Source organism: Eretmochelys imbricata, chromosome 5 (assembly GCF_965152235.1).
Source record: "Eretmochelys imbricata isolate rEreImb1 chromosome 5, rEreImb1.hap1, whole genome shotgun sequence".
Lineage (NCBI taxonomy): Eukaryota > Metazoa > Chordata > Testudines > Cheloniidae > Eretmochelys > Eretmochelys imbricata.
In genome coordinates, this window is record NC_135576.1 from 20,733,379 (window position 1) to 20,805,467 (window position 72,089).

General features: G+C 41.5%; 1 protein-coding gene and 1 long non-coding RNA gene across 2 annotated transcripts in view; one reads left to right on the forward strand and one right to left on the reverse strand.

The window, feature by feature from the left end:
* Positions 1–16,423: 16,423 nt before the first annotated feature.
* ONECUT2 (one cut homeobox 2) lies at positions 16,424–57,274 on the forward strand. The gene is made up of 2 exons (XM_077816222.1): positions 16,424–17,576; positions 56,988–57,274. The coding sequence occupies exons 1-2, from the start codon at positions 16,424–16,426 to the stop codon at positions 57,272–57,274; spliced, it is 1,440 nt and encodes a 479-aa protein (XP_077672348.1).
* Positions 57,275–67,001: 9,727 nt separating this feature from the next.
* The window catches only part of LOC144264827 (uncharacterized), a 9,433-nt gene continuing 4,345 nt past the window's right edge, over positions 67,002–72,089 (reverse strand). The window contains exons 2-3 of the long non-coding RNA XR_013346113.1: positions 72,046–72,089; positions 67,002–71,409 (exon numbers count right to left, since the gene is read on the reverse strand). The exon at positions 72,046–72,089 is cut by the window's right edge and continues 31 nt beyond it. This is a non-coding gene — a long non-coding RNA (uncharacterized LOC144264827). The remainder of the gene's footprint in view (positions 71,410–72,045) is intronic.

Genomic DNA, 72,089 nt, shown 5'->3' on the forward strand with positions numbered 1-72,089 from the left:
TCCATCAGGATGTACTGTGGTATAAATAAATGTGAGAACTATTATCTAGCTAAGGTACTTATAGGCCCCCCATTACTGTAGAATCAAAGCCCATTGCAGTCTTTAATGTATTTATCCTCACAACACCCCTACGAGGCAGGGGGGCATGATTGTCCCTATTCTACAAATGAGGCAGAGAGATGAAGTGATTTGACCAAGGTGCCACAGGAAATCTGTGACAAGGCAGAGTATTGAACTCACATCTTTCAAGCTTCAGGGCAGTACCCAAACCATTTGGCCAACATCCCTCTTTATCATACTAAAAAGAAAAGGAGTACTTGTGGCACCTTAGAGACTAACCAATTTATTTGAGCATGAGCTTTCGTGAGCTACAGCTCACTTCAGAAGTGAGCTGTAGCTCACGAAAGCTCATGCTCAAATAAATTGGTTAGTCTCTAAGGTGCCACAAGTACTCCTTTTCTTTTTGCGAATACAGACTAACACGGCTGTTACTCTGAAACCTTTATCATACTGTTACTTTCCCAATTCGAGTATAGATTCAATTTTCTAAATCCTATTCTGCCTCACAGCCAAATTCTGGAACAAATAATTTACTTGTTGCCCAGTACTGTTTTGCCAGTTGTTCTTATTACAAAATTGACTGTCCTGTGTGACCATAAAAAGGTTGGGAGAATCATTGCTGCTCCCTCCTCCTGAGTGAAACTCACCCCAGTGCAGGGCGCCCACACAAGGTCAAAAGTTTGACTAATGCCTCCATTATGGCCCAGTTCAGCTCTCACCTAACCAGTGAAAAGACTCCCATTGATTTCAATAGACGCTGAATCAGGTCCTGATGCCTTGACACAGAAGGGAAAGAAATTGCAAATGTTATGTAAACGTATTAAAAGAAAAGACTCAGAAAAGTCTGTTTAAAGGAGGCAAAAAAGACCTGTCTGTGTCTGTCACTTGCCAGTTTGTTGTTGCTGTTTTGGAGGCAATATTCCCTTTAGTGCCTGTGCAAAATCTCACATTTATGCTAACAGGACATGGCCATGTGTTGCATGGAGATCATGTGTTCCCTGGATAAAAGGAGAATCCAGGGATCTATAGAGCTTTTCTTCCTCTAGAGTTTGGGGAAGAGAGTAGATTTTGCCGTGCTGAAGGGCTGGTCCCATATTCCTTGGACATCAAAAGCTTCCACTAAAAGCAATGTGAGCTTCGGGTGTACAAGGGAATGGAAGGCCTGAGCTCTTGATGTACAAAAGGGAAACAAGGTAAACACGAAAAAACCCAGTGGAGAAGTAGCTGAAATGGTAATGAAGGGAGAATATATAGGTGTAATAGAGACAGATCAGGTCAGACCCCAATGGTACATCAAATCCTGTAGGCTGCCTCAGGCACTGTCCAATAGCTGATGTTTCAGAGGAAGAAGAGAAAAAGAAATGATATTGTATGGAGCAATTGGGCATGGGGGAAAGGGGAATCCTTCTCACACAGAGAGGACAGGGGAAGGGATGAAGAGAGAAATAGGAAGCAAAGAAATACAGCACACACACATGCTCAAGAGAAAGAAGAAAAGCCCCTGGCAAATGCAGCCATGTGTCAAGGAAAACACCTCTTCCCACTGGATAGTGAAAGCTTGTTACAGTCTAAGCCCTAAGCTATTTGCCCTGGGTTTCCAGCATCATCTCCTTCCAGTCAGCCCCTGTGCTCACTGTCAGTGACACCAAAGACACCACCAATTTGTTCAGTGATTTTATTGAATAGAGACTGAGGAGTTACTGTTGTTCACTGACAGAAATTTATAATGATGAAACAAAGCCTTGGTCAGTCAGAACCCAGACTTGGTACAGAAGCAGATGGCACTTTTTTGAATGAAACTGCGCGCCAGATTTCACAAATGTGTGCTTATCACCCCTGAGAGGGGTACGCATAAAAACCTGGTCCTCTAGTCTGATGGATGAACTGGTCCTTGATGTTGAGGTTTGCCTGCACTGGGAAATGTAACACATGTTAACTAATGCAAAGTAAAGCACTATTTAGCACTCAGCAGAGACAAGGACTATCATGTTTAAAAACCATTGCACCTGGTCAAGCCAGCTTCTGCTGCCATACAGAGCTTGTGCATCCTTTACTGTCACTTAAGCAGATCCCAGTATTCAGACTTCCAGGAACCACTCTTGCACCAACAGTCATTAGGGTAAAATAATTAAATCAATGCTCAGCCAACCTGTGGAACTCATTGCCAGGCCAAAAGCATAACTGGGTTCAAGAAAGAATTAGACAACTTCATAGAGGATAGGTCCATCATTAGCCAAGATGGTCAGGGATGCAACCCCATGCTCTAGATGTCCCTATGCCTCTGATTGCAAGAAGCTGGGACTGAACAATAGGCAATGGATTACTCCGTAATTTCCCTGGTCTGTTCATTCCCTCTGAAACATCTGGCACTGGCCACTGTCGGAAGACAGGATACTGGGCTAGATGAACCATTGGTCTGACCCAGTATGACCATTCTTATATTTTACATTAGTCCTTTGAAGAGAGTATAATGTCCACTTCTCTTTGTACCCAGCCAGATCTGCTGGCCAGTGAGGGGGAGGTCGAAGGAGGAAGGGCCATGGAGAGGATCTTTGATGGTCTCTTATTGAGAGGCTTGCAACTATCTTTCGAGAGGTAAGTACAGCTGGTGGTGCTGGCTCTGTAGTGTCCTGGGGTCCCTTAATAAAAAGATTACTGTTGTTCCTGGGACTTGCACTGTGGGGGCCACAAGATAGAAGGAAACTTTTTCTGCTCTCTCTGTTCCCTTTGTGCTCCCATGCAGAGGCTGAACACAATCTTGCCTTTAATACTTCAGTACAATACTTTGAGGATATAGGCCCAGATGCTTAAGTGTGCCAGAACCTTATTCCGCATAGCTGCATGGGGTAATCAAAGGCGGAGTTAAGTCATTTTTGCACTCCCTTGAGTCCTGGGAACTGATTGATTCCTCAGTGCAAGTTAGAGCAGCCTCAGCCATCTTGTAACGGCCCTGGAGGCTACTATGCCTGCACAAATTGTCAGAGTACATCATGTGCCATTTCCACATACGAAACAAATCTTACACCAGGGACAGTGAATCCCCAGATGCCCTGCTAAGGCAGCAAAGGGGCCAGAGCAGAGGCTGAGGATCTGTCCCTAAAGAGCTATATACCAATTTTGTTGTTTGGTATTTTATTAATTATAATTTTATTATCTGTACATTATTATTTTATTTGTATATTTTAAACTTTTATTACCAGCCACATTTGATGTAAATTTGGCGAGTTGCCTGTATTAGACATCAACTTAGACCACATGATGTAATTGCAAAATGCAATAATCGTAATAGCTGACAGCTAAAAAAAAAAAATCAAAAAATCAAATTCAATGTTTATAGCCTGAATTTTGAAAATATCATTTTGTCAACAAGCTCATTTTCTCCTTTTTTCTAGTGTTAATCTGAAGAGAGTATAATTGATCTAAACAAAAGGCTCAGTCTGCTCCCATTGAAGGCAATACAAAAGCCGCTTGAAATTCAGTAGAAGCAGGACCAGACCATAAAATCTTCAGATCACTTGGTATTTTCAGCAATATATATTTGAGACTGTTGCATTTGCTATTCTCCTAATGAAACTGTAACAGTTCGAAATGGTGCTTGTCTAGTGCATATTGCACAAATCAAGAATACATTTTTGGGGCCCTTTATTAAGCCTTTAAAGGAAAATAAAGGTGTAAGTAATGTAGCCAGCAGTCACTGAACAGAATACTTGTTATCATCGTGATTACATTTGAAGCCCCCAATCCTGCAATAACATTTGATTGGACTATAGTGCTAGGGCTCCATGTGGGCTGCAGCAGCCCAGCCCTGCTCTGTAAATGGCAGGATTGTGGTCTTATTATACAATGCTCTTTGTAAAAAAAACCTTACAGCCTTAAAAGAAACAGGAATGCAGAAAGTCAGCTGAAAATGAGCTGAATAATAATAATAATAATTAATAATATTCAGGGCGTATATAGTGCTTTTCATCAGCAGCTCTCAAAATGCTGTACAGAGGAGGTTGGTATCATTATCCCCATTGTACAGATGGGAAAACAGAGGCTCTGAGAGGCAAAGGGATTTGCTCACAGTCACCCAGATAACCAGTGGCAGAGAGGGGAATAGAATCCTAGTCTCTGAATCCTAGTCCCGTGCTCTATTTCCTAGGCAACACTGCCTCCCCGCAAACCCAAGGGAAAACAGATTTGAAATGATGACACTTCTTCTGTATTCTACCGCCAAGTGGAAGAGCATTCCACTGTGGAGGGGTTTGAGTGAGCAGTAGATCCGCTGTTTTACAGTTACAGTTATACAGCCTTTAGCATCACTCATGCTAAACTGCAGCACTCTGACAGTATGGTCATATGAATGCTGTTAAACTGGGTGAGGTTGCATAACTCATTCAAGGGTCAAGCCTGCAGGGTGCTGAGTACTCTGGCACCAGTCCATCAAAGCACTTAAGTGCTTACTTAAATTTAGGCATATGCTTAAGTCCCATTAAAGTCAATCGGACTTTGATATCATAGAATCGTAGGACTGGAAGGGAACTCAAGAGGTCTTCTAGTCCAATCCCCTCACTCAAGGCAGGACATGTGTGCTTAAGTTAAGCATATGCTTAGGTGATTTGTTGAATCAGGGCCTTAAGCAGGTGTTGAACTCTAAGCATGAGTTAGTTTCTCTGGTCCTACTGAAAAGAATACACATCCTTTTTCTTGTCATGACCCATTAACTGGTTTTCCCTTCTTTGTGGTTTAAAGTACCTGACCAGGTGATATGGTGAAAGCTTTATCTCCCATCCTGCTTAGGAGAGTTGGTATATTGCATACTTTGGTGGCTAATGATATTCTAAATGTTCAGGGTAGGACTGCTCCACATTGGCAGCAAAATGGCTCCAAGGTCTTGTTATAGCTGCCATTATTGTGATTTTTAGAAAAATAATTAAATCCATAATGTTCACTGAGAGGCCAGATGGACTAAACCCTCTGAAAACAATGTTTCCTAACTCATGGGGTCTGTTCAAAGGCACCCAAATGAATGGTGCACTAACAAGCCCCCCCTACCGTACCCAGGGCAAGGGACAAACCCCCCCTTCACCAAAATCTAGCCCATTGATTTCAATGACCCTGTGGAGTAAGGTACTCACTGTGATGAGGGGGGACAGAATCTGGCCTTTATATGGAATTATGTGCACAGAGCACTGGCATGATCAGAACCCCATTTTTGTAGCACCTAGATATACACTTGAAGTCTCCTATCCAGAGGCTAGATTCTGCCACCCTTGACCACAATCGGTAACACCTTACTTCTTGAGTAGGGTACTACTCTCTGTGAGCAAGGGTGGCAAAATCTGTCTCTCAGGGCCTGATCTGAGGCTCATTTAAGTCAATTGATTTAGAGCACAGAGGGATCAAAGAACATTTTTGCATTACAGTTGAGATAATCCATCATCTCTGCCACTAATCTCAGATCTGCCTGATGGATCTGAAAAGAGGATACAAGTACTAGGCTTACAGCAGCTAACTACAGAACCTTAACAAATATGAACGCTGCCCCCAAACCAATTATAGGGTGATTTGTGGTAGCAGGACATAGAAGAGGAAGGTGATGGAGGGTGGATAGTAGGCTCTTTAGAAATAAGAAAGAATCAATAAGCAATAATGTAAGGGAAGCTCAGTTAATTTTTGTTCTATACAAATATTTTAATTCACCTAAATTATGCAACAAGTATTGTAACATTTTTACAAATTTGTGGGCCTGATATTCAAAAGATGCATAATCTTTTTGAAATAGCAGTTTATTATGTTCTATAGACGAATACACAGGTAGATATGATGGTGAGTGAATGCACAGTTAAATACATAAGCAGGTATTTTACAGTGATGTTTTCCCTTTTGCTACACAGGAAGGTACCTTTTCAGTATACAGGTAAGTAATTCACATTTTTCTCATAACACAGCTGAGGTCTTAAATCATTTTTTCCCCTGTTTTAGTGGGCAATGAGTATTATTTGCTAAGTGTTGTTAAGTGAATCACTATTTCATTGTTGTCTTATTTTTTCATGCAGCCATGAGGCCATAGCTTTTGAATTAGGAAATTGTCACTTGGAAAGTAAATCCCTTATTTTTGTTAAGGTGCACTTGCTTGGTATGAGCAGCAAATAAAATTGATAGAAGAGAATATTTTACTAGCCTCAGACCCAGGCCTCAGTTGTTTGCATTTGGGATGATGGTGGCTAGCAGTCACTTCCTTTGTTTCTTATCTATCAATGCTTATTGGTTGCTGTCAGTCTGGTCTGGGTTTTGTTTTATGTGGACCATGAGCAGTCTGTGTGTTGGAGCCCATTACTCTTCAGACAAGATCGGGGACTGTCTAGCTGGTCTTGTATAGTTTAACTGCACTGTAAGGCTTTTCAGTGTTGTTCTGTCATAGTGAATGGTGGTGTCACTTTGGGGAGCGAGGGTTGAGGGAAGCTGTAGGGAAGCAAACAACTCTACAAGCAAAACATTTGAGTATCCACTTCAAAGACAGTCTGTGAGCCAGTGGAGCCAAGGAGCCTGCCACCCGGAGTAGAAGTAACCTACTCAAGAGCTGCTGAGGTATCCAGGCCCCACCCCTCCTGTCTTTGGCTTGACTTAATGGCTGCAGCCACCACCCTAATATCAGAAAGACACTGCACATACACTGCACCTTCCCATCTCCACTGGGTGGAGCAGGTCTCCACAAATGGTTGGCAGTTAGAGAGAGAGGGTAAACCCTTGCCCCTCTGAAGTCTACAGGAGTTTTCTAGTTGGCTACAATGGGACCAGGAGTTCACCCAGGGAACCTGAAAGGGGCCATGAGATCTATCCATCTATTCCATGGTCTGACAAGCTTCTGTGCCTCTTACTCAGACACAGTATTAGTTAGGGTCAGGGTTTGGCACTTTGCCTAGGATACTTGAATTTCTCCCTAAGAGATTAATGCTTGTTGCTTTTCTCTCCAGTACAATTGAAAATGACTTACCTTTCCCTGGCAGGCTTACATGGGCAATACCTGAGAACAGAATGTTAAGCTAGCTCTCAGGCAGGGAGACTGGGAATCCCGATATCACTCTAAGCACACACAATGTGCATACAATACAATTGCTGGTGACATGGCTGCATAATTTATTAATGTAATGAAGACAATAGCTTTGTACTGAAAGTTTGATTCTCACTAACATAAATGTTTTCTATCAGTGTAATAAGCCTATTGATGCTGTTATTGTTTTATTTGTTCTTACTACTAATCTTTTAATCATTTATAATGAAATGTCATTGTTTATCAGTAACAAACTAAACCTTCTAATAGACAGTGGATTTTCTTTTCTCTTCTGCAATTCTAACCCTACAAAATATGTTGAAATAAAGGTTAGATGTGACTTGTGAGCTCCTTCCTAATGAGATAATGCATTCATTTTCCTTCTACCCATGGCTCTCCAAAATGAAAGGCCCATGCTAATAGGAAAGCAAGTGCTGACCAGGCCTGAAGGTGCTGACCTTTGCTTCCCTGTGCCCTGGAGTGGGGGCGGAGGAGGGGGAATCTGGCAGTCCATGGATCAAGTGACCTCCGAGATGCTACAGCACAGTGTTCCCATGTCCATCCTTCTCAATACACAGCTCATCCTTGCCCAGTGAATGAGGGACATTGCCAGTGAGGGCGACAACTTTGCTGGAACGGGTGGTGCCATGTTAGAAGGAAATTCTTCCTGTATACACACACACAGAGACTCACAAAACCATTGGGAATTTCTGTGCAGCTGCTGTGAATATATCATGGCAGGCTGTGATCTATAAAGCTATTTACACAGGGGTAGTAGCAACAAGCAACCTGTTTTGAAGTTAACCCGATCTCTGTGCCTTTTCCTAGTTTGCTCTCTCTCACTGTGTGTGTATTGCAATACAGACCTTGTTTTAAGTTCTGTTTTAGAGAGAAAGAGAAATAAAAAAAGATATATAAATTGCATTTTGCATATATTCATGTACATAAATATACAGAAGGAGAAAGAGGAATTGCACTGTAATTATTGATTTAGTTTTGTTGAAGGAAATAATACTTGCAATAGAGTACGGTGGAACTGAGACCCTAATGGAAAATAGTTTTACAGTGTACAGTGAGTCCTGAAGATTATCCCAGATCTCTCCCTGCCCGACCCGCAAAATCACCAGATCTAATTATTTTCATAATGGGATGCTACTCCTCCAATTGCATCAAGGGATTAGCTGCTTTTAGGAGATATAGGATTATGTCCCTCACACACGAGCGCAGAGCGATGGAACACAAAGTTTTCAATGGTCCAAACCGCTGTTTCACCTGGGTAGGGGACAACCTGAGGACCCTTGTTAAGTTCTAGCCAAAACCGAAGCGATGGGACTTGCTGCTTTTCCACAATAATTGTAGCTGTCTGTTGCATCAGTGAATTATTAAACGGAAGAAGACCACAGGCCTCCTGGCATTAAGAAAGATTAGGAATTGGGTGGCGTGGTCTTCTTCTGAGATATTTCCTAACTTCATCAAATCTGCCTCTAGGGAAGAGGGGAAGGGGCCATTTATGCAAAATATTCTGCGTTAGAAAACCCAGGTGTGCGCTAAACACATTCGTTCTGGATGGTTTCTTCTTTTTTCAGTTTGTCGCACGATGTCCTTTTCAATGCGTCCCTACCCTGGGTTGTGTTAGACATTTTATTGCTGCTAAAATCCAACCCAACCTGAAAAGTGGCTCTTCAGGGTGGAAGGAAGGAGTTAGTTTAATTCCCTGTAAAGCTGAGCTCTTCCGCGCTGTTACTATTATGCTTAAAGCAGCTGGGGAGTCGGATCCTGTGTTCACACTGGGAGCTCGGCTGAGTTATTGTTACTGGAGTTACCTCCCAAACTAATCAGGCCAATTAACCCAATTTTTGCTCCTTTAAGAGTGTGTGGCTGATTTTCCCCTCCCCCCATCCTTGATTGTTTGCAACAGAGTTGCAGAGATCCCCCCGTCCGGACTCTGGGATTTGCTTCTGGAGAAGATGAACACAAACAAATGGACATCCACAAAAGCGTGTCACAAAGTGTTTCCTCCCCGCGGCGGGCGTGCGGACATGCGCGTTTCTCCCATAGAAGTCAAGGGGGGCTTAGGGAGCCTCCTGGGGACCCAGGATCGGACCCCAAGTCTGAAAATGTTCCCCTTTTCAGTGGTTCTCAGGAGAGATCTCCCTTTTCAGTTGCCTGCGGCTACATCAGCAGCCTCAAGAACACACCTGGAAAAGGGTCTCTTGCTCGAAAACATTTTCAGGGTTGCTTTTCTTCCTGCCTTCCTTGTTTGTTTGTTTGCAGCCGGCGGTGCACTGTCCTTCCACTCTTTGCAGGTGCCTTTTTAAAAACCCGCTATTAGGAGCCTATACAGGCATATTCCCTTTGAATCAGGCATATTGCAAACCAATACAGCATGGTGCACGGGGGGGGGGGGGGAGGGAGAAGCAGGCAGGGAATTAATAAACCTGGGTTGATTTTTTTTCCCCTTTCCCCTTTGAATTTGCTTTCTCCGACCTCACCCCCGCTTCCATGCCTTCTAATCCAAGATTTTTAGGTAGCTGGAAAACCATCGATTCCTTCAAACGCAGTGGTTTGGATCTGCCAGCATAATCCCCAATGGGTTTCTAAATAGTATTTCAAATCGTGAAAGAGCTTGTTACTGCAAAGTACATTTCAGAGGAATAAGTTTAATTGCATGTATATGTATATACAGCACTTCTATGCGTATTTGGTAATATATGTCTCTGAGTACGTACACAGCCACATATATTCTCTTATATATCCCATTCCCTATATATACTGGCTCATTTAATTAGAGGTGCCATAAATATCTTATTAATTTGGCCAGTAGAAATTAACATTTAACCACCGTTAAAAAGCTATTTATATATTTTCCCAAGGCAACAGATCAAGACGGCTTTCTGCAGAAACGGCTGCACTTTTGTGACTGTTTGAAAGTCAGTGAAAAGCTCCTAAACCTTCAGTCCCTTTTCAAAGTTTTGTACAACAGTACTAAAGACGAGCTGCGCTAACTAGCAATCTTTGCTTTCCTGGTGAAACTACAGCCTTGTGGAAATCCGAAGATCACGGTAATTATGCGGCTAAATAACTAATCATACAGCTGTAAATGTCCTTAAGTGTGAAGGTTTTACATAGAAATCTTTGGATGTAGACACACGTAGATGTAGATATAGATAAATGTTAGCAAACGGTGCGTATACAGAGATATAATGTTAACAAAATGTTCACGTTTAAAATCGAAACAACTTTTTAAATGTTTAACATCAGTTGTAAAAAAAAAAAAAAAAAAAAAAAAAAAACCAATAGTTCCACTTTCCTGTTAATGAATAACCGGGAAAATTGTCTAAATAGAAGTCATTAGTTGATGCTGTAAGCATTCAATGCACAAACATTTGTATTAAACCTCTTTTTTAAATCACTTTCCTGTTAAACTTCTATTGGCGTGGGTCGGTTGAATTTCCATAGTCAAAAAACCCTGTGTGCTTCCAGGGCAAATGAAACATTTAAAGAGGCAATAAATTAAAAGCGACGCCAGAATTTAGTGTCTACGGCCAACTTTAGAAACATTTCCGCTTTCAGAGAGTTAAATTTGTCTTTTTTACAATCAACTGCAACTTTTGCCTTTCTTTAGAAAGGACAACAAAAAGATTTCACGCACAACTTGCCCTGAACAAAGAGACCTCACGCCAGTTTCTTCTGTTGTAGGCTGACAACAGGGGTGGGGGGAGGACCTAATTTTATACACACTTGGGGGGCTAGTTCTGAAAACTAACTTGAGCTTTATGAATGACTATATAGGACAGATATACAGTTAAGTATCTGAAGCGCGTTGGGATCGACAGAGGAAAGCGCAGTATAAGAGATAAGTTTTATGATAGGTAAAGTGTGTGTACCTACACTAAGTGTATCCGTAAAGTAGAATAAAATACATCTAGCTAGATAAATGAAATGTATCTGTAAAGTATATTAAAGTATATCTAGCCATATACAAAGTATATCTTGATATAAAGTATATTTATAGTTAAACCTATGTGTCTGTTTTTCTGTATAGCTATTTACAGATATATATGTATGTAAAATGAAAACAGACTGGTCAAACTGCTGACCATTTGATTTTTTTTTTTTAATTAGGCGATGGACAATGTCTCCCTCAAAGTCACAACAATTAGCCCTAACCACAGAAAAGGGATACTTTTAAACTTGCTTTAAATTGAATCCATGATGGATACATTTTAACGCACACAGTGAGAATTGGCAGAGCTGTAGTTTGCATATGCACAAACAGAACGGATACCAATTTATAACCTTTCCTTTCCTTTCCAAAATACTGAGCTGCCTTAATATTGAGGGAAATTTTTCTTTTCTTTTTCCTTTCTCCTATTAGGAATTTTCCTTCCTGATAGTCTCAGGGATCCAAAAAAGACTGAACTTTCTCTGGTCCTGTCAAAAAGGGGCCATTTTCATCTGCCTCACCAAAATAAATAATTAAATATGGCTGCCACCCTAAAAAAGCCCCCAAAGCTGATTATCAGGGTCCTCGATAAGATTAGCATAACGCACAAGGACAACGTTTCTCAAAGTTATCGTCTCTGCGTTACTGATTAAAATGGAGGAGGCGGGAGGCTGCAGCGGGCTGGCAGTGGGCAAAAGCGTAACATTGGTGTACTGGGGAGCAGCGAACTCGGCACCAACGAAGATTCAAACAATCCCCACCGCCCCGGCACCCCGCTCCCTTCAGCTCAGAGCCCGGCTCGCAGCCTCCGCGAGATCAGGCAGAAGCAGCGGGTCCCCGCTGGTGCTGGTTCCGCAAATGGCCTCCTATTCAAAGCCAGCAAGTCCCATTCCTAACTCTGTGCCTAATTTGCGTGTGGTACGATTTGCTCTTTTCCCTCCTTCTTTCTCGCGCTCCCCGACCCCCGCATCCCCTTCCATTTATCAAAGTTGTAGCGGGGGAAGTTCCTGAATCCGTGCGAAGGCCAGGGATGTCTCAGAACGGTGGTTGCTGGGCTCTGGTTACTTCCAGGTCCAACCTGGAGCTAAGAGAACTCCTTGTCTGGTGGTCCAGTACTTTCCCGGCTTGGATTTACAGTCCAACCCCGACGTGATGAGTCCTGGCGAAGCAAAAGCATAGCAAGCAACAGTGGGATTCAAAACCGCACCCTTAGCCAAAACAAAAACTTCTCGCGTTTGGTTAAGGAGGGAGGCGATCCTGCACAATTCAGCCATTCCTCGGCTCCCAACAGTTACCCAGGGAAACAATTCTTGGTCGTGATCTAAATGATTTTTTGTCTCTAGGCTGATCACACATTTTTTCACTTGCAGGCTGGCTTTATGTACTTTTCCTCTCCTCTTACACCTATTGAATGGTTAGATATAAACAAGCTACATGTGTCAGAAGCTACAGGGATCTCCTTTGGAGATTGTGTGTGTGTGTGTGTGTATACACCCCCGTACATATGCATATAAATGGCTGCACACTCTTCAGCATAGTCCTCTTACTAACATAGAATTTAGTGGTTAAAATGCAGCTCTTCATTTTTAGGTAGTATAATGATTCTTCTGCCTCTCCTAAAAAATTCCCCTACAATAGTGAAATTGAATTTGTTGTCAGATTAATACAAACGCTTGAGGCCTGTCTGGAAAACCATTATCATTCACTGGCTAGAAAAAAATGCTCTCATTCCTTTAAAACCCAACAACACAAACTTTCTATCTAATTCTTCTTAGCAGAATCAGAAAGTAAGAGGATTGACTTACCCCTGAATGGATGATTACGCTGGGGAAGGGGAACTTTTTGGAAGATGTTTGTTTGATAGCAGTACAGACAGATGCAATTCATTGGCGAAGCTGATTGCCAGTAACGCTATAGATTAGCATGGGGTCTGCAGCACACAGATTCTGATCAATACCCCTGCACTCACATGCCAGATGGTTTTGGTAAGGACAAAAATAAAGTAGCTCAAATCAACTCACTATTATTGTATCTTTTTGTGCTTCTCTCATAACCCTAGTTGGAGAATAAATGTGTTTCTGGTCTTTCTACATTCAAAGAATTGCAGGCATTTTTGAATATTCTGAAAATGGCTAAAATAGTCTCTAAAATAGGTGTTGTGTGTGTTATCAGCAAGATAAGTGAAGACTGTGAGATTTGTTTACTTCTGTAAATATATATGTAGTTTATTTTACATTAATCATGTATATCTGCCAAGCTTTAGTTGCTGATATATTTAATCTAGTTGGAAGTATTTATATCTCATTAATTTGCCCGATATCTTGATTTTAGGAACAAAATAGAGCATGAAACACCTTATTTTCAAAATATTTGTATAATATCTACTTTTATCACACTGTTATGCACTGTGATTATACCCTCCAACTATCTGTGTCATATTTAAAGTGGAATATTACATGTGCTTTGCTATACTATTTTACAGGATAGTTTGGCCAAATATTATTAATGAAGGAATTGTATTGACCATATATCACAGTTTCTGCATTGTTTACCAATATATTGAAAAATCATTCCAACAGGGGAAATAACTCAATGGAATCAAGAGAGTAAAATATGGACTCTTAAATTCTGCAAAGAGCAGTTTGCAAAGCTCTTCTCTTGGCCTTTGGAGCTGTAGTTTTCATCTAACGGTACCATTACAAAACCCACAAAATAAATGAACACTTTAAAAAAATGTGACTGCTATCAAAATTGCCCCTGTATAAATGAACCTGAATGGGAACACACAATTCAATATTTTACAAAAAGGGGAGGAGAGACTTCATTTAAAACTAGGACCTTAGACTGTGGTTCATTCAGTCTGTGCATCTCTCATGTAAATGTTTGCTAAGGGTAAACCTCAAAATGTCCCGTTTCCATTAGAAACTAAACGTGAAACCTGTCGAAATCCTGCCCGGTTGATACACAAAGGAAGAAATAGGATTGCATGATTTCACAGAGAAACCCAGTATTGATCCGGAGGTGGGAGCGTGCAACAACTCACCTTTAAACTCCGTCACACGTGATCATTCCCAAGCCCAGAAGTGCAGCTCACAGGGTATATCTTGATCATGATAGAAAATAGGTTTATTTTACAGTTTACACACTCCCACCCCCGCACCTCAAAACCACTCCCAGAAAAGGAAGAGAAATAATATGCTAATTTATTGATATAAGAAGAGCTTCTTATTTGTGCAAGTGTGAAGTTAGTTGGGTTAGACCTTTGCATATGAAGCACAGATTACAAAAGCCATTAAGAACAGCTGTACTTCAGGATGGCTTTTTTAAAAACTTCATGGTATGCTTCAGGAAATGTACAAGCACCTTGGGTATCAATGGTGACACCAACCAACTAGGGACTATGACCTTGCAATAGCATGAGCTTTTGTAGTGAATTATAGATGCCTGACAACCAAGGCGATCCACCTTTATAAATATAGAGAATGAAACAATTTACTAAAAAGATCTGGCGCAAGAGGGAAGGAAGGGTCAGTTAAGAAAATACTTGCACTGACCAGAACTCTCCGTAGTTGACCCCATAACATTACTGTATATTCATGTGAGGGGATGTTTTCTCCCTGTGCAGATAGCAGGAGAAAGGGAAAGATCAAGGGAGAGTCAGAAGTGTTTTCCAGATTAATCAAACCTTTTTCTAGCCAAGATGGCACATACAGTATTTTGGACACTTTTCCTTCTTTTCTTATCAAGTTTTCTCTAACAGCTGGAAGTGGTTGGAAGGGGCTGCCTTAAGAAGACCCCCTGCTCTTCTTTTGACAGCTGATAAAAAGAAAATAGGTCACGCTTTTCAAACTTATGTCCACCCTGCCCTTAATTACTGTCTCTGTAAACAAAGGCAACATCTGCGCAACCTCAGCCTGTTCAAACCTCCAGAATAACACAGGGAGAGCAACCTGCTCCTCAAGAATCTGTTACTTTGGGGGGCAGGCAGGGGCTGTTGGCTGCAATGCCCTTTCTCTTGGTGATTGTCTTTCTTCACGGTTTACAGAGGACACAGATTCAAGGAATAGATATGGAGAGGGGCTTTTGAAGAGAGGAGGGAAAAGTGAGAGACAGGCCCTGGTCATGCCTTCCGAATCCACTGATCCATTTCAGAACAGAATTAGGACTATGCAAAAAGTGTATTACCTTCTGGAACGCAGAGATTGCAGAGCCATATGGCAGCGTGTGCTGCATAATGCCTGGCTTTTCTTGAGAGAAAAAGTGGTACACAGCTTTTTAAAAAGTCAAACGAGCCCGAAGCAGGCTGTTCAGACGTGCTGCAGAACCGGGGGGAGCTGCAAAACTTCGTCACTACAAGTAATTAGAACATGAAGCTAGACTCTTTGGGGGCATTGTGTTTACGGGGTCCTTCACTTTAGTTTAAAAAAAAATCATATCTGGAGTGCCGAAAGATCCAGCTTTGTTTTGCAGTCTGCAGGGATCCAGAGAGACGGAATACTGTAATAAAGGAGCGATTTATGAGAATAAACTTAAAACAATGCCTCTGTCCTAAGTTGGCTGGCGCTGTGCAAACGCCACCCGCCCAGACTTTGTGATGGGGTTAAAATAGTGACCCTCGGTTGGCAAGCACGGTGCAGAGACAGTTCAGAGGGGGGTGCCCTCTGTGCGACACTGAATTACAAGACGGCAGCAAACGGCCGCTTACACGAGTATTTGTGTCAAGTCACGATTGTAGCATCTTACTTTGGACTATTACTGAGAGCAAATTCTGCCTCCCGATTCGCAGCTGCTGGGGGGGAGGTGGAGGGGGGCGCTTTCCCAGGCTCGGAGACACGGCGCCTGCCTTTCCCCCGGACAAGGGGGACGCTGCATCTTTAAACTCGCTCTCTCGCTCTCTCCTTGACGTTTGATTCCAGTGTGTGTGTGGGGGGGGGGGGGAAGGCGCTCTGAAATCTCAGCCAAGCTTTAAGCCTCCAGTCCCACCCTCCCCCTCGCCCATTGGAGGGCTCTCCCCGACAAAGCGAGGGCTCAGCATTCCCTCCCTGGGCTCTGGCTGGGCTGCCTGTCAGTCCTGGCCCAAGCCCTGCCCAGCCGGGCTAAGCTAGGTTGTTTGAGCAGCAAACCCACTCTGGACAGCTCCAGCTACCTAAACAGAAGACGTAAGAGGAGGAAAGCGCTAGGACATGGCGAGGGAACGGCGCTGGCCCGGCTGATAGAGACTGGTGATTCCCCCCCACCCCCACCCCTCACACACACACACACGCACACACCCTTCCCCCTGCCCACACACACACACACACACACAACTGAGAGGCCTTATTTTACCCCCCCCCGCCCCCCAGCTCCGAGCATCCCGCCAGCCCAGCACCCCCATGGACTGAATGAAGACTGCCTACACCGCCTATCGATGCCTCACCAAAGAGCTGGATGCCTGCGCCATGAACCCGGAGATGACAATGGACAGCCTGGGCAGTTTGCACGGGGCAGCCAGCCATGAGCAGGATTTGCTGGGCAGCCCCAGCCCGCACCACCCCAGCCGCAGCGCCGGATCGCTACGGGTCCACCCTCCTCCTTCGCACCAGGACTTAGCTTCTGCCTCGTCCCGCTCGGCCATGGTGTCCAGCATGGCTTCCCTGCTCGACGGGGCAGGGGACTACCGCCCGGAGCTGTCCATCCCCCTCCACCATGCCATGAGCATGCCCTGTGACTCCTCGCCCCCTGGCATGGGCATGAGCAGCACCTACACCACCCTGACTCCGCTCCAGCCCCTGCCGCCCATCTCCACCGTCTCCGACAAGTTCCACCACCCCCATCACCACCCCCATGCCCACCACCCCCATCACCACCACCACCACCAGCGCCTCTCCGGCAATGTCAGCGGGAGCTTCACCCTGATGAGGGACGAGCGGGGGCTGCCGGCCATGAACAACCTCTACAGCCCCTACAAGGAGATGCCCGGCATGGGGCAGAGCCTGTCCCCCTTGGCTGGCACCCCCCTGGGCAACGGATTGGGGTCCATCCACAACACCCAGCAGAGCCTCCATACCTATGGACCCCCCAGCCACGACAAGATGCTTAGCCCCAACTTTGATGCCCACACTGCCATGCTGGCCAGGGGTGAGCAGCACCTCTCCCGGGGGCTGGCTACCCCCCCTGCGGCCATGATGTCCCACTTAAACGGTATGCACCATCCTGGACACCCTGGCCATGCTCAGCCTCACGGGCCCGTGTTGGCTTCCAGCCGGGAAAGGCCGCCCTCCTCCTCCGGAGCTCAAGTTAACAACTCTGGGCAGTTAGAAGAGATCAACACCAAAGAAGTGGCCCAAAGGATCACTGCAGAGCTGAAGCGCTACAGCATCCCCCAGGCGATTTTTGCCCAGAGGGTGCTGTGCCGTTCTCAGGGGACCCTTTCAGACCTTCTAAGGAACCCTAAACCTTGGAGTAAGCTGAAATCTGGCAGGGAGACGTTCAGGAGAATGTGGAAATGGCTGCAGGAACCCGAGTTCCAGAGAATGTCAGCCTTAAGACTTGCAGGTGAGTTCTGGCACCCGTAATACGATCTCTATGCACATGCAAATAGACAAAGCGTCCCAGGGAAAGAGCCACTGAACAGTGTAGTGTGATGCTGCCGGTACAGGCTTTAGGCACAGCCTAGTGCTTGATGTATTCAAGGGGCTGTTTTTTTAAGGAGCTGCACGATGAATAGATTGCCCTTGTCTTGGTTTAACGTCTCCCTTTAATAGTCTTAATCTGACTACTTCGAGCTACTGGGTGCTACCAGACTGGCTTGTCTGGTGGCACTGCTAAGAGGACAATGGTTTGGATGTTTTGTTTTCACCCTGCTCTGTAATCTTTACACATGATCTGGGCTAGAATAGTGCCGAGTTTTTGACATTTCCTATTGCACTTTGAAAATCCCCAGTACGCCCAGCAAAAGGCTCTTCAGTTTTGACCCACGATAAGGATGCATGGTAGGTACATTGCATCCTTATTTCTAGGGTAGATGTGTTTTGTTTTGTTTATTTCTCTCGGAAAACTTCCTTGGACATAACGAGAGGTCCCGGGGTGGTGTCGGATGTATTTTATCAATTTTAGAGGAGGAAAAAGCAACAGATCCTGGGAAATCTCTTATAAAGAATGACGCATTTTGTGAGGGGCAGTTTTAGAATAGCTGTTCTCCAGGCTTTGAGTGCTTCCGTTTGATATTTTTTACCCACAGCGCCAGTATCTTTCATTTCTGGTAGTAGTAGCTGTCGCATCAACGCATTTATTAGACAAATCACAAAATGTCTATTTCCTTTGCACGGCGGAGGTTGTGTGAATCTTTTCCAAGTCTCCTAGATTCCTCAGTGAAAGGAAGCACATTAGGAGTGTGATACATTACGCGCCGAGAAATTAAGCTATAGATTATTGCATGCAAAAGTGTAAGGCTGCAATACCCTCTTTGCAGACACGGGCGCTTATTTTTGTACAGAGCAGAGAGCTGGATTTGAAGCCGAGGGAGAAGACAATCACACTTGGTACATTGTTCTAATGTGAGGTGAGCTGTTTTGTGCTCCCTCTGCTGTAATCAAAGAGAAGTACAACCCTCTATTGTTCTAAGATTACAAGAAATCGTCCATTAAGGTTGCTATTCGAGGGGGAGTGGGGGATAATAATACAGATGGTTGGAAAATAAATCGCTATCTGGAAAAGTGTACATGGGATTATGTATAGATGTTTCTTTGCTGGATATAGTGTGCAGTGGAGGAGCGAACCGATAGAATATTTATGCTTCAAAAAATAGACTTGTCAAGACTGGAAAAACCTATATTGGGGGGGGGGGAAATCTCTTTTCATACAGAGAGGAGAAAGTGACTGCCTAGAGGAACATCTGCAGTCCTTTCAGCATTGCTTGGCTCTACATCTGGAAAGAAAGACATGCAGGCAAGAATTAACATATCTGCATTAATTGGAATTTGCTTCGCTGTCCCATCACATTTTAACATAATACATAAAATATTGGCAACCTGTTTTTGACACATACTAGCCCTTTACCACAAACTTGTTCCCATTATATATATATATATATATATATATATATATATATATATATATACAATAGTGTGTGTGGCTCGTTTTTATAATGTGACAGCTGCATATTTACAAATGCATTTTAGAAGAGATTTCTACTCTGACAACTACCTAGTTCACCTGTGGTTGGATTGATTCCAATCTGTACCAAGTAATCGTTTGGTATTATTGATTAGCAGAGGGCAAATAGGAAACAACCTTTCGGAAAGATTACTTTTTGCTTCAAAATCCACCCTCCATTTGTGCGCAGAGGGGGTCGTGGTGGTGGTTGTGTTTTCCTGGTTGTGTCAAATCCTGAGTGAAGTTCTTTCTGGAGCTTCTGATATGATTTCTTACTAATTATAATTATTGATTAATATTAATTGTTATTATTATTACCTACTACATCGTGGAAATAAACGCAAAAGGTAGGGGAAGTTGTGTGCGTTGTTGTTGTTAACAATGTCCCATTGAAACCTGGTGTGAGATTTGAAATCCTTTGTTTCTAATTGTGTGTGTGTGTGTAGTTGGCACACTTTCTAACAAAGCTATTTGGAAACACTATACAATGAAAGGCAAGTTCCACTCCCTTCCTCTTTTCTCATGCGGTCTTAGGGACAATTCATGTGTGAGAAGTCCATAGTGAATAGATCTCTTCGGCCTATCTCAGTGGTCGGTGGGATTCTTGCAGTGCGTCTCTGGAAGTGTGTAGCTGATATGGCAAGCTTTGTGTGAACCACGATTTCCCCCCCCCCCAAGTGCAACGTACAAAACAGAGAAGTTGGGGCTCTATTCCGATTCATTTAGAGATGCCGTTTGGAATTGGTCAGAGTTGCTAAATTTGCAGGATGAGGTCTGATCGTTCACTTGAAGTCCTGAATAAAGAAAAGAGGCATATAAAATATATTGCTCTTGAGAGGCGTTTAAATAGATGCATACAAGTATCCGGATTGTATCTAGTATCTAAAGTAAGGTGAGATTTTTCCATTTATTGTGTGGTTTTATTAGCAACAACAAGTGGGTCAAGGACTTCCTGTATATCATCGGAGACTATTTTTTCGGTCAATAGATCACACTCCTGTAGTAAGATATGCCGTGGCGGGGATTTGGGTGAGTAGGTATTATGTACTCAGTGTAGCTACAGGGGCTGGGGGCTGGGGGGAGAACAGAAGCCATCTCTCCATGCATTATTGATAGAAAACTCTGCACGCCCCACAACCGGAGATGCCAGCGTCACTTTGGTTTGGGTTAAACAGGCACAAACCCGGAGCCTCAGCTTTCGGATCTATATCCACCACTGAGGGCCTTCGAGATTTTCAGGGGGAAGGAGGCGGCCCAAAGCCACCTGGGTACATTCATTTTTACAGCAGTGCTGTGGGCTTGGTTATTTTTCCCCCTTCAATTCCTATGGCCCCGTCTGGCCAGGGGAGGAGGGAAAGAGCACGGGACTGGGAAGGTGATTTTGTTCTTGACTTCGTAGGCTATTAAAAATTCATGGTATCTTCTCTAACACACCCAGGGCGAGAGGGGGTTGTGTATTTATCCCTTCGCCTTTTCAGCATTATGAATGTATCTCGCCGCAGAGTCTGTGTGTGTCTGCGGCGCTGGGATCCTGGAAGTAGAATCAATTCTGGGATCTTTTCGGAGGGAGGCTCTCAGGAGTGCGATGTACGTTTAATGTTACTAATCAAATTATGATGCCTTCGAAGCGGGAGAGATCACGCGTTAATGGTTTTCACCTTTGTGATACAATCACTTAGGCGCGCGCACACGAAATTGAACGATTTTCAATTAGGGAAACATCACTAGTGAAGGCAGAGGAGATCTGCATACAGTAATGTGGTGACGAATATGCCAGTCGCCTTATCTACATCGGGGAAGAAAATTAAAACTAAAGCCAGTCATCTGCTATAAGAAAAGGAGGACTTGTGGCACCTTAGAGACTAACACATTTATTTGAGCCTAAGTTTTCGTGGGCTACAGCCCACTTCATCGGATGCATGCAGTGAAAATACAGTTATGAATGCATCTGATGAAGTGAGCTGTAGCTCACAAAAGCTTAGGCCCAAATAAATTGGTTAGTCTCTAAGGTGCCACAAGTCCTCCTGTTCTTTTTGCGGATACAGACTAACACGGCTGCTACTCTGAAACCTGTCGTCTGCTTTTGCTTTCATGGGGGAGGGGTAACTTGCGGCGCTAATTCTAACATGCGACTTTTCCTTCAGTTAGCTCATTTAGGACATTGTCATTTCGATTAACATCCAGCGTGTCCCAGCCCCCGTCCCTCGACGAAAGAGTGCCGTTCGCGTGGCGGATGCACACGCCAGATCCCTGCAGCTGGCGTTGCTTTCTCGGCCCAGTTAGACACGCGGTCCCTTTGACACCAAAGGAAAGAGCAATCATGGTTAGGTGGCGAACTCCACATTCCAGACCCTGTCCTGCTCCTGTTGAAGTCAGTGGGATTTCGGCTGCTTTCTGGGACGGCAGGCTTGGGCTGTAACTTTTCATATTTGAAGCCCTGTTAATTTATGCTAACCGCCCCCCTTCCAGCTAAACCCAGAGAGGGTAGAAAAGAGGTAAAGGGACGCATCTAATAGTTGTTAATGATTATGGATAAGATTTCCTAATATTTTAACCTATTCCTATAATTCCATTAGACAGAGAGTTCACATTTCTCTGCAGCTGTTTCAGTGAGAGAAGAGACATTTATGAATGTGTGTGTGTGTGTGTGTGTGTGTGTGGACACACAGAATCTCAGCTCTGGCTGCACATATGGGAATAGCCTTATGCCTGTATGTGTAGCCACATCTTATCCTATAATATCATATTGCAATATTCTATTATAACCAATGAAAAACATAATCCTGTACCTACGCTGTCAAGTCACTTGAGTCAATATGCACCTTGCGCCCTATAGAAACGTGCATTAACATTTGTACATAGCCCAGACATACTTTTGCTTGATGGTCTGATCAAATTAATAATTGAAGGGCTAGCTCACTACTGTCCTTGTCTTTTCGAGTCCCCTGTGAATCAATAACACCTTTCTAATATGCATTAGTGCTGGGTCCCTGAGAGCATTGAGGGTAGGAGAGAGAGAACACCACACGCGAAATAACCTGGGGAACAGGATCTCATAAAGCGAGAAGGCTCCAACATTTATTTTTATTCCAGTCTTTCCAACCATGTGGTTATGTCACTTTTCTCAAACAAATGTGTATATGGAGGGAGATCGATGCTGATAATGTTTAGAAGATTAAAAGAGCATTAATGCTGGCAACAGTAACATAAACGTGTGGACCCAGTTTTCATTGATCTGGAACCTGATCCGGCTTGTTTCCAGTAAAGCTGATGGCGCTGGCTTTCCCAGCACAAGACTCCCCTATCGTGTGTGTGTGTGTGTCGCAATCCTTCCCTCTCCCCATACCTTGCGAACCTTCCCAAAACATTGGCTGAGCAGATTGTGAAAGATAATGGCCAACATGGCGATTCACCCTACAAGCCACGTTTCGGTTCCCCGAGGGAGCCGATCCTGCAGCCCTGTGGGGAAGCAGGCTGCGGGTCGGGCCTCGGGTTCGCTCTCAGCTCTCCCCCAGGAGTGGTGCCAAGAGGCGACCATACGGCTGGGTGCTTTGCTTCAGTGCGGTACTAAGCTAGCAGAAGGACAGGCCGGCGTTAGAGGGGACGCTTTTCACTTGGACCAGTACAAAAATGACCCCCGTGCCTGTCTCATCCTCCTAGGAGATGGCTCTCAGTGTGAAAGCTGCCAGCTCCGGACAGAAGCTGTCTGACACGGCGTCAGGCTAATGGGGACAGATTGAAGTGGGGCTTCCATCACCCCTCTTCCCAATGCCTTCTCTCAGCCCCCAAATCTGGACAGTTGCTGCGGTGCATGCGCAGTCGTTGCTTTCCCTAACTTGGTTTAAAAACTCTGCATACTATAAATGACTGTATGTACGTGATGTCCATGTACATACAGCAAGCCAGCCTTAACTAGTCACAGGAGCTAACAAGGAGTGTGTGCTCTTAGACCAATACAGAGGGTTTTAAAAACTCCCTACACAGGTAAATTACACAGTAGACAGTTGCTCTCTGAGCAATAACAAACATTTTACACACTTCTAAATAATCGGCCTTCTTTTTGTTTTTCTACTTCTTTGTGCTCATTTTTTCAAAGCTTCAATACAATCAAATATTTTGGGGGTAACGATCCGATGAAACCACACAAAAGTTTCAGCGTTAAGAGTTTATTTGACATCCCTGTGTAGTCTAGCGGCGAGGGAATGGAAATTATTTCACTTCTTGACCCCAGAGGACTATGGCCTCTGAAAGCCCTACCCAAAATTGTGAATAAGGAGGAAATTCCAACTTTAAACTTGGATTTCTTTCTTTCTTTCTTTCTTTCTTTCTTTCTTTCTTTCTTTCTTTCTTTCTTTCTTTCTTTCTTTCAGGTTTAGGTAAAAATTTATACATTTGCTCTCTCTCTCTCTCTCTCTCTCTCTCTCTGTGTGTTTGTGTCGCACACTCACGCACAATACACACGTTCTTGCTATATAGTTCTTTCCACCCTTCTCCCAAAAATATTTCAGTTCAGAACAAAACCAGATGTATACAGTGGATCCGAGTTCGTTTGTTTGTGGCTAAGATGGAGCCTCAAAATGAGATGGATGGTGGGGTTTTGCGTTTGTTCGTTCGTTTGGTTTGTTTGTTTGTTTTGATAATTCGTTTTTAAGGGATCGTCATCTAAATAATTTTGTGTTTTGAATTGGAAGTATCCAAGCATTATTTAAACAAAAAAAAAAAACCTTTACATATAACAAACTAAAACCAAACATAAAAACTCAGTAACGACAAATCTGTCTCCCCCCGATTCTCCTTCTAAATGGTGCTCTCCAGGTGTTTTTTCCCTCGTGGGTAGGTGGATAGCCTCTGGGACGGAGGGAGTTCTGCAAAGGACTTGTTTGTCGTTTCATTTTTGTGGCTTCCTGCACAGAATAGTTTGGCAAGTCCCTCAAGCCGTGGTTTTCAGCTGATCTGAGCCGGGCTCCCAGGCAGGTAAAGTCTGCTGGAAGATCCTAGCTAGCCGGGTGTAGAAGAGGGGAACGGCTTAGCCCAGACCTAGCCCCTGTACAATGTCCGATGAGAGGTGATGGGGCAAGGCAGCTTTGGATTTCCACCCGTGCCACCAGTGTGTTCCTGCCGCTTATCCTTCTCCAGTCGCATTACAGCATTGCCACCGGCTCTGGAGCTAGCTGCTGTCTGGAAACGCGAGTCTCCCCCAGCGCTGTCGGTGCAGGGAGGGGTCACCTCCACAGATCCGGGATGCTCTGTGAACCTGCAAAATCTCGGAGCGGATGGGAGCGGGCAGATGGGCTGGAAGATACAGATGGTCTATACTGTACTCTGGCTCCCCGGTAAAACCAGGGCGCGTTTACTCCCTGACCTCAGGTGGTAACAGTGAAACGCCCTTGATGGGTTTTGTGTGTGTGTGTGTAATATATTTAATTATTGCTTATACATCCAACCCCTTCCCTCCAGCAGCCCACTTTCTGTAATCCTGGCCTACGCATTTTGTTGCTTGCCTTTAGGGCATTGCAAGCAGGGAGCCCCACCGGTTTAGGGAGCTCGTTGAGGGCAGACCTTTCGTGCCAAGAGTGCCCTGTTTCACGCACATCCCATCCCAGCACCCATCCGTGCCATGTGCCCGTCCAGCCTGGCGCCTGATTCTCCCGGGGAGAGGAGACCTGCATAGGCAGGCCCGGAGAGAGTCCCAGCGGGGAAGGACCTTTGTAAATGACAGCGTCCTCCGGGGCGTGGATCTCCGGCCAGCCGTGCGACTATGCAGCCTCGCTGCCTCAGTGTTTGCCTTTCCCTTCTCCTCTTTCTTCTTCTTTCGACCCTGACTTTCCCCTTGAATGAGAGGAAGAACCCAAACGCTGCCCAGGTTATAGTAACACTGCGACCGCATGCCGTCCTCTTTCCTGCCAGGTCTACTCAAATGTAGCTAAGCTGTGTTATCTTCCGGGAGAACCCCGTCCCTGCTCTCAGGTAACGCCAGCGGTGTGGCTCTTCCTAGTGTTTATTTTTTTTCATGGATTATGAAGAGGTCGGTTGCTCATCTCCAACCGTTTCTGTACTTGAATTATCAGAATTGCTTAATAGTTTTATGGCCTTCCGTGCATAGTTTGATATCTATCTGCAGTGTTTGCCCAGCTCTTAGAGATGTGTAAGAAGCTCAGGCGGTACAGATTTCAGTCATGATCTCGATTTATGGAACATAAATATAGCTAAAGCTCACTATACATAGATCTCTATGGGTCAAATCCCATTCATGTTGCAGCTGATTTTAATAAGGCCAAGATCTGGCTCCCATGTCTCCCTTAAGGAATTAGTTGTTCCTCAAATGTTTTGAAGACACAAGAACATTATTTCCGTTGTCTCAGTGTGTGCGCATGTGTGTACAAATCTTTCCAAAAGGTTTCTGTAGTGTGAGGTCCTATAAGGATTAAAAGGAGGAAGCTTGAGATAGTAATATTCTAAGGAAAGGCCAGAATCTCAAATAACAGTTGTCAGAATGTCTAAAAATAGACATAAGAGTTTATGCACCGCATTGCACACAAAGGGACCAGTTTGTAATGCCTACCAGGATACAACTCCCATTGTTTTCACTGGGAATTTTTTATTTCTAAGGCCTGCAGAATCAGGCCCAAAATATTCAAAGGGAAGACATATTTATATTCATGCAGGGCTGCTCTATATCATTTTCGGATGAATTATTCTCAACAGGCAGGCAGACATTGTTTGGGTTATAAGCATACCTCTAAAGTAATTTAATCACACTTGGGCCTTAGCTCATGTAATCAAATATACATATACTTTTTCCTGTAGGAAGAAAATAGTTTAAATGTATATAGTCTATATTTACGTTGGCAGCATGTCACAAATACTAATCATATGGAACCAGGAAAGGGAATGGGAACATGTCAGGAAAAAGAATCATACTTTTTGTAGAGGACAAAATAACTATATTTGTTTTTAATGAGGAAGGAATGTGCATTCCTGTGTATCCACCTCCCTTTTTCAGAGTGTGTTTATCATCTCAGTATGTAACGTAGGTGCTCCTGTCATTGATTAATTTCTGTTAATATTAAATTGATCAGGAACCTGCAATCCTTACTTAACCAAAAGTCCCACTGAAGCCAGTGGGACATTTGCCTGAATAAACAGTGCAGGATCAAGTCTTATGAATAATAAAATAGCCATTTGCAATTGGAGTCCTGCCTGTTGAGGACTGCTGGCTCAGGAGCGGCCAAAGTGCTGGTTCTACAGAGCTGCCCAGTAGCTTCCCCAGTCAGCTGGTTTTGGTTTGGATTCTTTGGACCCGCTTCTAATCTCCCTGACACAGAGTGAAGTAGCAGCAATGCTACTGAAGTCCATGGATTTACACTGGTGCAAAACAGGTAAGAGATCAGAGTTAGGCCCAGTACATTGGTTTGAATGCTCAGACCCTGACCCTGCTCTGTCTGAAGTCATTGGCAAAGCTTCCGTTCATTTCAGTGGGAGCAAGAGCAGGCTGTTTGTTTAGTGATTGTGCATTACTACCCTTTTTGAATTTTACTGATTTAAATGTACTTTCGGGCAGTGTTCGGAGGTGCCTGTGTTATTAATTAGTTAATTATGCCATTAAGTGAATGGCTAAAGTCAATTTGTTAAAAATAATAACAATAATAATAATGAATAATAATAATGACTCAAGCATGGCCTGTGTTGACTGTAGGTTCCAATGTTCCTATGTCCTTGGACCAGACTTTCACATTAAAGATAAGAGGGCAGCTTCAATCTGCTCCATTTTATGCACATTGATATGACCCTGGGACTTCTGCCCAGTTTCCAGTACAGCTCCCTCAACTTGCAAACTTCTCATCTCCCTGGTCTACACGGGAATTCTCTGAGTCTGTTAGAGAATCTGTTGTAAACACAGATCCATTGATTTGCATTTGTCAGAGAGGAAAGTTAAACCAGTGAAAAGAGAAGCTCTTTACTGTTTTATGCAGGGCCAGGGAAACCTTTTGTGTTGATCCTATTGATCTAATCTTTCCCTTTAAGGAAACCACATAGTTAAAGACCCCCCATTCAATAGATTTAGCCTTCATGCTTGCAATATTCTTTTAAGTGGTCTCATCTAGGGTAGTATGGCAGCATTAAACCTGAGATCTAAACAAAAGGCAAGATAGAAAAATACAATGGGATTTTAAATATTAGAAAACTAAGGGCCCATCCTGCAGCCTTTGCCCCAGTAAAACTTCCATTGAAGTCAATGTTGAAGTCAGTGGGAATTCTGGCTGAGAAAGAACTCGAAGGGCCAAGCCCTAAAATATTTGCCAAAATGTGCAATTATTTCTCCTTCAGATATGTTAATTTTTATTGAGTCTTTAGTGTATTTACATGTACAAATATTCTTACAAATTGTAAGGTAGCCTTAATACATGTGTTTTTCACTTGTATTTCAATGACAATTGGTTTTTCAAATGTATGTCCAGGCCAGAATTTTGAACTGCTCTATTTAAGTATAGAATATATTGAAACCAATGGATTTGCAACCATTTGCATCAGCTGAGATCTCTTCCATACAGTTTTCATGTGGCATTTTGGGGGTAGATATGATGTTAGATGGGCCCTGGGAAGAGTCCATAGGATTGTAAGAATAAGATAATACAGGACATAGTACAGGAATGACTGCTACATTCCTTGGATAATACTAACGTGTTATGCTAATTCCAATAACTACAACCTGTGAAAGGCCCTTTTGCTTACCGCACTAATCTGCTAGATCAGCCTCACTAATTCTGTGGCCTTTTAACTGCATGAATAACAAATAAGGAGACATTCTGTTTTAATTCTCTATTTGATCTGGGCTTAATAGTGCAGTTCTTAAATTTTTGTCAGGATGAAAAATATTAATGATCCCTAGGTGAGTTAATGTATTTATCTGTTTAGGGAGTTCAAAGGGCAGAGTTCAACTATGGTTCAGGTTAATTGAACACAAAGCCATATCCTAATGTCTGTGTTGACTGCGAGGTACTAAAAGTCTGAATATTATCACTTAGAAGGTGCACCAAATCTCTGTTAAGCAAATACTGCACCAAATGTAAGGTAAGCAGACATATGAAGAATGCAATTAAAATGGCTCTCATTACAAAGTTTTAGGCAAGCTACCAAGCTCAACTTGGTTATGAAATGCCTGGTAAAACCTTTGAGTCCCCTTGGGTGAGAAGTGTTTTCTCATTGGAAAATTGCTTTATTGGTACCAGTGACCTGTAGAGCAGCTGCTGCAGCTTGGACTGAAAATCAGCTCTCAGAATAATGTGCTCCTATTAAAATGGATAAGACATTTGTTTACACAGTCAGGGCTTGCAGAAAGTGCAGTTAACCCCATCCAAATTGTTTACTGCTTTGAAAAGTCAATGGTCACAATTAGCCCTCGTGTACAAAAAATGATAGTTCACAAGGAGGGCAAAACACTGTGTAAGACCAATCCTGCACTCTTTAAATACTTCTGATTTTTCTGGGCTGATCAGCAAAGTGCTTGCATAACTTGTTTGCATTTCCTGATTGCTGAATCATGTTACTGATGATGAAACATTTTTGTACCTAAATGCCATCAGTGATTCATCTGTGCAAAATACTCCCACTGACCACTTTTTATTTATATTCACTTGATCACTGTGCATTTCAGCAAACATGAATGTGCAAACAGTGCTTTTATTTGGAATATAGTCTGGATAAATGCAGGATCAAGATAAAGACAAATATGCAAAAACTGCTGGAGACAGGCACTGAATTCTGAGCTACTATTTTCCCAGCAGAGGTGGAAGAGAGTCCCTTCCAGCTCTGAACCATAGCACCACCTATTGGTGGCTTTATTGTCACACGAAAAACGCCACACCGGGTCAGACCAAGGGTCCATGGAGCCCAGTATCTGATAGTAGGCAGTCCCAGATGCTTCAGAGGGAATGAACAGAACAGGATAATTTCAAGTGATCCATCCTCCATCGTCCAGTTGCAGCTTCGAGCAGTTGGAGGTTCAGGGAAACCTGAGCATGGGGTTGCATCCCTGGCCATCCTGGCTAATAGCCGTTGATAGACCTATTCTCCATGAACTAATCTAATTATTTTTTTATCCTTGTTATATGTTTGGCCTTCACAACATCCCCAGGCAATGAGTTCCGCAGATTTCCGTATGTTGTGTGAGGAAGTACTTCCTTATGTTTTGTTTTAAACCTGCTGCCTACTAATTTTATTGGGTTACCCGCAGTTCTTGTGTTATGTGAAGGGGTAAATAACACTTCCTTATTCACTTTCTCCCCACCAGGCATGATTTTATACACCTCTATCATACCCCCACTTAGTCATCTCTTTTCTAAGATGAACCCATTCTCTTTAATCTCTCCTTGTATGGAAGCTGCTCCATACCCCTAATCACTTTCATTGCCCTTCTCCAATTCTAATATATGTTTTTCGAGATGGGCTGGCTAGAACTGCATGCAGTATTCAAGGTGTGAGTGTACTTTGTATTTATATAGTGGCATTATGATATTTTCTGTTGTATTATCTGTACGCTGTTTATTTTCAGAAAGTGGGCCAAAAAAGTTAAGCACTTAAATCCATATTCAAGCACCTAAATAAAGGAAGTTTAATTTTCTAAGGTGCTGAGCATGCACAGCTTTGCATTGACTTTAACGGAAGCTATTAGTACTCAGCACCTTTGAAAGTTACTGAGGCCCAGATCCTCAAAGAGATTTAGGTGCCTAAATCCCATCGATTTCAGTGGGAGGAACATCTGGGCCTAGCAGCTTCCATTAAAATCAAAGGAAGCTGTGGATGCTCAACATCTCTGAAAATCAGGCCACTTTTAGATAGAGGCCTAAATAAGGACTAAGGTGACTGTAAGAATTCTGCTTTGAAAATCTTAGCCATGAACAACATTCACTGTATGCACAATTGCTAGCAAAATCTGTTCTATTCTGTTCTGGTTCTTAGACCACCCTCAACACCATGGTATCTGACCACCTTCCAGAGGTGCATTAAGAGATATGGCTAATATCTGTCATGTGTGGTTTGCTCTCGCTCTCTCTTTCATGCTTTTCCCAAGGGAGAAATTGTGTGTGCTATGGCTTTTATTATCGTAGTTGTTGTTAAGTGATAGATGTATATTGCTATTAGCAAAGGCAAGGTCAAAGAAGTGTACCTTGCATTGGGTACAGAAAGAGGTGAGGTTTGTGGTGGTACTTCGTTCCTGTGGAAGTTTGTTCCACAGTCTTGAACCAGCACCCAAGAAAGCTCTTCTTCCTCTTCTTTTATTATCTGCCTACCTGCTACATAGCTGCAGTGGTGATTTCCCCAAGATTGCTACTATGCTTTGTTGCTATATGGTAAAATCATTTATTTGTATGTAATGGGCAATATCATGGAACTTCTGTTACCAATATAAGATATTCACCAAGATTAGAAAATTCAATATGAATTTTTTAATCAACAAAGGAAGATTCATAGATTCATAGATATCAAGGTCAGAAGGGACCATCATGATCATCTAGTCTGACTTCCTGCAGAATACAGGCCACAGAATCTCACCCACCCACTGATAACAGATAGAAGTTCATGACGTTAAATTAATTAAAAGCTAAGACATCTTAACAGCAATTACAGAGAAATTAGAGGAGCACACTGCGATACATAACAGCATTCTTTGGCAATATGAACTGAATGTCGTGAATGCCATTGCTGTGTGGAAGGCAAGTGTGTGCGTGTATTTCTTTGCACAGTAATACCGAGCATACAAATACTTTTTGCAACTGGATCTTCATGTTAATTTCAGTACCATGAACAGTTACAGCTTTGCAACCTTAAAAATATCAGGTCAGTGTTCTTCCCAAGAGACCATGTGGGGTAAGAGCTGGGCCAGCATGCGACTGTGGGGCCCCAGATCTGCATGTTCCTGCAGACCAGAGGGCTCAGTCCTAGAGGCTCTTTCTTCTCTCTGGGATGTTGCTAAGTAGGCCCTTTGAGGGCTAGTTTAATAAAGAACTAGAAAGGGGTGAGGAATGCTGGTTAGGATACTGGGACATCTTTCTTATTTAGATAAGGAGAAACCTGTTGGTGCAATTTCTAGGATACACACAGACATTTATATTTATTTCACTGCCTTCAGCAGTAAGAATAAGAATATAGTTTTGCTATGACTTCCTTATCCTCTCTAGATGGTCTTTGAATGCATCATGATTCACTGTTCATTGGTGCATTTTTACCATCTATGTCAGCATGTCTGTCTATAGTTTAGCTAAATTTTAATGGATTTGTGGGACTATATATTTTATTTTCTGTAGATGTAGCTCAAAATTAAGAAGTAACAACATATATAAATGTTAAAGGAAATACATTAAATATTTGTAAATAGTATAAGTTTGTAATAATAATCTCTTGAATTATATTTTTAATGTTGAACTAAATATCTCAGTTCTTATAAACTGTTTTGAAGGTGCTTAGTGGCTCTAAATGTTAGAAGTAGTCTCACCAGATATGGATTGGTGGGTAGTACCTGCCATCCATGTAAGAAATTGTGTTGCCATGTGATAAATTGCATTTATCATGTGCCAGCTTTTTAAAGTCCTACCTTATTGCTCCATCTGATCCCCAAATACACTGATCACAGTTCTGCTCTCCTTATAAAAACACACTGATCACAATTCTGCTATCCTTTTAATTGAAGGTCATCTCTGTTAACCAATGAGTTTTTGTCAGTCTCTTGATTGGTTGCTCAATGAAGGTCTGACTCTAATTTTCATTAGATGTATTTCTATCTCCCTCTCTCTCCTTTTGTTTAAAAAAAATCACTCTCTGTATTTTTTTTCACTCTGGTTATTTCTGGTCTCTGTTTCTTCATTAGATATTTTTCTCAGTCACTCTTCTCTTCTTCCTGACCACTAGCATTCCAGCTGAACTTCTAGAGCTCTAATGTTCTAAAGTAGAATCCTAGAATATCAGGGTTGGAAGGGACCTCAGCAGGTCATCTAGTCCAACCCCCTGCTCAAAGCAGGACTGATCCTCAATTTTTGCCCCAGATCCCTAAATGGCCCCTGCAAGGTTTGAACTCACAACCCTGGGTTTAGCAGGCCAATGCTCAAACCACTGAGCTATCCCTCCTTTGCCCATCCCTAATTCACATTCAGAAAACTTGTAAAAAGAGAACAAAAGTGTTCTTTGGCAGTCACTCTCTATTGTCTTTCTCCCCTTGTTCTTCATGAGGCCAGGTAGGCTTGACTAAGACTTATACTGCTGCAGGGTGCCTGTAGGTGCACTCAGAGAAGCACAACTATTGGCGGTCCTTGCTACACTTTCGGAAAAGATATAGTATGTGTGGCCCTCAGCCGCAAACTGGAGGTCATGCCTCCATCCCTTCCAGACACACATCACTCAGCTATGGTCAGCCTCCCCGCCGCACCCTCCTCTGGGGCATCTATCTCTAGTACTAGCAGGCCCCTCCTTGGTTCAGAGAGACGAGCAGGTCTTTTATGGCTGCCTTCAGAATGAAAGCTGTTAGGGTGGAGAGGGCACCTCTAGCACAAAGGCAGTCATAAGTGGGACATGAATATGTTGAGACAACATTAGGTTTGTGTGTACTAGATATTACCTTTTTCTCCCCGGTGAAAGATCCTGGTGTGCAGGATGCTCCTGCATCCTTTTCCACACAAACTTCTCATTGATTTCTGGGTGAGTTTTGCATGCAGGATTCTGCTCCTCTCTCAGGTGGATTCAGTAATAAGGCAAAATATTCAGGAGTCAACCAGCGATTGCATTGATTCTGAAGGAAAATGCAAAAGAAAAAAGCCATTAGGGTAAAAAAAAAGCACAAAAATCAAGCAATTCCATTGTGAAAAAGTGGGTTCAAAATACTGGTGAAGTGCACAGCTGAAAATGTGTTGGGCTAGCACTGGATTCAGGCTGTTTTTTACAACCCACATTACCTTTTAGACCAAAATTGTCTCTAAATAACTGAGGAATGTATTGATGAGCTGAGCATGATTTTTTCCAGCAGATCCCCTCTTGTCATATGGAGAGAAAAAAAGCTAAGGGGCTGGACTGAGGCATTAGGCTCAGCCCGGAGTCAGGGATGGTGCAAAGGAGAGGAAGAGGTGCTCAAGGAAGGGATGGTTCTGCAGAGAGACAATTCCTCCCCTGCTCCTCCTTCCTCTGGGAGGGGGGAAGTTACTACATCCCTTTCTGGAGGTGCAGATTACTCTCCACTCCACTCCCCTCTCTACCCCTCTTTGCCCCCACAACTCACTTGCTCACAGTCAGATGTATGAGCTAGGGTGACCAGATGTCCCGATTTTATAGGGACAGTCCTGATATTCGGGGCTTTGTCTTATATAGGCACCTATTAACCCCCACACCCTGTCCCCATTTTTCACACTTGCTGTCTGGTCACTCTCGTATGAGCAGGCCCTGTTGGTCCCCTCAGTAGCAAAAAGCTACAATCTGACTGAGTTGGCCTTCCTCAGCTGAGAAAGGTCCCCTCCCCAACCATCCCTAACAAGGGCTGGAGACAATCTACATAGGCCCTGAATAGAAAGACTCTCAGTGACTTCGGATCAGGCCTATAAATGGCTTAGTTGCTGACCATAAAAATTTCCTGGTCCAAAAATTACACATAAGGACTCAAATGCACAAAAGTCCACTAGTCCCCATTGTATCCCATTAATATGAGCCGTTCCGAGTAAGTCATTATTATTTCTTATCAATTATGAATCACAATCTCTGGAAAACATAGGACTAGAGATCTGGAGATCTAAGTACTGCTCCCACCACTGACTTCCTGCGTGACCTTTGGCTGGTCTCAGTTTTCCCTTGAGTATAACAGAATTATATTCACTTCATGGAGGTGTTGGGAAGGCCTAATTCTCTGCTGATTCTAGAGTGCTCTGAGACCTTCTAGTGAGTACAGAGGGCAAAGTCATTAATAATTAGCAATAATGAACATGGTTTGAACCTACTGTGCTGAATGGCACAAAATTACTCTTGATTTGATTTAGTAAATGTAGCATGAAAATCTGAACAAACATGGTGAGCTCCTTCCCCATTTGTGCCCCGTGAACATGGCATTCAGCTAAGAGAGGAAAACTACAGCAAAGATGTTTGACCTCAGCTCCCCCGGTCCTGAGGCCAGTTCTGTGCCAGCCCTGCCATAATTGTGATCAGCTTTAGGGCGAATTGACCCATGATAAGAAATAAATTCAAAATGTAATTAGTCAAATTCAATCACCAAACTTTTTTGTTTAATTGAGAGATGGTTTCCATGACTTACAGTAAATGTGTTACTGTCTTCAATTTGTAAGTTTTATTTGATTTATTTTAGGCCTGCTTGCAATGTGCTGTTAAAGCGGAATCTGCTATACAATCTACCTGAAGAATTGTAACTCAGGAACAGATTGGTGCATCAATGAATTGTACAGAGCTATACAATGGATAGCACCAATTCTTACATTCAGAATGATGAAAGAGTTTTGAATGCAGCTACCTTTAGAAGGATCTACCAGTACACCAAAGCAGTTTAGTATTCCAAACCAGGGGTAATACATTTTTAATAAGTAGAGGGCAAGTTACCTGCCCAGTGTCAGGCTTGAGTAACAGGTGTATAAATGTATTAGGGGCAGGGTCCTTGCCAGGACGCAGAGCGGAGCTGCTCTGTGGAGCCTATACGAGTCCAAGCTTGAGGCTCACAACCACTCAGTGGGAAGGACGACACTTAAATAATCTTGTACCCACACCACACCTCAACTCATGCTTGCATTAGAGTGTAATAAATGGGCCCAATCATTATTGTTGTTGTTGTATATTACATTATTGCTTAGACACCCCAGTCAGGGATCAGCACCCTATTATAATAGGTGTTGTACACACATATAGTAAAGAATAGTCCCTACCCCCAAAAATAACAATCTAATCTAATATAATATAATATAATCTTTAAATTATAGGTCATATTTATAAGGGACCTATCACTGAGCTACCTTGAGACTTGCTAAACACAGCACATGGACTTAAAGAAAGACACCTCAACATCTTCCTTTTCTTCTCTTTCTTCCTTCCGTCCTTTCTTTTGTTAATATTAACAAAACAGTTAATATTTTAAAAGAAGCTGAAAGGGGAGAAGAATAGTCTTTATGAATATATTTTAATACAAGAGACAAATACATTTAGGATCTGATCTGAGGCCCATTAAAATCAATAGGAGCCTATCCACTGGATTTTAGTGGACCTTGGAACAGGCCAATAATGAATAAAAGTGTAATTTCTATGGAGTGAAGTACCTTTCTAAAATAATTAATAATGTTAACAAGGTGCTGACTATTAGATTTAATTGCTAATCACTTTAGAACTGGCTTTGTTGCTGAGATTCCAAATATCGGAAGGGTGGCAAACACCGAGGGTAGAGAGGAATTATTTCACGTGGTCCAAGGTGTAGTTGGGATCCTTGAGATGAAATGAAGAAAGGGAAAATTTAGGCTATCAGGACAATTTTCCTGATAATGAGATCTCTGAGGCTGTGGGAAGTCTCCCAGCCTGGGTTAACAGGCTCATGCTACAGGGGCTCAAGATAGCGTGGTAAAAATAGCAATATGAATGTTCTAGCTTTGGCTGGAACTGAAGGTCTCAAGTCTACCTGTCCCTCTGTGCTTGAGATCCTGAACTCCAGCCCAAGCCAGAACAGCCACATTGCTATTTTTACCGTGCTACCTGGAACAATGCTAGCACAAGTCTGATAATCTGCACTGGGAGACTTGCATCCAGCTGCAGTGTAAGATATACCCACCTGGGGCAGTGATGGAATCCCCATATATTGGGGCATTTGAAAATAGCCTGGGAAAAGCACTAGAAAATATACCATAGGAACATTCCTACACTGGCATGGGGATTTGGTTAGGTGACCTAAGAGATCTTTCCAATCCATAAAGTCCATTGTCTGATCTTCCCTGAAATAACAGAATCCACACTGGATACTGCATTTTCATTTGTGTGTGTATTTGATCATGATGGACAAGTGCCTTTAAAGGGCATTCACAAGGATAAAAAAAAGTCAAGCATGTTTAATGTATGTGTAGCTGACGGAAATAAGCAGATAAACATGTACTTGCTGCACACCCTTACAATGTGTTTATTTGTGTCTTCATTCAAATTGTTTCTTGTTACATAATGGTTTTGTACACAGTGGAGTACTTAACCTAATTTATATTGATCTCAATTGCTCTCATTTGTGCATACTTAATTCAGAGAGATAATCAAATTGATTTCTGAGGCCTACTTTTTAAGAGATTGTACTAACACAGACATACAAGAGGTGCCCTAACTAAATTATATCAAAAGAAAAACATTTTAAATCTTTGGAAATTGTTTTGATGGTCATTTCATTGTGTTTAGTATTACTAACATAATTACATTTCCTCCACACTGAGTTCTGTTTGAAATCAAATTGAGAAACATTTTTAAGCTCCATCAGGCAGATAACTTGGTTTAGCTGAATTTGTACTGCACACATATAAAACAACATATGAGAGATCAATATGCATGTCTTACCCTTGCAAAAGATATGAAGAAATTACTTAAATTTAAATTAGAAGGACTGTTTAGTTTTTCATAATAGGTTTGGCTCCTTTACCAGTTAGCAGTTATTTCATGTGTTCATTTCACAGTTCCAAAAAATTGTGGCTTCTTTTGTCGCTATTGTTCTAGTACTAAAAATCAGCAAGTATTGGGGGGTCTATGCACTGAGGAAGGAGAGGATTTGTTTAGGGAGACTGAAGGAGTAAAAATTAGGAGTGGGGTGATGGTGTGAAATTAAATATGAAATTAAATAGCAATAAGTCATCAGGACCAGATGATATTCACCCAAGAGTTCTGAAAGAGCTCAGATGTGAAATTGCAGAACTACTAACTGTGATATGTAACCTATCATTTAAATCAGCTTCTGTACCAGCTGACTGGAGGATAGCTAATGTGATGACAATTTTTTTAAAAGGCTCCAGAGGCGATGCTGTCAATTACAGGCCAGTATGCCTAACTTCAGTACCAGGCAAATTGGTTGAAACTATAGTAAAGAACAGAATTATCAGACACATTGATGAACACTATTTGTTGGGGAAGAGACAACATGGTTTCTGTAAAGGGAAATCATGCCTTACCAATCTACTAGAATTCTTTGACGGGATCAACTAGCATGTAGACAAGGGTGATCCAGTGGATATAGTGTACTTAGATTTTCAGAAAGCCTTTGACAAGGTCCTTCACCAAAGGCTCTTAAGCAAAGTAAGCTGCTACGGGATAAGAGGTAAGGTCCTCTCATGGATTGGTAACTGGTTAAAAGATAGGAAACAAAGGGTAGGAATAAATGGTCAGTTTTCAGAATGAAGAGAGGTAAATAGTGGTGTCCCCCAGGGGTCTGTACTGGGACCAGTACTGTTCAACATATTCATAAATGATATGGAAAAATGGGTAAACAGTGAGATGGCAAAATTTGAAGATAATACAAAACTCCTCAAGATAGTTAAGTCCAAAGTAGACTGTGAAGAGTTACAAAGGGATCTCACAAAACTGGGTGACTGGGCAACAAAATGAAGATGAAACTCAGTGTTGATAAATGCAAAGTAACGCACATTGGAAAACAAAATCCCAACTATACATATAAAATGATGGTGTCTAAATTAGCTGTTATCACTCAAGAAAGAGATCTTGGAGTCATTGTGGATAGTTCTGTGAAAACATCCACTCGACATGCAGCAGCAGTCAAAAATGCAAACAGAATGTTGGGAACCATTAGGAAAGAGGTAGATAATAAGACAGAAAATGTCATATTGCCTCTGTATAAATCCATGGTACACCTACAGCTTGAATACTGCATGCAGATGTGGTCGCCCCATCTCAAAAAACATATATTAGAATTGGAAAAGGTACAGAAAAGGGCAACAAAATGATTAGGGATATGGAACAGCTTCCATATGAGGATAGATTAAAAAGACTGGGACTTTTCAGCTTGGAAAAGAGAGGACTAAGGAGGGATATGATAGAGGTCTATAAAATCAGAACTGATGTGGAGAAAGTAAATAAGGAAGTGTTATTTACTCCTTCTCATAACACAAGAACTAGGGGTCACCCAATGAAATTAATAGGCAGCAGGTTTAAAACGAACAAAAGGAAGTATTTTATCACACAACACACAGTCAACCTGTGGAACAATTTGTCAGAGGATGTTGTGAAGGCCAAGACACTAACAGGATTCAAAGAAGAACTAGATAAGTTCATGGAGGATAGGTCCATCAATGGCTATTAGCCAGGACGGGCAGGGATACAAAACCATGCTCTGCAATGTCCCTAGCCTCAGTTTGCCAGAAGCTGGGAATGAGTGACAGGGATGGATCACTTGATGATTACCTTTTCTGTTCATTCCCTCTGGGGTACCTGGCACTGGCCACTGTCAGAAGGCAGGATACTGGGCTAGACGGACCATTGGTCTGACCCAGTATGGCTGTTCTTATGGTCTAAAAAAGGAAAATGTCAGATGAGGATATGAAAAGTGCCACTTCTGTGAAATGTTCGATACTGTTAAATAGTCTCCCAAGAGACATGGTTAAAGCTCCCTTGCTTCATTTATGTAACATTAGAGATGGAATGAGGAGGGGTTCAGAATGGATTAGGTTTATGTCGGAGTTTGTATTTAAAGAAGAAACAGCAAGGGCTGTGTTCACCCATTTCATCCCTCTGCAGTTAATTGGGCAGGAAGGAAGACAGGAAGGTGTGCAGACTAGGCAAACCCATATAGATCCCTCAAACCCAGGTTAGACTTAGCAGGAGGCGTATGCTGCATCTTGTAAAGGCTGATGCAGTTCCCTCCCCACCAAGTAAACAGAGGGATTGTGCCTCAGAGCTGCTCCTGGGCAGTGCCACCGTGTGCTTTCCCTTACTTAGCTCACATGCTTATATGCTTTCCTGAATCAGAGCCTAATATACGATGCGTCTTGCCATATGCAGACTTTATTGTGGTTATACTAATGTGTCTGGTTTTGAGTTGAAGCTTTATTTTATTCAAAATCAAAACAAAAGAGAACCAACAAGACGTGTACATGTCAAAGCTAAGTAGCCACATGATCTTATGGTTGTAGCCCTAGACCTTTCTCAAGACTCTCATCCCTTTCTCCTCATTTGCTGTGTCATGTCTAAAATCTAAATTGTAAACTCTTTAGTGCAGGGCCCCGTCTTTTGTTTTCTATGCAAGGTGCACAGTTAGTGCACAGGATAACTGCACAGAGAGACAGAATTAAGGTTGCAGAGGCAACCCTAAATCTAGCTTTCCCTAACTTTCAACTTGACTTTGCAATTTAAATAAGGTTCCTTTAACACAGTGTTTTGGTGTGTAATTATTATAACCAAGGTTTCAGAGTAACAGCCGTGTTAATCTGTATTCGCAAAAAGAAAAGGAGGACTTGTGGCACCTTAGAGACTAACCAATTTATTTGAGCATAAGCTTTCGTGCATCCGATGAAGTGAGCTGTAGCTCACGAAAGCTTATGCTCAAATAAATTGGTTAGTCTCTAAGGTGCCACAAGTCCTCCTTTTCTTATTATAACCAAAGGTAGCTTTTGGGTGAGCTCAATAATATCTAACGATAAAATACACTAATACTTTGCTATAATATTTTTGCTTCTACTTTCAAATAACACTACAAATTCATAGTACTCAATGGTGGCCTTTGTCAAACCTGTTTCATGAAAGATTTTTCATACTAATTACCTCAGCTTTCCAGTTAATACATTTTTTACGACTCATTAATCACTTATGCTTTTTACATGTATGGTCACCTTCTTGCAATGCATGCAAGAGTTGATGGCATTTTTTATCCATGAATAAGGGCTCCACTGTGCAAAACATTGAGCTCTGGGCCCCAGCCCTGCAAAGAGACACACGTGCTTAACTTTACATGTGGGAGCCCCCAGTGTCCACCACTGAAGTTAACTGGAGTTTTTCCATTGACTGAAATGAAGTGGGTGCAAACCCTTTGAGTAGTTCCATTTAAATCACTGGGACTATTAATGAGCTTCAAGTTAAGCTTGTAATGCTTCATCAGACCCAGAATGCTCACTATGCTCCTGCTCCCATTAGTTACTTTACCTAGTGGAAGAAGATAAGATCTGAACAACTCTGCTTGGTGTGGCAAAGGCTGTACCATGCTGAGCACAAAGCATATCACACTAAGGGGAGATGGTTCTGCGTATACCCTTCAAATATGGGAGGGAAGTCATACTGAAGGAGACAAATGGGGCCTAAAGGCCAAACTAAGAATGTGATCCCCAGGAGAGATACTCCTTCTCTTATAAGTCTGCCTTTGTGTAAATCCTGAATTGTTCCTAACTAGGATAAAGCTTACTTGGAGTTGGACAGCCACTTTTCTATCCTTTAGAGGTGTCAAGATAAAAATCACCTAGAAAATAGATATCCATTGCACATAACAAAACATGAAGGCAATTGCAGTGTACAAAAAATGTGAACAGCTCTGTCAAAAGTCAGGTCTAACCAGCTCAAAAAGGGGCAGCTCAGAAAAGTGCTTTAATCCAGCATATGAAAAAAATAGAAATCAAGATTTACAAAATAAAATAACAACAATAATAAACACAATAAAACTGAATTTCCTCCCATGAATACTATCTATTCAAAATGACGTATGTCATACATATTCCTGTGTTTGTTTGTTTGTTTATTAAGAAAATCCCAGTCCAATCTCATTTTTCAGGGTCTTTTTTTTTTTAAATAAAATAAGTTTCCACAGTAAAATATATTGCACAATGCAGGCTTACTCTATATAGAATTTACAGAACAATTGTTCTGATTTTCTCTTTTTTTGTGGGGTCATTGCAAATAGATTTAAATGGATTTCTCGGTGATGATAGTTTTTTTTTCACTAAGAAGATATCCCATCAGAAACTCTTGGGCTCAGTTCTGATCTAATTCAAATTGCTTTAAACCAGGATTGAATCTATTGAAGTCATATTTAGATTGTAAGCTCTTCAAGGCAGGGATTCTGTACTTCTCTGTGTTTGTATAGCCTGTAGCCCAATCAGGCTCCAGACTTGTTTGATCCCCAGACACCACTGCAATAAGAATGATTAATAATAGTAATAATTAATAATTGGAGTTACAGTAGTATAAAACCAGTGTGAGTGAGAGCAGTCATGCCTTAAAGTTTCAGACATATATGTTTTATATTTTCAGTGAATCATTTTACTGGTTCTTTAATCAGTTTTATGGTTGTGACAAAAACCTCCCCAAAACAGATCAGTCTGACTTATGTTCATTGACAACTGTGGGCTTCATCCTCAGACATTAGCATCTAAATAGAACATCCAGATGCCATTAAAAGTGTCTCATCAGAATGGAAAATGGACTTTTAGGTTTCTAAATAAGCATAAGTGCCCTCATATGAAATGTGGATGTTATAATTAGCTTCCCAATTGAGTTTGGAGTTTCAAAATTGCCACCATGAGTATTATTTTGTTATAGTGTATTCCTGGGGCTAGATTCACAAAGGGATTTAGGCACCTAGAAAATCACTGGGATTCACAAAGGCTGAACCTAGATTACCTATACAATAAATGGGGAGAGACAGAGTGCCTAAGAATGGGATTAACAAAAGCCAGCTTGCTGCCCCACTTAAGATCGCCGATGGGAGAGACCAAAGAAATGGTTATGTGCTAAACACTGCCCCTCTCAGGGAGATGGACACTGGGGTGCAGAGGGGCACCTGTCTTCACTTGGGATTCACAGTCGTGAACCTTCTCCTGGAGTCAGACATCTAAATGTTCGCAGCAGCAGGATGTAGAGTTAGGTGGCTCTGAGTATACGTACATGATTCGGCCCTGAAAGCAGGGAAGTGCCTATCTTCCCCCAGTTCATGAATCTCACTGGGGCTAAGGTATCTGAATACTTAGAGTGAGGCAGCCATGCACCTGCTCAGAGGCAGAGACATAGGTGTCTAGGGAACTTTGTGTACAATAACTTAGGGGCTAAGTGAGTTTAGGTGGCTGCCGAGAGTGGAGTTTGTCAATGCCAGTGGCACCTAAGTCTGGGACACAAAAATCTAAAATAGCTGTTAGGCTTTTAAGTGCCTTTGTGAATTTAGCCCCTGCAAAAATAATTTATGTCACATTGCCAGAGGTTGGTGGAGAAGGGAAACAGTGTCTAGCCACTTGCTCCAGCTTTTTACATGTACGTCTGGTGGGGCTCACTCACTTGCATCAGTGCGGAAGGTTGACACTGTCTTTGGCTCCAGCCCCTTCTGCCAACCGCCTCCCTCTGGCCCCAGGTTGTCGGGGTCTCAGGCCTTGGCCAAGTCACCTAATTTCACACCCCTTCCGGGGTATCATAAATCCAGCCAAAACTGAATAGTCCTCTGCCATCTTGAGATACTGAAGTCTTGTCTTCTCTATTTACAGACCCTATCTCGGGGCTTCCTTTCCAGTAGCCTGCACTGCCCCGGTTGTGTCTGTGTACCCCAACCCTGGGATTCTCTCCATCAGACATACCTGTCTCCTCCTCTGTCATCTCTCTCAACTGAGCTCCTTCAGTCTACTTATTATGGCTTAGCTCCTTCCCCTCCGGCCAGGTGCCAATTAGCTACTCACCTCCCCAGGTTCCAGTTCCTAATTGGGCATATTCACTAGCAGACCCTATCTCAAGGCTTCTCTTGCAGGAGCCTATGCTGGCCCTGTAGTGTGCTGCCCCATTGCCTCTGTTTGTGTATCCTAACCCTGGGCTTCTCTCAATGAGACACACCTGTCTCCTCTGCCATCTCCTTCTCTCAACTGAACTCCTTCAGTCTACTTATTATGGCTTAGCTCTGTCCCCTCTGGCTGGGAGCCAATTAGCTACTCACCTCCCTAGGTGCAGAGCACGAGTAACTGGATGCATTCGCTAGCTTTGCAGATGATGGGGGTTAAGCCTCATAACAGTACCATAGGGCAGAATGGCCCCATATGACATTTCTTTTCCTTTCTTTCAAGCTCCAGCAGCTTCTGCTTCTGAGATATATCTTTGTGCATTGACAGGCTTCCTGTATTGTTGTTAAAGTTAATAACTCTGTGAAGGATTTCACCACATCTCAGAGCCACACCAAGTTGTTTTTCTTAATGATGCTCATATTTGGCTGTTCCAGGGAAGTGCCTCATAAAGGCATTACATTCTTCTTGTTTCCTGTGTTCTTCTCTTAAGTCTGGGCAGATGACTACATTAGAGTGATCTGAGGATGGACATTGAACTGCCAATGGAGTGACTTATTGCCTTCAAGACGTGTTCCAAAAAAAAAGTTTTATTGAATGTCAGCTGCACCTATCACATTTGCCAGTCAGAGACAAACTGGATCCTTGATAGAATAATTCTTGATACTTTCTCCTCCACTAACCCTTTGTCTGCATTTTCTGTTTGGATTATAAGCTTTTCTGGAGCAGGACTCTGTTTTTCTATGTGTATGTACGATACTTTGCACAGTTGGGCCCTCATCTTAATGGAGGCCTCTAGGCGCTGCTATAATAAAATAATAACACTAACAAGGATGATGACGAGCAGGAGAAGTATATGTTTTTGTCATTGTGCTTTCATCTTTCTTACATTTCTAGGTTGTTGAACAAATTGGGACTTTTTGATATTACTAAAGAAAAGTGACATACAATTTTCCCTGTAAACTAGTGCCGGTATATAGTGCCAGTATTTTGTATTGCTTCAGACAAAAAGTCATTTGCCTTAATTCCAGTCATACCTGTGCTCTCCTAACTATTTACGTCTAGAGCTGTGTGGTGTAGTGTAGTAACTAGTTTCTGTGGATAATTCTTTCTTTGTAGATTGTGCACAAGCAATTTGTTGGGAATATTCAGTCCTCAAAGTTTGAGTTATTTTTTTTTTTAGTTTTGACTGGATATATAGCCACATGCTATGTTTCTGCTGGAAAAAACATAACTCTTAGAATCAAGTTTCTAGTGCATGTATACATGTTCCAGAATTCGAAACAAATTGCAACATTCTTCATTATTTGCTTTAAATTCACTATTTCCACAAATATTCCTGCCAGCTGACTCATTCACTAGAAAAGGGGCATAGGCATGGGCAAAACTGATTCACATAAAAATCTGAACAAATATTAGAGGAAAAGCATTTTGCACTAAATGTCCAGTTCTAATGACAACTCCAGAATGTATCTTGTGATACATACACAGTAAACTGGTCTCTTAAAGATGCCTTGGAATATGTAATATAATAAAGTAAAATTCTCAATGCCAGGTCGTCTGGGTGGCTCAGAGGATGTGTACTAGGATAGGAAGATTTTCACCTCTACATTATCAGTTTGTATCTAGTCCTGGGTGATAGTGACCAAAGTCATTACCATCTTAAAGCCATCCAGTGGCCCAGATGGAATGACTTGGTGGTCTTAGTCTAAATTTACTGGACACAGGTGTCTCATCACAAAATCACCACTGCAGATGATGCTAACTGGCAGCCTTTTTGGCAAGCTCTGTAGAGAGACCAAGGATGGAATGAGCCTGGAACAAGAATTACCCTCTCATTCCTAGACTTCATCCCACCAAGTCAGGTCCAATGAGGGGAAGTTTGTACTGTTGTTCAGAGTTACTGTACCTGTTCAGTTGATAAAAGAAGACTTCATCCTTCAGGCAGCTCTCATGAACACTAAATTCACATATAAAAGTAATATATTCAGAGCAAAGCTATGTAATAGCTGCTGTATATGTTAGAAAGGAAAAAATGAGAGCCTTATTTTGCTGTCACTGAGTTCTAGATCCAGCAAAGCACTTTAGCACATGCTTCACTTCTAGCCTGTGAGTCGTCTCACTGAAGTCAATGGAATTAAATCGGAACTTGTGTGTAAGTGCTTTGCTGGATCAGGGTTTAACACCAGTTTAACTCCATTGACTTCACTAGAGTTTCTCTGGGTTTGCAGTGGTGCAAGTGACATCTGTGTCAGAACCTGAGTCTTCGGCCACATTTTGATACAGTTAGACCTGTGAAAAGCTGGAGTAACTATGAAGATTATTCTAAATTGTAACCACTGTAACTGAGATCAGAATCTGGCTCTCTGTGGTGGAAAAAATGTATCTTTTAATCCATGAAGGTTGATTAAATATACATAACTGCACAGCTTGATAGACTGGCTCCATTTGCTCCTGTCTCAGCCTCACTTTTCAGATTGAACTGCAGACTTCCCACTTTGATTCTGCATTCCAGTGCCTTCATATCTAAAGTGACATTATAAGAAAACAACCATGACAAACTCTTTGGTTTTTTAAATTCTGGTGATTTTTTTAAAAGTTCTGCTGCTTTCAGATCCCATTATTTAGTTTTTTGTTGTTTAAATCAAACCCACTGTCCTTATTTAGGAAGGACGGTCCTTCTTTTACAGAAAAATGTTGAAGGCCTGATTCACCACTGTGCTGCTACCATTTTATGCTAGTGTAGCTCCATTGAAGTCAATGATTTTATGCATGTGTAAAACTGGAGTAACACAGTGGTGAGTCAGGCTATGACCCTTTTTCAAAGTGTTCCTATAGAAACTCCTATTTTCTCCAGTGCAGCCTAGTGCAAAGAAAGATGCATCTGTGTTTGTTGCTCCAAATGTCCACAGTTAAAGCTCACAGTTATTGCCAACTACCTATTGTCTTTTACAGACAACATTCAATATTAATTCCAGTACATAAAATCAACACTTTTCTAAAATCAAGATGGTTCCTTCCTCTCCCTCCTTAAAAATGAATCTCGCTCTGTAGGCAAGTTTCCTAGACAATAACTGTATCTCACAAGAGAGTTCCCACTCCATTTTCCTTTCTGATAAATGCACATCAAGGAAAACATTTGCCTTTATGGTTCCTTTTCAAGAGCAAACTTAACGGTTCAAGGAAAGTATTTACTGAATGCATTGAGAAGCACGTAGCTTTGCATTATTTATTATTAGATACCAATAACTGTAATACACAGAATGTCTTTGGACATAAATTAGTGATGTTAGAAAATATCATAGTCCTCCCAATGTCCCAAAACCTATTACAAACTGCAGTGAATATGTAAGAGCGCATCATATTCCTTGCCTTTCATTGGCATATCATGGAATTGGATTTGAGACAAAAGACTTAGTAAAATACCATATGGAAAAATCCAGTATGACTACATTAAAACCTTCTTTTTCTCTCAGACATATAATAAAACGTTATTTTGGATAGCATTATCTGGTAGCTTAAGGGTGGAATAAAAGCTTTGGGATACAGAAGAGACCTCTCAGGGGGAAAGAGCATGAGTTTGAAAGCATGTTTATAGAGAGCTCCAGAGGGAATAAGGAAGGAGTTCATGGGTGGCAGAACTTGTGTGGAAGAGAATACTCAGGAGGAGAACTAAGGAGTGGGCCGGAGATTAGACAAATGGAAACCCTGTGGGGAAGTACTGGGAGAAGTTGAGTCGAGATCATGGAGAAGTCTTGGTGAGGGGACGAGAAAGCTCAGTGGTCACTGGGGGAACAGATGGCAAACCAGGTTCCTCCTATGAGCCCTTACCACATTAGCCGGGGAAACCAGTGGTTTTTAAATCATACATTCTCCACCCTCAAATTCCAGACATCTTTTAGTGCTTTAGATCTGGTCCATGACTGAAATCCAGTCATGTCCTAAGGCTCCATTTACTCCAGTGTAGCTGCACCAGCTTACACCAAGGCTGAATTAGGTCATTGCATGTTTACCTCTGTCCGAGACTTCAGAATGCTTTTTTCCCTTTCTGGACTACCTGATGATTGGAGGAAAAGGTTGTCTTGTAGCAAAATTATCACAATGAAATCTTCTGTTTTCATTGGGCCTGATTCTCCCTTGATTTACACCAGTATGAATCAGGAATAACCCACTGAAACCTTTCATATTACACCAGTGTAAAACCAGTGTGAGATCAAAATCAGGGCCATTGTGTTTTCAAAGTAATATCACAGGAAAAGTTGTGTTTATGTAAAAAAAATAGTGTAAAGTGTTTTGTGATATGGTTTGCATTAAATGTGCCATACAAAATATAGTTTTGTACCATATCACACAAGATAATTCATGCAAAATTTCACATGATGCCCAGGAAGAAAATGATGGCAGATGATAGAAGGCGAGAAAAGGGACAAAACTAAGAGGAGGAAGGAAAGAAGAGGTGAGAAAAGAAAAACATGGAGAGAAGGTACAGTAAGAATGGAGAAAATAGAGAGAGAGAGCAAGAAAGAAAGGAGGAAGAAAACCAGCTGGAAAGTGGAGAGAGAAAGAATAGAAGAAAGAAATCAACCTGAAATAAAAATTAATGAAAAATTTAGCTAGTGAGATGACATGACGAATGGAAAAAGAAAGGCAACTTATAAAATATAAAAAGCAACAGGCGAGAACAGGTTGCAGCCACACATATAGAGACAGTGACATGCTGACAACATTTTAATAAGGGGTTTGTTCAAAAAAATTCGGCCAGTCTTCATCATGCATGAGATATTTCCTGAACTAAATACTGAAATATGCTCCCCAGTGCACAAAAACAAAACAAACAAAAAACGCCATCAATTTCATACTTTTCCCCTCTTACTCTACTCTCCACCCATTGCCCCAAATACGTTAGTTCAATAGGACTTGGTTATTTGGAGGTGGGCAGAGGGGGAAGGAATGTGTGAAAAATTATTTCTGTCCCATAAGTCCATAATTTCCATAATCTTCCCCCATCAAAATAAAAGTCATTAGTTCCCAAACCAAGTCTAAGAAGAAGTTACAATATAATACAAAAAAGAATCCGGGGAAAGCAGAGATGTAAAACAATAAGACAGTGGAGAAATAAACAAGACCGGGAAATATAATGGAAATTAGATAAATGAGGGTAGGGGACATTTATTTTTATCATAAATAGAAGAAAGAGCTTTGAGCTTTGTTTTGTTTGTTGTCATAATTAGAGAAGGCCCCCAAGCTATACCATTCAGATCCAATCTAAGCTTTTCCAAAGTTTGGGGGTGTTTGGATCAGGAGTTCTGATTCATCCCTTTAAGTCAGAGTCATGAAATTCTGGATCCAGGTCTAAACTTTCCCAGGGTTTGGGGTGTTTAGATATCAGGATATAGTTTAGTCCTGTTACGGAAAAAGAGGCCAGTGGGAAAGCTCAGGTGGGGCACTGAATCCCACTCAGAACTTGCCCAAAGTGCATGGCTGTTGAGAGAAAGGACTGGTTTGTGGTAAGGCACAGCACTAGGCCTCAAGAGATCAGGATTCAATTCCTGGCTTTGCTACAAACTTCCTTTTTGACCTTGTGCAAGACACCTGGGCCCGGATTTTCAAAAAGAGCTCAGGACCCAGAAGCTACCACTGTGACACTTATACCTAAGCTTTCAAATGAGCTCAACACTCCATCTGCTGAACTCTTTTGAAATTCTGGCACTCTCTGTGGGTGCTGAGCTCATTTTGAAATTCTGGTCTTTAGTCTCTCTGTGCCTCCATTACTCATCTGAAAATGGAAATAATCATACTTCCCTTCTCTTTTGTCTATTAAATGTGTAAGCTCTTCAAGGCAAGGCAGTCTCTTGCTATGTATATGTACAGCACCTAGCACAATGAGACTCCAACTTTTGTTGACTATTGTAATACAAATAATAATAACCTGGTGGGTTGGTTCAGGCCCATCTCTAGTACCAGAATAATATAATAATAACATTACACATTTAAATAGTCTTTTCCAGCCAAAAGCACTTTCCAAATGCTGGACAAAATCCGCCTTTTGTTAATAGTGGCCACATACTGGAGGAGGACAAAGGGAATTGGCTTTGCTGTAGGTCTCAGAGCCACCCTCCTGAGGTAAAGTAGGGTGACTCATTGTGACCAGGGGGACACATGCTGTAGTGCATGTTACCTCTGCCCTGAAATGGAAATATATGTGTCCCCACTCAGGTATGTGCTGCAGCATATGCAAAAAGGATTAAGAAACCATGGCTTCAAACCAGCAGAATTTACCCTGAGGGTCTATGGATCACCAGCAGGCTTGTTAGTAAGGTCTTCTCCTAGCACTCAAAAGCTCCAGGAAAGTGTCCTCCACTGGTGCATTGTCAGAGAGGCACTCCTTGAGCACCCTTTCGCCACTAGTCCATCCCTGCTACAAAAGTGCTGCATCTCTTACATGCCGTCAGCTCTGGAGCGGGAGGGTGGACAGCAAGTGTGGCCCTGACTTTGCCTAATTTTACAGTTAATCTCTCTTTTTGGACATGCATAGGATCCATATACAGTTATGGGTCCACTATGACTTACACTGAAGTCTCAGTGTGTTGCATGAAAAGGAATCATGCCATGTGCACTAGTTTTCTTTCTGATGCTTATGCCATAAAAGCAATTCCCACTTACAGTCTCTGAGTATTGCATTCATTGTCCCCGCATTTGACATGGCAGCTGTCATTCTGGCATAATGAGGAGCTCTGTGAAGCTCAAAAGCTTGTCCCTTCCACCAACAGAAGTTGGTCCAATTAAAGATATTACCACACCTAGCTTGTAACTCTGGCATAAGTAAGGGCAGAATTGTGACCATTCCTTTCCTTACTCCTCAGCATAGGCTAAGAGCACTGCAGGTCACAGCATGGGGAGTCAGAGCAGCCTCCTGCATGCCCATTCCTCATTCATCATAGGTGGGCAGGAGTGGGCGGGCAGGGAAGGGAGGAAAATCAGGGAGGCAGTAGTGACTCTGAATTACAATCTAATCCAAAAATACAGGTAGAGATAAAGAATTTCATTTCAAAGGGCCTGACTCTGACCTTACACTCAGTGTAAAAGAGGAGTAACTCCACTGAAGTTAATTGTGTTACATTGGTATAAAACTGGTGTAAGAGACAAATCAGGCCCAATTAATTCAATTAAGTGCACACCTTCTTGCACAAATCCAAAGAAATATGGTGACGTGCAGAAATGATCTTGTCAGTGCAATTTCAGCTATATACCCAACTGAGCAATCAGGCACACAGCTGTGCCTTATTGCAATAGGTGCAGGTGGATGCACCTCCATCAACATCGATTTAGTTTACACCCATTTCCATCCAGTGTGAAGGGAGGCAGATGAGTCAGATCCTGTTCCCAGTTCCAGAGATGCTAAATTTTCAAACTTAAGTGCCTAAAGCTGGGTTAGCTCCAACAGCACATCTGCAAATCCAATCACTTATCTGATAGGAATATTTTGGTCTTAGCATGTTACCTAAGCATGTCAAAATGTGGATTTTGTGCAGTTACCTCTGTCAGTCTAGTTTTAGCCTTGGACACATTATGAAGATGACATTGGTTTTCCTGCTAGAAGTTCTCCTCCTGCTAATGGATAAAAAATCAGCTATTTATACTGAACTTTTTAAGATCCATTAGCAGCCTTTGATGTAATTGATCTGTTGACCCACCCACCCTCATGAATTCTGACAGGCGTGGATGGAATTCCTCTTGGGTGGCTTCCTCCTTTTCTTTGTGAGATGGGTAATGCTCAGTGTGAGGTAATTACACTCCCTTACCCCAGGCTCCCTTGTGTAGGATTCTGCACAGGGGCACTGGGACAATTTGTATATTAGGGGTGCTGAGAGCCAGTAAACCAAACTGTAAACCCTGTGTATAATGGAAACCACTTCAAGCCAGAGGGTGCAGCAGCACCCCTAGTTCCAGCGCCTATTATCTTCAGTACTTCTATTCTGTCACCTCTGCAGTTCAGCTTATATGAGTCTGCTGGCGGGATTGGTCAAGACTGACCAACCTGATTGCTTTTGATGATGAGATAACTGGCTCTGTGGATATGGGGAAAGCAGTGGACGTGATATATCTTGACTTTAGCAAAGCTTTTGATACGGTCTCCCACAGTATTCTTGCCAGCAAGTTAAAAAAGTATAGATTGGATGAATGGACTATAAGGTGGATAGAAAGCTGGCTAGATTGTCGAGCTCAAGGGGTAGTGATCAACGGCTTGATGTCTAGTTGTCAGCCTGTATCAAGCGGAGTGGCCCAAAGGTTGGTCTTGGGGCCGGTTTTGTTCAACATCTTTATTAATGATCTGGATGATAGGATGGATTGCACCCTCAGCATGTTCACAGATGACACTAAGCTGGGGGTGAATAGGTAGATATGCTAGAGGGTAGGGATAGGGTCTAGAGTGACCTAGACAAATTGGAGGATTGGGCCAAAAGAAATCTGATGAGGTTCAACAACGACAAGTGCAAAGGCCTGCACTTAGGACAGAAGAATCCCATGCCCCACTACAGGCTGGGGACCAACTGGCTAGGCAGGAGTTCTGCAGAAAAGGACCTAGGGATTACAGTGGATGAGAAGCTGGATATGAGTCAGCAGTGTGGCCTTGTTGCCAAGAAGGCTAATGGCATATTGGGCTGCATTAGTAGGAGCATTGCCAGCAGATCGAGGGAAGTGATTATTCCCCTCTATTAGGCACTGGTGAGGCCACATATGGAGTGTTGCATCCAGTTTTGGGGCCCCCACTACATAAAGGATGTGGAAAAATTGGAGAGAGAATCCAGCGGAGGGCAACAAAAATGATCAGGGGGCTGGGGCACATGACTTACAAGGAGAGGCTGAGGGAACTGGGCTTGTTCAGTCAGCAGGAAAGAAGAATGAGGGGGGATTTGATAGCAGCCTTCAACTACCTGAAAGGGGGTTCCAAAGAGGATGGAGCTCAGCTGTTCTCAGTGGTGGCAGATGATAGAACAAGGAGTAATGGTCTTAAGTTGCAGTGGGGGAGGTTTAGGCTGGATATTAGGAAACACTATTTCACTAGGAGGGTGGTGAAGCACTGGAATGGGTTACCTAGGGAGGTGGTGGAATCTCTATCCTTAGAGGTTTTTAAGGCCAGGCTTGACAAAGCCTTGGCTGGGATGATTTCGTTGGGGATCGGTCCTGCTTTGAGCAGGGGGTTGGACGAGATGACCTCTTGAGGTCTCTTCCAACTCTAATCTTCTATGATTCTATGATTATGAGATGTTTTGAGCTGCAGAACCATCAGTATACTATAGTCAATTGAAGTTAATGGAGTTGCATCGACCTACACCTGTTTGAATAGGGCACATCGTACACCTGATTGCTCAGTTGAGTGCACAATTGGGATTGCGCTGTGGAGCTCATTTGTGCACATGACAATATTTAATTGGATTTGTTCATGAACGTTCATTTCCATTTATGTTGCTGACCATGGTCCTGTTAGGAGGCTCCCCCATTCCTCACTTAGGCTGCAGAGGGAGTTTAGCCTGTCAGAAGAGTCAGATGCTTTGGAGGCTGCTTCCATCCCGCTCTAATCAGCCCGGACAAGCAGGTCCTTCACTGACTCCCTTTGGAAAGCCTCATAGACTAGTCACAGGCAGTATCTTAGTCTGCACAAGAAGTTCTAAATGCTTTCCTACGGGGCCCCACGTCTGTAATCACCCTGTGCTTCATCAAACAATCGTGGGCCATCCAGAGAGCTGTGGATGGGCCATGTATGAGGTGGCTGAACGTATATACAGAACAGCCTATATGCACTGTTGTGGTGGACAGAATCCAGCCCGTTCTGCAGCCAGGGCACAGGACCCGTCTGCAGCCCCAGGCTGAAACAGGAGCCATGACACCTAGGCACCCCCCTTCTCCTCTCACTTACTATTGAAGTCAATGGAGTTTTGCTACTGTAAAACTGGTATCAGAGGAGAAGCAGCCCCCCCAGCTCTCCTCAGCCTGATACTAAGGCCCGCTGTATTCTGCTCTAAGAATAGCAAGCATGGAGCTAGTCATATGGAGTTCCTCAGCTATCCCAGTCCACAGTTGCCTTATCCAGTACATTGGAAACACTGATTCCACTGAATTGGGGCCTGCTATGGCCCTTTGGCCTTTGATGGAATTTTGTCGCTAAACTGCTGATCCACCCTAACAAATGATATTGTAAAAAGAGCCTCCTGGAGTTCCATATTCATTGTAATATGCAGGCCAAATTATGCCATCAGCCGCATCTCTGCCACCCATTGTCTTCAGATTGAGCCCTCAGCGACACCTGTGCAACCCCACTAGCCTTAAATTAATCTGAGGACATCAGTTTGCCTGAAGAACCTGTGACAAGTTTCAAGCAAACCAGCTCTAAATAGGGTTTCGTTGAGCCTCATACCATAATTGACAGGTTATGTTGGATTTTAAATTAACCATAAAACCTGTTTCTTTACTGGGTGTGAATCAAATAACCAGTTTATCTGTTACAGATAGAAGGGGGAGTTGGGAATGGTGTCTCTGCTCATGTTGCTAGGAGGCTGGAGAGAGGTCCCTTGTGGAGCGTGGAGCGTGGTGATTTAGGAAGGAAATGTTAATTCCTAATAGGGCTGGTTGGAAAACAATTCCATTTTGCAAAAAAAAAAAGGGGGGGGGGTTATGAAATGGGAGGTTATCACAGATACTCTACCCCCGAGTGTGCATATACTTGATGTGGATCTTTTAGCAACAGCAAAAAATGCCATGAAGGGGTTATCTCATATGTTTTTTTCTTCTAACTGCAATTTACAGTAATCCATGGAAGCTTGAAACTGAAATCTGGTTTCATATGACAAAATTTTGTCTTCTGTCGCACACAAATTGATTTGCTATTGTAGGGTTGTTCATGAATTTGGGGCACCTACGCTTGATCTTTCCTGTTTCATAAGAAGATCATTGAAGTATTTGTGATTTTGACGGGGAGGTTTGAACTGACATACCTAGCTCAATCTTGCAAGGTGCTGAGCATTCTGGTCCTAATCCAGCAAAGTATTTAAGCATGTGCTTAATTTTAACAATGTGATTAGCCTCATTGCTTTCCATGGGGTTAGTCATTTATTTAAAACTAAGAATGTGTTTGAGTGCTTTGGTGGATCAGGGCCAGAGTATTCAGCACCTTGCAGGATCAAAGCCAGAAAGAATTGCGTAGAGTTTGCAGACAGACAGAGGAAAAGAAAAGGTGAGTGACATTTCGGGCCTACTGACCTTGACAATAGCCCTTTTAAGTTGTTGATCAAAAAATGTTATTCTGAGACTGATTGAATCAAGGTTTTAAAGGGCATGCTGATAATTCTCTATCTAAGGTAGCTATCTAGGGTTTCTCCATAATGCTCAGCATCATAGAATGCAAGCACTGCATCTAGATCACCTCATACTGCACAAATAAATAAATAAGAAGGATATTGCATCGTTAAATGTACTTTTTAAACAGGGGTTTTAGTTTTAACTGAATTTTCTTGGTTTTGTGTTTTTAATATTAAATAATTAACATGGGATAATACAATCTGCATATCATTTGAGGAATTTATAATTTGATGTGGGGAACTGGGAGGTTTTTTTTGTTTGGATATTTCTGGGGTTTGGTTGGTTTGGTTTTGGTTTTTGTGGGGAGTTTGGGCTAGGCTAGTGAAAATAAAATTGCTGAACTTTAGGTCTGCTTTCCATTTGAATAATATTAAAAGACTGGCTTGACCTCTATGTCTCATTCATGTTACACCTTCCCAGTAGCAATGCAGGAATTTCAAAAGGTCCAGAAGTTTAGTTCATGGTCTGATAAACATCAAGACTTTTGATTCTTAGCTGAACTTTATTGGAACATCTCAAGTCTGCAAAATGTGCCTGGAAATCTCAAGAGAATAAACATGCTTGACAGCTTTCTGGTACTTCTTGTCCCCATTTGGGCTATAAATATCACCACAACTCTTGGCATGGTTCAGCAGCTCTTTTCCTGGTTGTAGCTGGTGCAGATATGGATGAAAATGACAAATAATAGGAGATGTGGAGAAAAGTATCCAGACAGTTCTAAATTTCAAAAAATGGTTTAGTTCGGCTGAAGTCTGGGGTAAAGTTGGGGTAAACCCTTCCAGATTTGCATCTACGATAAGAGCTTTAAATGGTATGAATGAGTAATTTGTAAAAAAGTAATAATAACACTTTTCACTCCTATAGGGCCTTCCATGCGAGGATCTCAAAGCGCCTTAGAAACATTAATGAACTAAGTCTCCCAACACCACTGTTAAGTAGGTATTCCTTGTCCTCATTCTACAGAGTGGGAAGCTGAGGCCCAGAGAGATTAAATGGTTTGCCCAAGGGCACACAGAACTCTGTGGCAGAGCTGAGACTGGAACACAGCTCTTCAGAGGCCTAGTCCTGGCCTGTCCTCTAGAATGCTTCCTCTACTTTTCCACATTTCAAGTTAGCGACACAGGTGTCTGACAGCATTTGGGGCCAAACCATCCTCTCTCGTGACAACACACGGGAAGAGGAAAGCTAGGGAAAATTCGAGTGCAGAGCACAGAGAGCCAGAATTTTAAAGGTATTTCAGTGAGTGAAGATGTGATAGGTGCCAAGGGGGATTTTCACACTAAGGTGCTTTTGAAAATCCCACTAAGCCCCCATCTGCATTTTTAGGCACCAAAATACCATTAAAAATCTGGCCCAGACTTCATAGTTCAAGGCATAGGAGCTGGACATAGTCCTCTATCCAGACGTATGTCCTGAGATCTGTGGGGGGAAGTTCCATAGATTTTTAGGGGATTTGTGCAGACAGCCTCCTCTCCATGCTAAACTGTGAGCATCCCTTCCTAACCTTGGTGAGTCCATGCCTTTCTACTCCCTCTTCAAGGTTTGCAGCAGGAATTAATGCTGGAACTGTCAGCATTCACTCCCTCTGGAATTTCCCATGGAAATTACGTTGATTTGCTAGCAGATAATAGTGTGGAGGGCTGTCTGCTAGATTCAAACTGCTACCATGCTGACGTATCCTTTCAAACCGCAGAGCTCCAGATGGATGGTGTCTGTGTGGTGAGGCTTTGTAAGAAGGGGGGTGGATTATGCTGGTTCAGCTCTCTACCTTCTCCTGTACGTTTACACAGCAGATTTTTACCTTCACCTCACCACTGCAGTGCAGTGCCTTTTGCAGTTCACTGGAGTGCATATGTAATTTTAGACCTAAGAAAAGGCTCTTTGCCCCAACATGCCCATGGAGTACATGCTCTGCATGCATATAGTAGTCATTTCCATTTTGTATTTCTTCTGTGCATAGATCCACTTCCTAAATGGTTCCATTGACATAATGGACTAACAGCCTCCACAATTTCGTTTGCAAAATAAAATCTGAGCCTATTGTGTGTTATAAGAGCACGCAAAAAGTATCTGAAAACAGTGACACTCTCTGTTAGCTAGTGGGAAAGGCGAGGCAGATATAGTTTGAATTTTCTTTTCTAGGCTGAAATTTTGTATTCTACATTTCAGATCATGAAGCGAATTTTATGGAGGAGTTATGTTTCTGAAAGGGGGCCGTTTATAACAGGAATAGACCTAAAAGCCTACAATTTTTAAAGAGGATAGTGATTTTTTTGAGAGCCTTAATTTTTGGATGACACCTGAGGGTGCCTAATTTTCAGTGGATGGGTGCTCAGCGCCTAGAATTGGAGTGACTCAAAATCACTAGTCATTTTTGAAAAATCAGGCCTTTTAGCTGTGGTTGGGACCAAAGTCACCCCTATAGGATTCCTCCTAGAAAGCTTTTTCAAGTACTAATTGTTTACTCAGTATTAATTCAGATCATTGATCTCTTTGGTTTTACTGCCCACACTAGGCATATCAGTGACTCGCATTCTTAAGAGATGAACCTGAGAACGGTGGTTATTGACAGCGTTGCAATTTGCACAATAAAGTTTAACAGTTTACATCCACTGTACAGTTTTATCAATGTTTTCACTGTATCACCTGCTCAGTTTATTGGTACTTCTGCAAACATTGATTCTTTTTCTCTCTCTCTCTTTTCTGGTTATCCAAGCATGCAAACGCAAAGAACAAGAACCGAACAAAGACCGGAACAATTCCCAGAAGAAATCTCGTCTGGTTTTCACCGATCTCCAGCGCAGAACACTTTTTGCCATCTTCAAAGAGAACAAACGTCCATCCAAAGAAATGCAGATCACCATCTCCCAACAGCTGGGCTTGGAACTTACCACTGTCAGTAACTTCTTCATGAACGCTAGGAGGCGCAGCCTAGAGAAATGGCAGGATGATTTGAGTACAGGGGGATCCTCTTCAGCCTCCAGCACTTGTACCAAAGCATGATTGAAGAAAGGAATCTAAATTGGGCACAACTTAACCATAAAAAAAGGAAGAGAAAAAAAAAAGGAAGAAAAGAAAGAAAGTATGGATTCTGAGTGGGGCCCTTCACTGGTGATTTGAAAGCACAATTCTCTTGGAAAGTAATTCTAGTCTAGCTGTAAACATAGGACACCTTTTTTTAATGGCTATTTAGTCAGTTTTAGAAGGTGCAAATCACAAATTAATCACTTTCTGTATAGTATTACATTCAAGACAGGCTAAGCATATTCAAAATATAAGTGGGTCATTCATGACACCAATTTTTCCTGAGAGCCAGTGAAGACTTACACTGTGGATCAGCATTGAAGGCGATAGGAGTACGGCAGGATTGCCCAGAGTTGGTAGCTAAACAGAAGTACGAACATGTCTGACCTACTTTGTTTTCCAAATGCTTAGGCTTGCCACACCACAATATACCAAAGCTCACACCCATAACATGACAACATGAGAACTGAGCACAAATTTTAAAAGATGGAAATTGAAAAATCCAAGAACCTGTTTTGCAATCTCAGGCATTGTTTTGGTTAGATGTTTCAGAAAAAAATGGATCCAATTTTATGTTTTGGGTTTATTTTTTAAACTTATCAGTGAACACTCACATGGTCTTGGATCACTAAGAAAATTCAGTTCACTTAAGCTCAAAGTATCAAGCACAAAGACAATAGATACAGTAATAGAATGGTTCTGGACTTGCTACATCTGTTCTTTCAAGACACTCTAATTTATGAAGTTGTTAATGAAAAGTATGTGACCACACAAGCTTCAAGCACATTTTGCTGTTTGTCACAAATTCTGTGTTTGTACATAATGCAGGTGCACACTCAGGAGGTCAATTTAACTGCTACAGTGCATGGAGCAAACACAACACTTTGAGAAAGCTAGATTTCTTTAGGTCATTCATATGTCTTTTTTAGTTATTAGCATCTAGTTTCTCCTTATCATTTCATTGTTACTGAAGTCTATTAAGGTGGGTTTTTTTGTTTTTTTTTTTTGGTTTTTTTTTTAATTGATGCATTCTGTATTCGAGTTCCTTGGTATTTTCTTAGCAGAAAAAAAGCATCCACTTTCAGGATGTCACTGACCATTTAGATGTGCTGCATATGACTTAAATATGACATCAAAATCTATCACATCTCCATTACCAGTTAATTTAACCTGAAGAGAACACAGTACACCAAAGATGCAGTATATTGCAAGCCAAAGACATTTATAACTTGCCATTTATTTCCATCATCATCACAGTATTGTGATTATTTTAGAAATCAGAAAGCCTTGCAAACTCCAAAAAAAGTATGCTGTACAATTGAGCAGAAAGTGGATGCTGACAAAATTAGCAAAGTCGTGAGTGGAGTAGCAGAGCTAATAGGGCCATACTAGCTGCAGTTAGAGTAGTCTTCAAATAGCATAAACAATCCTTATCACTGAAATTGTTACGGTCACTTGATGTGCATATTTACCAGTGAATGGCCCCTTTTGAAACACCAATTGAGTGTTCAAAAGCAAGCCAAACGCTGTAACGATTCTTTAAAGACACTTGAGACTTTTTTATGTACTACTTAATCGAAACCAAAGAAACTTTTTCTGCACCTACTTCTTCTGCAACAAACTGTTCCATTTTAATAAAATAAAATAAAATAAAAAACCAAGGAAGCACGTCAGGAAACAAAAACAACACAACACACTGTGTTTTGACAGACATCTTGGACATTTTAGGAAGCAGATTTCAAAGAAAGGGTTGACAAAAATCAAAACAAAGTAAAGCCAATGTGAGTGCTGCTTCATCTGACAACTCAGTAATCTTAAAGTTGAAGATTGTCTTTAATTTGTGCCTATGCAGTTTTTTCAAAAGAACAAGGAACAGAGCAACCGAAACCTCAACAGCTACAATACCAAAGATGAGGATTTCTCACAACTTTTGTTTCAGTTCATTATCTCCTCTTGCACGGCTAAAATGCTTATAGCACCATTGATCTGTGTAAAGGTAATCAGTTCTGTTTCTTTGAGCAACAAAAAGGGTGGTTATTAACTTTTTCTTTTCTGTTTCTCCCCCCACATGGAATCTTTCAAGGATTCCATGGACTCCAAGTATAAGGTGTTGGGATACTAAACTAATCTCTCTTCTCTGTCCATAAGAGTATGTGGGAAAATGTCAGTTGAATATTATTTGTTTTTAACAGGTAGAATTGTTCTCTTGTATGTTCAGAGCTTTAAACAGCCATCCCAGATCCTCTTCCCCTTCCCCTTAAATGAATCCTGCAAGATAGGTACTGAAATACTTCGTTGTAAATACCGCTTATCACTAGAGATGAGCCTGAGTCACAAAGATCAGATCTAGAATTCAAACTGGATCAGAGCTTCCAGTAGTTCAGGTGGTTTGCATTCATTGTTCTGGTTTGAACCATTATACTTCCAAATAGTGAAATTTGGATCCAGGGCCAAATCTGAATTTCCTCAAAGTTTGGACGTGCAGGGGAGGAGGGAATCTGAGGAGGGTTGCAACCAGTGTCTCAATTCAACTTCATCTCTACACATGATTTAGGGCTTCTTTTCAGCTAACACTGCATATAAAAGTAATATAATCGGTTTCTACATGTTACTTTTTTTTTTTTTTTTTTTTTTTTTAAGAAAAGAAAGAAAAACAGAAAAGGTTTCTGTACCAGAAGGATAGTTAAGGACCTTTCCTTAGAAATAAATTCAAGATTGCTACCCGGGAATCAGTATCAGCAATTAACCTGATAAATGCTAGCTTTGGGGGGAAATTATTCTTTCCACATAACTCTTTCCTAGAGAAGGTTGGTCATACAAAAGTCTCCAAAGAACAAGTGAAGCCTCATTATCAGAGATGGAACTGAGTTGCAAAAGTCAGATCTGGACTCACACTTTTCCAAAGAAGCAAGGTGTTGGGGTTTAAGGTTTTGATTTGGCCCATAATAGAAAGAGGGTCCAGCTTATGAAGCTTTGATCCAAATCTAAACTTCACCTTCAAAGTTTGGCATGAAGGTAGTGTTCAGATCAGGGTTGGTTTGAGACGGCCGATCTCCACATTTGTCTTGAGTACGATCATTGACCATACTAGCAATTTGCCATCCCAATACTGTTGTTCATTTTCTAGCAGTATTATACAATGCTGCTTTTCTTATTGTTTTTCTCATATTCCATTTCATAAAGTTATATACCCTTCGCTGTTCTATAAAGGGGATGGACACAGTACTTTAGTTAAAGCACAAAATGTCATTTCTTAACCTCTTTTAAATTACTGTCAATTTTCCTGATGAGTGCAGTGAATTGATGTGTATGTCTGACAAAAAATAATATCCCAGCCATCATTTAAGGAATGTGGTCAAAATGAGCTGTCCATGCCAAAGTAAGTTTTCCATACAGAAGGCCTTCTAACATTAAGCACATCCACCTGATGGTGGGTTCTGCCTTTTGTTTAATGTCTCCTTTATAATCAAGGGGAAAGTGCCATGTTTCCCTTATGAGGTTTTATGCTTGAAAATTAGAGTGATTTGTGAACTTTTAACGAGTAAAAGGAGAAAAGTGAGTGAGTAAATTCTCACAACTTCAAAGACCATTTTACTTCATATGCACTGAATCTCAGTGAATTTTCTAGAAATTCCTGCCACATCTCTTTCTCGTTGTTTGAGGCCAGATTCGAGTACCCTGACCTTTGCTGAGTAATATTGCATTCTGTGAGCAGCCTTATGAATGTCAATGGGACACCTTGTGACATATGTTGCTACGCAACATGACAGAAGCAGAATCAGGTCCTTGATTGTTTCAGACCAAAATAGAACAATTTATTGTCTAAAATCTAAACACCTTTTAGGCTTTATTTGTCTCATCTCACCAATAAAAAATACAGCAGATGCCCAACTATCTCTGGAAAGACCGTGGCCAGGAAATTTGTGTCTAAGCTTCATATCTCATGGGGGTATGCAAAAGCTGTTAACCACGCAATGAAAAAAAAGCTATTTTTATTCAAGGAGGAGTGTAAGTCTCTTTTTATTTGACTCTAGGCCAGCAGCTGCAGCCAGAACAATCCAGGTTACATACTGAATTATTAACAAACCAAAATTATCCTTAAGATAAAATGTGATATTTTTGATTCCCCACAAATGTTTAGATGTGCTTGGTAGACAAAATAATGGCTCAAATTCCAATCTTTAAATTTAAACTACTGGAAAACAATCACACACTGGAAACAATATATTGATTGAACAGTGGTGGCTCCCTGATTTTGCTGTTATGATTAGGGTTCCAACCCTGCGGCCTTTGCTCAAGCAAAATTGTAGTATAAGATTTTGCCTGAGAGAGGATTGCATTTTGAGGCCATGGCCATGTCAATGTTCCTATTATATGCCTATTTGTCAAAATTATTTTGATATGGACATATGAAAATACTGCTGCATTTTTGACTCCCATATATTTTATCAACCCATATTAAGTCTTCCATTTCATTGTCAACTGTAGCAGGCTTTTTATGTAGCGTATAACTCAGAAAATGAGTGTTAATAGTATAAACTGATTGTAGATATATATGTGGGTATGCGTATACATATGTATGATATACAGTATATCCTGTTTATACTAAAAACAATCCAAAATGTGTGTGTTACATTTATATGCCATCTGTTTATAACTCTCTACAGCTATATGGCTAAAACTTGTATCTTTTTTGTTTATTTGTTCGGATGCAAAAAAAACTAATGTAAAAATAGTATCCCAGCATCTTCTTTACTATATACTTGGAGTCACTATCATGGGCACATCCAAGATGAATTCAACTTTCAAGAACCCTTGGATATTGTTTAATCATCTCTGAAGGAACAAAGAATGTGCTTGATTACTTCGGTTGAATAGCTTTATTCTGGATCTCTCTTAACTAAAGCTAAATCCAAAGACCTGAGAAGGACTAAACCAGCAAAGCAAAGCTCAAACCCTACTTAAGGGAATAGGAATCTCCTCTTCCAAAAGGAGACATGGTAATGACATAGCTTTGGAAAAGTTGTGCTAGCTATGGGGGGGGAAATCTGATGTTTTTCTTGCTTGTCACAACACCTGAGTATTTTTAAAAATGGGAAAACTTTATAGATTATACTGGGCCTAATTTATATTTATTAAGGGGAATTTTTATTGTTTAAAAGTTTTAAAAAATGGTAATCTTTGAATGATTTTATTTTTTTCCTGACTCTTTTGGGTTGTGGCCCAATATATTAACTATCAGTGATGTAATTTATTTAAATTAGTCTCAGACCAATCCTGAAGTCTTTATTCAGGCTAAATCCCCATATGGTTTCATTTTATTTTAATTTTCAGTGGGAGTTTTGCCTGCTTACAGACTGCAGGAACAGGCTCAAGTGATAATCTTTTGTAACTATTTAATTTAATCATTCCTGATTACTTTGTCATCTGAGTTAATTTTACGTATTTATCAGTTCTAGAACTGTAGCGCATCATAGATGCAATGCTTATATTAGTATATACACTTTAAGGTTAGTATTGCTTCATAAAGCAGCCAAGTTCTGTTACAGATGGGAAAATAACAGGTTAAAAAGGGATTTTTAAGTTTTATTTCTTCTTTTAATCGATTTAAATTGTTTAAATATCAATAATTAAATTATTTAAGTTAATCCCCCTTCCCATCTCATTAGAAAGTGGGACGTACCTTTAATTATTATGACACATGAAGCCTTCCCAATATACCTTATTTATTTAACTTATTCAGCATCTGCGGAAGATGCCCTTGTATAGTTTTATATTTTTTATTTAAAACAACTTAAAGCACTACAGTTTTTTTGCTGTCAGAACAACAGAGCGAATTTTGTGGACAAGCAATGAATATTCAACCTATAACTGTGCATTCAGAAACAATAGAAAAAAGACACTGAGATACTTTGCCTGAACTTTGTGGCTTCTAAAAACTTAAGCTGGGGGTGGGGGGGAGAGAATATAACGACAAGCAAAAACAGAGAAACCCTTAAACTAGCTGCTTCCAAGAATGAACTCTGCGTGTGTGTGTGGGGGGGTGGGGGGCGGGAAAGAGGAAAAACAAAGAAAAAAATAAAGAAAAAAACCTTTCTATTTCTAGTGAGAACCAAAGAGGCTACCTCACTGACTTTTTCCATTTGTAATTTTAATCGTGTTGATGATACCAAAGATACCAAAGATTTCTTTCTCTGTGCGGTCTGCATTTTGCTCGTGCTCTTTTATAGTTTTCACCTTTCTCTCTTACATACAGTAATGTACAGCTGCAACTCAGATACCCCAAAGAAATTCCTGTAGTGGGGGACTGCTAATTCTGATGAGGGCATTTTCTGTGTTTGTCTTACTCATTCCTGCCAGCTAAAAATGTCCAAGGCCAAGTCAGGCAAGTTCAGAGCCTGGTAGAACCACTTTACTTCTCCCACCTGTCAAATTCAAACTCTGGGTTGGTATCTGATTTTTGTTCTTTGACTGTTACCTTGGTAAAATAAATCTATATCCTGTTATCTTGCCAAATGCAGAACTCCAGCTGAAATATTTGGGGTTTTTGCATTTGAATCCATGGCAAAAATTGGACCAGTGTCTCTATCTCTGTTTAACAATGTTATGGGTCTGATCCTGTAGTCCTTATTCAAGCGAAACTCCCATTGATGGTCCTTAGAGATGTAAGTGCAGTATCAGGAGAAAGCCACACAGTTAAGAAGGTACTTGTCTCTGCTCATTGCATGATTTAGTAGATACTCCACACACAGGGCTTCCATTGACTTCAGTGGGAATGATATACGTGGGGCTCAATCCTGCAAACTCACACAAATATCTCTAATTCACGTAAAGCCAGATTCTGTGAAGTACAGCACTATTTTTAGTGGATGGTAGAGAGGTCAGGAAGTAATTGCTGCCCTATGGAAAGCGTTGCGCATCTGACTGTGTGCATTATGGGATTTTTTTTTTTTTTACTTCCTCTAAAACATCCGGCATTGGGTGCTGCAAGAAGCAAATACCAGATTAATTAGGGTATGTTTACACTGCAGTTAAGAGGTGTGATTACAGCATGTGTAGACATACCCGAGCTAGCTTTCCTCAAGCTAGCTTGAGTAACAAAACAATAGCAACAAAGCCAGGGCAGCCCAGTCGACTGCATGGGCTGGTGCCAGCTGGGTACGTAATTGAGCAGAGCTGTCGAGCGTGCCACAGATTCACTGCTTTTGTTATGTCTACATGTGCTGCAATCACACTTCCCAATTGCAGTGTAGACATATATCAGTGAAGCGAAGGTCAAACCTAGTACAGTAAATCCTCTGGACCAGAGTCTTATCTGAAGAGCCCCAGTGTAATCTGGATATCTCCCAGGAAGTAATGGAATTACTGTGACTTTACGCCAGTGAACCAGAGATCAGAAACAAGCCCTGAGATTCTAACCAACATATTAGATAAGAGAGAAACAAAGACTGCTTTCTCTTTTTTTTTTTTTTTTTTTTACAATTGCATTTTTTCACATTCTCATCTGTTGAGTTAATTATTTTTTCTCAGGTTAGCAGAGAAATGAAGACACATTATGCTCCATTAGTAAGATGCTTCTAAGTGATTACTTAACAGTTGTTTGCCTATTTTTGTCATCAGGGAATAAATAGTGCCCTTTTGTGCTTGTTTCTTTTAGCCTGTTATATGATTGAATGACTATTAAAATCCATGCATCAGCATGGTTTACTTTCTGTATACAGTGTTTAACACTTCACAGGTTTATATCAAATAGGTTTAGACATAGAGGGCCCCAATTCTGCATTCACTTGGACCCTGCACAATCCCATCGACTTCAATGGGAGTTTTGCCTGAGTAAAGAGAGCAAGATTGTGCCAACATACGCAGAAGATTTGTAGAGAAGTAAATCCAAACTCTGAGTTCAGTTACACAAGAGTAACTGAGTTCGCTCTCTGGCCTGTAGAAGCTAGGGCCTGCTCCTGCTCCCAGTGACACAGAAAACTCCTCAATCGAAGGAGAATCCAGCCTTGCAAAGATACAAAGGCCCTGGTTCTGTAACAAGGATTGTACCCATGCAGACTCTCACTGGGTTCAGTGGGACTCCACTCAGGCAGATTGTCTGCTAGGATTAGGGACATAAAACTGTGTAATAGTCTAATGCACTTGCATATATTATAGTGATATTTGAGCTTTACAATAAGGTGTTTGCATCAGCAGTGCATTTTTGATTCAAATTATTTTCATCATCAGCTCAACCCAAAAGCTCCATTTTCGTATTAAACTTGCTTCCCCCTTCCTTCCCCCCCCCAAAATAACAAGTCTTTTCTTTCTTGGAAAAGACAGTGGCTTGATACGTGTGCTTTTGATATCTGTTTCTTATCTATCTGTCCACCTTCTACATGGAGCTATAATAATTCTCAGGATTCCTTCTAGGTATGGAGGAGATGATATATTCCTTGTGTTAAGTGAAATCTTCCATACTGTACCACCCCCTTTTACCTCCCAGCATACATCTAAGACCATTGACAGTTTGAACACAGAAAATAGTCCGAATTGGCAGGATCCCCTACAGCAATTGCATTCCTTACCAGACTCATGCTTCACTTGCAAAGTGTGACATTACCACGGGACGAGTGCCTTCCTTGAACCAAAGCAACGATTTTGCCAGTCTAGACCTCTCTGTGCTTTTTTAAATTCTTCCTGTGAATACCTCAGCTTCAACTGGGCCGCCATATCGTACCTGGTGGGCTTATTGTACTGTGGTGCTTTGCAATGCAACCCCACAAAGAACAATATTTGTAAAAATACCAAAGGTTCTTCTTCTTCTGCTGCTTCTTCTTCTTCTTCCTCCTCCTCCTCCTCCTTTTCTATTTCTTCACGGTTCCAAAGCTTTAATATAAAACTGGGCATGTTGGCAACGCAGACCGCGCAATTCCTTACCGAATTTTCTCAGATATACCTCATAGATAATAGTGTTTAGAGTAATGTTATTATAGCGTATGTAATAAATTATTCACTGTTTCTTTTTGGTAACTGTGATTTAAAGAAAAAAAAAGCTTTATACGTTTTAGGTTGTGCTTTTGTAATAGACAAAAAAGGTGCGCTAAAATAATGTACGTCCGTCTTTTTTCCCTTTGGATTTTTTATTTATTCTGGATTGGGGAAAGTTGCAGAATGAGCCCAAAGTTTACAGTTTCATATTTTGCTGAAGAAACAATCTGTGTTAATTTGCTCTGTTGAAAAAAAAATGATTATTTTCTACATTTGTGCTACTTGGTCTGAACAACTAATTGTTCTGTGTTACAGTGTAGTATTCTAATTAGCAACTGCCAATCAGTGCTATAATTTGTATGCATGAGGCAAAAAAAGTTTAGCAGTGTGATGCATTGTGGTTCTTAATTGCAAATTTTTTTTTTTCCGTTCAGAAATAGACCTTAACCTTTGGTTTAATGGAATTTATGCATGGGAGCCTGTTATCTGTTAGCAGTTGTGGAACAATTGTGTATACATTTAAACTGTGAAAACATGCACAGTTCTGCCTCATGCAGTTGAAATACTTGTTTATATGAGAAGTTACATCACTATTCAACTCTATCCTGATCAGGCCATGTTTAAGAAAAAACAAAATCAAATTGGATTCCAGTTATAAAACAAGAAATTTTATTCAAAGCAAAGTTTGACCAACTGGCAGTTCCCTGTGGCCAATAAATTTAATTTATGAGTGGGTCATTTCAAAATACGTCTTAGTCAAAATTGAGTCTACTGTGCATTTTTCCAAAAATAAAAGGAGTTATTTTGGCTTTATGGCGGAAAGCTTAGACATAACATGTAATACCCTCAAATGTAAATGTAGATATTATGGAGCTTCATAAAAATTCCAGACTTCTTCCACTGATCTTGCTGGGAATAACCATTCTGATTCCTTTTGTGCTTGGTTTCTTCTTGTATTTTATAATAAGTCAGCACTCAGCATGAACCAAAAACTTCAGTATTAGCCGATCTAACGTAGAACAACAATTCAGACTGCCTCAGTGATTCAGTCTAAAAAACATAGTTAGAATCCCCTCCCATCTGTCTTGCCTATGCAACTGTATTTCACGTCTCTCTCTCGTCTGAAGTGCATACATTGGCTTTATTTGAATCTTACTGAAAAAATACTGAAGCTCTTTTTTGTTCAGTCCCTTTGGGACACACCCAACCCTCATTGCCCTCAGTTTACGGTTAGTATTTAATAAAATACTTTGTACCCAATTTAAAATTCTCTCTATATACTAAACTAATCCACCCTTCAAGAACGCACAAAAACTAATTTTTGGCAAATTTAGTGTTTTTTTTTATATTTGGGTTCACTCACCCACTTGCAAACTTTTACATAAACCTAACTCATTGATCATGCTAAACGTAAAGCCAAATCAACTGCTAAATACACTTTACTTTGCGTAGGAAAGTGCAATTTAGGAAACAGAAGGTATAAAAGCGGCAGTCTACTATACACAACATCTAAATTTAACATCAGTACAGTGTTTATATTATCTGGCATTAAGAATATATTGGAGATGTGCTTTCATTAGTGCAAAGAAACATATTTTTATTTGGCCTTATGAAGTAGATTGTGATAATGGAAGCTTTGTAATATAGTCTGTTTATTTTTTCCCCTTATTTATCTGCCAAAGATGATAATGGATACAAGAATTTTAAATAGGTTTTGTAAGACAGTTAATGATTGTAATAGTGTTTAATCTTCCAGAAAGCTTTATATGTTCTTCCGCAATAAACAGAATCAATATTTGTTTCAGTAAATTCAACTCATGCTAACAGATCCACAAACTATTCCTGCTTAATGCAGTTATTATAATATCTATACATTAAGTTCAAATTAATTTTTCAGTCCAAAGGAAACAAGGGGTATGTGAGACAATGACAATGTCCATTACTGTTTATAACAAACAGTAGATGGTCCAGCTTACTAAGATTTGCCAAGGTACTTGTATTATGAAATTTAAGGTATATTTTATTATGCCATTTTATGTCTTTTTTTTTAACTTTGTGGAGGTGATATGTTGAATTGAGTGTAAGCTGAGTTTTCCAGACAAATAAAGTAGCTACAGAGTGAATGTTATTTTATTATTAAAGGTTTTTACTCAATGATTTGTGCCAATAGATGTCCTTTATCTTAATAACAAATACTGTATAATTTTCAAATTTTTATTTATAGCTATTGATGTAAAAAACCACACCCACATGATTTGCCAAAGTTCAATAAAGGAGGAAAACCCAACATTTTTGCTTCCTTGTGCAATGAAAAGGTCCTTTATTTTCAGGTGCCTTTTACAGTTATTAGAAACCCATCTCGAGTCTGATCCTGCATCACTGAAGTAAATGGGAGCTTTGCTATTGATCTCAGTGGACACAGTATCAGACCCTGAAATACCACATTTTGTAGCAGACTATAAAGCAGAGCTGGGCACATTTGGAATACTGCAGAGCCTGATCCTGAGAAATGCAACCTTGTATGCAGGATCAGGCTCCAAGTGAGCAGATGTATTTGTAAAAATGTCATAGATTTTAACCTAGGACTGTGACAAACTTAGCTAACACCAGAGGTGAATTATAAAGGAATGGGGAAGATCAGGGCATAAAGGAAAAAATCTTAATTATGCTGCAGACTCTCTGTAATGGGCCCCCTTTCCAAACCTCTTTTCCAAGGCCCCAATCCTGCAGTGACTTGCATATGTCCTTAACTGTATGTGCTGATTGTCGATCCATTGATCTCAATGGGACTACTCAGAGTCCTTAAAATTAAGCATGTGCACAAGTCATTTCAGGCTCAGGACCTACTATGAAGCTTGAGAATGAGACAGGTTTGCTTGCTGCAAGTTTTATGCATTCTTGTTGGCAATGCAACAAGTCTTGGCCTTTCACTAGTCCATTAAATGGCAGAGGAAAGGACAATAGGCAATTGATGACATTGTTGGCACAGCTGCTGGGGGAGATGAGCAGGACGTACACCTTAATTTTTACTCTCCTCACAGGAGTCACAGGATGCAGACCCCTCCATCTTTTTCTATACCTCTGCATCTCTACTGTTGAATACAATTCACACATAAAGGCCCAAATACGTCCCTCTTGTAGTAATTGGACTCCAACCCAGGGATGAATTTTACCCCCAGGTTGTCTTTATAGGGCTTTTGCCATTGCTCAGGGCAAATCACCACACAGAAGTCAGCCAAGGTAGAAGTTATAAATGTCCCTTTATTTTTTTTCCCAACAGTCTCTCTGGTCTTCTGAACCTGACATTCAAACCCTAATTCCCTGGGGTACCTCAGCTAGTATTAATTTGCTATCTAGGCCAACAATGACATACTTCAGTGACAGGCATAAAAAGCAAATCACCGTGTCACCGTATGTGGAAGTTGCACGGTATTGTGTAACTCACTTTATCACAAGAAACTGAAGTAAAGTACACACAAGCTAACCCCCTGAGTCAGCCTTTACTGTGTGAATCCACCACTGTAGCAGTAAGAAGCAGCAGAGGTGCTGCTCTGGCTGAGGTCCCATGTCTTGTTCCCATAAAATGACTTGCCCTTGTTAATGTTGTGCAAGTCTCTGATCATGGATCTTCTCATTCATGATCTTCTCTGATCATGGTTCTTCTGAATCTAGGATATAGATTCAGAAGAACCATGTATCATTATTCTCTCTCTTCCTGCATGGCTCCTGGTTTATTCTAAAAGGAAAAAAATTATTTAAGGATGGGTGTTGGGAAGGTACCACAAATTCAGTTAACCTTCATTTTACTATAGCTATGGAACATCTTATTCTCCTTGAGTGGCCTCATTCAGAGTTGATAAGATGCAAAATAAATGAACAAGGACATGCATTTAAAAGGTGAAGTTTTCCTTTGTTTATCTCTCTGAGTAAAAAAGGCATTTAAAAATAGCCCTTTCCTTCCTTGGTCTCTGGGAGGAATTGGAAGATACACCCCAGCCATCATTTTCCATTGCTTTTTTCTCTGAAGTAAGTTGACCTGTTGTGGACCACAGTTGTTAGTAACCAGGCCTGCTGAACCTGTGCCCAACTGTTCTACCACTAGCACAGATGAGACAAAACGATGGTACCATGCTTCAAGAAAACTTCCTGCAATGGTGCTGAAAGTAGTTTTGTCCCATCCAAACCAGCAGTTACACTGGTTACAGAACAGGTCAATTGTAACGTGTTGTTGACAACCATTGTCAGCAAAAGGGTAGTTTGGGCTTTAGAGTCTAGAACATTTTGGGGGGACTAAAGCATTTTAAGTGTGCACTTTGGTGCTAATTCACTTCATATTCCTCTCTTGAGCTCTTTGACTCAGATGCTGCTCTCATTTAATTTCATTGGGTGTCACTTGTCCGTCCCAAAGCAGAATATCCCTTTTGTGTTTGATTTTAAAGAGCTCAGGATGTTATTTTGAGTCTCCTCTCTCTTTTCCTCATTTGGTCTCGTGGATGCTTTGAGGCTGATGGGGAGAGTAGAAGAATCAAATTCTCTTTTAGGCATCAAATTTCATGCCCACAGATCTGCTGTTCCTTAGGTGCCGTAGTTCCGGGCAGGTCTACACTTAAAACACTGCCGTGGCACAGCTGCACCAGCGCTTCAGTGAAGATGCTGCTACTCTGACCGAGGTGGCAGCTCTGGCCTCCTGTTGACGTGGCGCTGTCTACACTGGCGGTTAGGTCGGAACAACTGTGTCGCTCCGGGGTGTGGATTTTTCCCACCCCTGAGCCATGTACTTATACTGATGTCAGTTTATGGGGAAGACCTGACCTCTGAGCAGTCTTCTAGATGTTCCATCTGTGCTTGCCTTCATGGCTCCACATTTTCCTGGCACAGCTGTCCCCTAAACTTGCCTTCTACATGTAACAAAATAAAACAATCCATTTAAAAACAAAGCCAATACCATAGTCATCTTGTTTCAACCATTTCCTTTGACAGCTCAGCTGGTGTCCAGGCTTTGCAAACCAGCACCACGGGTCTGAAGTAGCAGTTTGTAACTTCTCTTGTCAATGCAAGACAAGACTTGAGTGCAAACCCATTGTCCACATGCAGCTGTGTGACTAAAAGTCATTCCACTCTGGGAGCGACACAGCAGGGTGGGCCTGGAATGAGAAAACAGAGGGGAGCAAGAGGGACTCTGCAGCTCTGCTTTAAAGCTCTGCATTAATTTCTTATTTTAAAAATGAAAAAAATGGCCATTTATGCACCAGAAACTGAAAAAAAAAATCAAAACATCCATCACTATGGGCCTAGTTCATAACCCATTTAAAGCAACAGTACGTGTCAATGACAACACAGCCAAATTCTATACTGTATAGACCCACACTCTATAGACCCATTAAAGTTAAGTGGAGAATCCAGGCCAATATATATATTTTTAAGCACTTTTTAAAATGACGGTACCTAAATTTCCTAACACTCTGTTTTCCTTGAAAAATGCAAATCAGAGGTGCTACTTTTCAGGCCAGAGCTTGCAGTCCTGACACACGCAAACTGCCGTGGGTCGTGGTTTCTGTATTGTTTGGAGCGGTGGCAACTTGGCTACATGAAAACTGCAGGAGAAAGCTCCATAAAAAGGGGTTAGGCGCCCCTCAACACAGTACTGACACTGGCATGACCATCAATGGGAGCTAACATACATGTGTGTGTGGAAAGGAGTATTCCTCTCAAAGGTTAATAAGTGCTGTTAATTAGCCGTCACACTTGCAACTATAAGAACAATGCATTTTCTCACATACATCCTTTCCTTCAGTGTAGGGATACAACAATTCTTTCTGAGCTT

Bases quoted from the DNA above. Each gene is read 5' to 3' on its own strand.
- ONECUT2 (XM_077816222.1), top strand. From the start codon at position 16,424: ATGAAGACTGCCTACACCGCCTATCGATGCCTCACCAAAGAGCTGGAT. The intron at 17,577-56,987 runs GTGAGTTCTGGC...TGGTTATCCAAG, and splicing joins GTCAGCCTTAAGACTTGCAG to CATGCAAACGCAAAGAACAA.